The following is a 72089-nucleotide window of genomic DNA, read 5'->3' as shown; positions in this document are numbered from 1 at the left end:
ATAGCTCCTTGAAAGTGGAGTCACAGGTGGACAGAGTGGTGAAGAAGGCATTCGGCATGCTTGGTTTCATTGGTCAGAACATTAAATACATGAGTTGGGACGTCTTGTTGAAGTTGTACAAGACATTGGTAAGGCCACACTTGGAATACTGTGTATAGTTCTGGTCACCCTATTCTAGAAAAAATATTATTAAACTAGAAAGAATGCAGAAAAGATTTACTAGCATGCTACCGGGACTTGATGGTTTAGAACAAAGAACAAAGAACAATACAGCACAGGAACAGGCCCTTCGGCCTCCAAGCCCGCGCCGCTCCCCGGTCCAGGATTGAATCCTGAATCCAGGATCCCCGCCCAATTTTCCAGCCTATCTACATACCAATATCCTATCCACCGAGCTGTCCCTCACAGCTACGATGCTTTGTTCATTACAACCTATTAACTCACCCCCACCCCCCCATTCCAGACCATGTGATCTCCAGGGAGAGGCGAAAACCCAGAGTGAAAAACCCCAGGGCCAATATGGGGAAAAAAAAAATCTGGGAAATTCCTCTCCGACCCCCTGAGGCGATCGAAACGAGTCCAGGAGATCACAATGGCCCTGATCGGAAAATGCTTCCCAACCCTAGTCATTTCCACTTCCACGAACACCATATGAATTCCCTGCCCCCGAGACAGGTTCCCAACTATCCGCAGTCTCGCTCTGTACTGGCACCAGCAAGATGATCATAGAATGAAGCCTTGAAACGAGAAACAAGGAACAATTAGCCCGCGCCGCTCCCTGGTCCAAACTAGACCACTCTTTTGTATCCCTCCATTCCCACTCCGTTCATATAGCTGTCTAGATAAGTCTTAAACGTTCCCAGTGTGTCCGCCTCCACCACCTTGCCCGGCAACACATTCCAGGCCCCCACGACCCTCTGTGTGAAATATGTCCTTCTGATATCTGTGTTAAACCTCCCCCCCTTCACCTTGAACCTATGACCCCTCGTGAACGTCACCACCAACCCGGGGAAAAGCTTCCCACCGTTCACCCTATCCATGCCTTTCATAATTTTATACACCTCTATTAAGTCTCCCCTCATCCTCCGTCTTTCCAAGGAGAACAACCCCAGTTTCCCCAATCTCTCCTCATAACCAAGCCCCTCCATACCAGGCAACATCCTGGTAAACCTCCTCTGTACTCTCTCCAAAGCCTCCACGTCCTTCTGGTAGTGTGGCGACCAGAACTGGACGCAGTATTCCAAATGCGGCCGAACCATCGTTCTATACATCTGCAACATCAGACCCCAACTTTTATACTCTATGCCCCGTCCTATAAAGGCAAGCATGCCATATGCCTTCTTCACCACCTGAGTTATAAGGAGAGGCTGGATCGACTGGGACTTTTTTCTCTGAAGCATAGAAGGCTTAGGGGTGATCTTCTAAAGGTCTGTAAAATAATGAGGGGCATAGATCAGCTAGATAGTCAATATCTTTTCCCAAAGTTAGGGGAGTCTAAAACTAGAGAGCATAGGTTTAAGGTGAGGGGGAGAGATATAAAAGTGTCCAGAGGGGCAATTTTTTCATACAGAGGGTGGTGAGTGCCTGGAACAAGCTGCCAGAGGTAGTAGTAGTGGCAGGTACAATTTTGTCTTTTAAAAAGTGTTTGGACAGTTACATGGGTAAGATGGGTATGGAGGGATATGGGCCAAACGTGGGAAATTGGGACCAGCTTAGGGGTTAAAAAAAGGGGTATGGACAAGGTGGGCCGAAGGGCCTATTTCCACACTGTATACCTCTATTACTCTATGACTCTAAAACTAATCAAACTAAACACTAGAATGCTTATCCAACCCCAAAGGTATATTCCTCTGGCCGCTGTCTTTGAAGGATAACATTTTTCTTCCCTTCCCATCCATTCCCCAATCACCAGTGGTATCCCTGTGGAATGTTTTCTTTCATTATTTGTAATCAGGATGTGGATGATGAAGGTGCTTTGATTGTCATGTTTATTTGCCTGTGTGAGCAGCGCGCTCCTTGAACTGCTTTTCCTCTTGTCGCAGTGGTACTGCCACCAATGGAAGCCCATGGCGACAGCAGCTGGTCGACACCACATTTCCAAATCCTCTTCCTCTAATGGGTGTCCCAAGAGCACCCAGAGTAGCACTAGTGAGGCAAAGAGGTCATTTTACTCCCCCCCCCCCCCCCCCCCACCATCACCACCACCCGACACCAACTCAGTGATGCACATCAATTTAGACACGAGGCTCGAAGCTCAGTAAATGAAGGCTTTTATTTACTATTAATGAAGCTATCAGAACTTATGTACACTATCCCAGACTGAAGGGGTCCCGGCCAGAGCAGGGACTCTTATACCTCTCCCAGGAGGCGGAGCCCGACTGGGATGTGCCACAACAGTAACAAACACAGGTGTAACAACCCCACCCTAACCCAACAGCAACAATAGCACAATCCAACAGTAACATATGTACATCCTTGTAGTCCTGGCCAGCCCCTGGCTCAGCACTATCCAGTGGGAACCAACGATGGTTCACCACATTCACCCCTCCTTTGAAAACAAAGGCCGGTGGGGTACAAAAACCAGAATAAAATGTCAGCAGTCTATAAGTTCAGACGGTCAGGGGGACCGCACCGTCGTTGTGACCTCCTCAATACCGGCGGTGACACCGGAGTAGGCACTTGCAGTGGCGTTCTCCCCAAAACGGCGTCCAGCTGTTCTTCCACGGACTCACAGGCCGGTTGACCCTGAGGTGACGGTAGTCCAGGGGATCCTGACACGCCCTGCGGTGGCGACCATCTTCTGGGCTCAGGCAAGCTGTACATGGGAGTAAAATGGTTAAGCAATGGTCCCGATGCTGCCCGCGCCGTGTCCGGGGAAGAAATGAGAGATAATGGGTTTGTTACTGGGGGTATGGGAGCGACAGGGGTTGCTATGTCCCCTGTTGGCGCCAGATCTCGGATCGAGACCATGTCCTCTCGCCCGTCAGGGTATGCCACATAGGCATACTGAGGGTTGGCGTGGAGGAGGTGGACCTGTTCGACCAACGGGTCGGACTTGCGGGCCCTTACATGTCGCCGCAGGAGGACAGGTCCTGAGTACGTCAACCAAGACGATAAAGAGATCCCCGAGGAAGACTTCCGAGGGAATGAGAACATCCTCTCGTGGGGAGTAGCATTGGTTGCCGTACACAGGAGGGAGCGAATAGAGTGGAGCGCATCAGGGAGCACCTCTTGCCAACGGGAGACTGGAAGACCTTTGGATTTCAACGCCAGTAAGACAGCCTTCCAGACTGTAGCATTCTCTTGTTCCACCTGTCCATTACCCCTAGGGTTGTAACTCGTGGTCCTACTAGAGGCATTCCCGTATGAGAGCAGGAATTGCCTCAAGTCATCGCTCATGAACGACGAGCCCCTGTCGCTATGGATGTAGCTGGGGTACCCGAACAGGGTAAACAGATCACGGAATGCCTTGATCACCGTGGCAGCGGATGTATCCGAGCAGGGAACAACAAAAGGGAACCGGGAGTACTCATCGATGATGTTTAGAAAGTACATGTTCCGATCTGTTGAGGGAAGGGGGCCCTTAAAATCAACACTCAGTCTCTCGAAGGGATGAGTGGCCTTGACCAAATGTACCCGGTCAGGTCGGTAAAAGTGCGGTTTGCATTCCGCGCAAATCCGACAGCTCCTTGTTACCGACCTGACGTCCTCCACCGAGTAAGGCAGGTTGCGGGCTTTTACAAAGTGGTAGAGCCGAGTGACCCCAGGATGGCACAGATCATTATGGAGGGCGTTCAAACGATCCTCCTGAATACTAGCGCATGTTCCACGCGAGAGGGCATCCGAGGGCTCATTGAGTTTCCCTGGACGATACATGATATCGTAGTTATAGGTGGAGAGTTCAATTCTCCACCGCAAGATCTTGTCATTCTTGATCTTGCTCCTCTGCGTGTTGTTAAACATGAACGCCACGGACCGCTGGTCCGTGATCAGCGTGAACCGTTTTCCCGCCAAGTAATGACGCCAGTGTCTGATGGCCTCCACAATGGCCTGGGCCTCCTTTTCCACCGCTGAATGCCGAATTTCGGGGCCTTGGAGGGTGCGGGACAAAAATGCGAGAGGCCTGCCCGCCTGGTTAAGTGTGGCGGCCAGGGCGAAATCAGATGCATCGCTTTCCACCTGAAAGGGGATGGACTCGTCTACCGCGTGCATCGTAGCTTTCACGATGTCGTCTTTCAATTTCTTGAAGGCCAATTGGGCCTCTGGCGTTAGGGGAAAAGTCGTGGACTTAATAAGCGGACGGGCTTTGTCCGCGTAGTTGGGAACCCACTGCGCATAATAAGAGAAGAAGCCTAGGCATCTTCTCAGTGCTTTTGCACTAGCAGGCAAGGGAAGTTCAGCAAGGGGGCGCATACGGTCTGGATCAGGGCCAATGACCCCGTTTTCCACCACGTATCCTAGGATGGCTAAACGGCGCGTACGAAACACACACTTCTCCCTGTTGTAGGTCAAGTTCAGGCGAGATGCAGTGCGTAAGACATTGAGGAGGTTTGTTTCGTGATCCTGCTGGTCATGGCCGCAGATGGTGACATTATCCAGGTACGGGAAGGTAGCCCGCAGCCCGTTCTGGTCCACCACTCGGTCCATAGCACACTGGAAGACCGAGACCCCATTGGTGACACCAAAGGGAACCCTGAGAAAATGATACAAGCGACCGTCCGCCTCAAAAGCCGTGTATTGTCGGTCCTCTGGGCGAATGGGGAGTTGGTGGTAGGCGGACTTGAGGTCTATGGTGGAGAACATCCGGTACTGCGCAATCCGATTGACCATATCAGATATGCGCGGGAGGGGATACGCATCCAGCTGCGTATATCGATTAATGGTCTGACTGTAGTCAATGACCATCCGGGGTTTGTTCCCGCTCTTGACCACCACAACCTGTGCTCTCCACGGACTAACACTGGGTTGTATGATCCCTTCTTTGAGGAGCCGCTGAACCTCAGATCTAATGAAGATCCGATCCTCAGTGCTGTAACGCCTACTTTTAGTAGCGATTGGCTTGCAGCCTGGTACCAGATTCTGAAATAAGGAGGGTGTGGTGATCTTTAACGTCGAGAGGTTGCAGGCAGGGCGCGTTGGGCAATTTGGAGGCTGCTGCTGTTTTCCACTGCCAGTGAAGGGAGTGGCTCACCGTACTGTAGGATTACACTCCTCAAGTGGACCATTAAGTTTAGTCCGAGAAGTATTGGCGCGCAAAGATACGGCAACACAAGGAGCTTGAAGCGCTCGTAAACTGTGCCTTGTACTTTCAAGGTTACCACGCAACTCCCTAGCACGGCAACAGACCGGGACCTTGATGCCATAGAGATTGTCTGTTTGGCAGGTTGAATCTGGAGTCCACACCTCTTCACAGTGTCTGGGTGGATAAAGCTCTCAGTGCTCCCGCTGTCAAACAGACAATAAAGCACATGATTGTTTACCTGGATATTCATCATTGAATGATCGAGTCCATGAGGCTTGGCCTGGTCCAGGATGATCGACGCCACCGTTGGTTCATGAACGCCACTGCAGGCAGCTGAAATCGATGCGGAGGACCCCTGCTGGTCGTTCATGGTCAGTGTCGACCAACATGGCTGCCCCCATGAATCGCACGTGGGTGAGGGCGCCAAACTCCGCGACCCCTGGTGGTCATACTCCTCCGACTCCGTCGACCGTAATGGCATCGTCCTGGCCTCGCACGTGGACGAACCCCGCGACGACTTCGACGATGATGATGATCCAAGCTCCGAAGAATCGCAGGCCGCACTGCCGTTCCTGGGTTTCGATCGGCACACTTTTGCATAATGCCCTTTTTTACCACATGCGGTGCACAATACCGCTTTAGTGGGACACTTTTGCTGGGTATGTTTTGCTCCTCCACAGAAATAGCACCGCGGGCCACACGGGGCTGCAGCTGTCGTCTGGCCCGAATGGGAGCATGCCATTACACAGCATTTCGAACCCGAGGGGCGAGGAGGGATTTGCGACTGCTCCTGCCATGTTGTCTCCACGTGGTCCTCCACGTGAAGCCGACTCGAGCATCTCTGCTAACTCGATGGCCTGGGTAAGATTAAGGTTACCCTTTTCCAACAGTTTAAGTCGGATGTATGACGATCCGACCCCGGCCACAAACGCATCTCGGGCGAGGTCGTACATGCTCTGCTCAGCCGACACAGCTTTGCAGTCACAGCCCCTGGCTAGCTGTAAGAGCTCATTGGCATAGTCCGCCATCATTTCGCCCGAATGCCGTCGTCGAGTGGCTAGGAGGTAACGTGCGTGTATCTCGTTAGGTGGTTTTGTATAGCGCTTCTTTAGAAGCTCGAGGGCCTTAGGGTAATTAGTGGCCGCACGGATCGCGAGGTAGACTGTGTCGCTTACCCTCGCATGGAGGACCCGGAGTCTGTCATCATCTGTAGTGACCGCTGCGGAGGCTGCCAGGTAATCTTCGAAACACTTCAGCCAGTGGTCGAAGGTGTTAGAAGCGCCCACTGCACGTGGATCTAGTGTCAGACGTTCTGGCTTGAGAATTTGCTCCATACTCTCTCTTCTTTTTTTTTCTCCGTCGAGAGTTTAATAATAGTAAATAAAATTGATGCACATCAATTTAGACACGAGGCTCGAAGCTCAGTAAATGAAGGCTTTTATTTACTATTAATGAAGCTATCAGAACTTATGTACACTATCCCAGACTGAAGGGGTCCCGGCCAGAGCAGGGACTTTATACCTCTCCCAGGAGGCGGAGCCCGACTGGGATGTGCCACAACACTATCATACAAAGGTGTAACAACCCCACCCTAACCCAACAGCAACAATAGCACAATCCAACAGTAACATATGTACATCCTTGTAGTCCTGGCTAGCCCCTGGCTCAGCACTATCCAGTGGGAACCAACGATGGTTCACCACACTCAGTAAAGTTTATTGCAACCCATTTACTGGCAGCAAAATGAATCTGCACTGTTCAGTGCCCAGTGCTGCTTGTGAACCATCCTCAATGACTTGTGAAATGCAATAATACAAATAATCACCAAATGTTCTTTCAGCTAAAAAATCTGGGAGAATTGACTGTTTTGTTAGGTGATTCATGATCCATTGAAGAAATTGCAGGAAGGTTTTGAAAAGTGCAGTTCCCATGTGTTTATTATCAGTCATGAAAAATAGGTGTCATCTATTTTCCTCTGGTAATAACAATGCTTTGATTCTTCAGAAGAAGCTAACGAGCTTCATAATTAGTATAAATATCAAAAATGTATTAATCAATAAATATTTTGCGAGGACAATGATCCCACAATATTTATGAGAAATACAATTACCAGTAAATAAATTAATTTCCAAATGTCAAATCACCCTGTTTTAATACGATTAAAGCCATATGGAGCAATGATGTCAGTAATAGTTATTTTATCAATATTTTCAAAAATGATTTTACTTGCGTGAAAACATGAATTTCCTCTTGCCAAACTAGCCTATCTTAAACCACTGTGCTTTTATGTTTTAAAGCCAAGCTCAGATGTAGTGAAAAGGCCAAGAGTGCAACAGATGGCTAACTATCTGACATGTTTAAGAACTGAACATCTTTGTCGTAGCCGTCCTTGCACCTCACAGCATTCGGTCCCATAAAGTCCAATCTGCTCTCCTTGAGGAACAAAAAGAAATGGGTCTTCTACATCCCTTACAACTTGCTGCCAAACTGAGCTGCTGTCCACCACTGCTAATTCATCACCTTCAGGGAAGCACTCAGAAATAGAACATCGACACGGAGCATATACAGGTACAAGACTCAAAAGGGATCAAAACAGCAGATCACATTGAGCGTATACACGACCATTTAAATGGCATGAGGTTAATATCCTGTGTCACAACCACAGGAAAGCCATCCTTTTTAATGATTTCCCTTTTTAGCCAGAAATCCACTGTTTTCCTTGGTGCTGGAACTCACGTGGGGACCAGAGGAAAACCTTCCAGTTAGGAACTTTTTGTATGTCTGTTTTTAATAACAGCTCATATAATGTATTTGAAAGAAAGAAAAAGTTTATTTATTAGTCACAAGTAGGCTTACATTAACACTGCAATGAAGTTACTGTGAAAATCCCCTAGTCGCCATACTCCAGCGCCTGGTGGGGTACACGGAGGGAGAATTTAGCAAGGCCCACACACCCAACCAGCACGTCTTTTGGACTGTGGGAGGAAACCGGAGCACCCGGAGGAAACCCACGCAGACACAGGGAGAACATGCAGACTCCGCACAGGCAGTGACCCAAACCAGGAATCAAACCCGGGTGTCTGGCACTGTGAGGCAACAGTGCTAACCACTGTGCCACCATTTGCTTGTCATAGGTGAAAGACTAAATTCCTTCTCTGTGTGATCTCAGCTGACCATGTCCAACTGAAGCTAGCATTCACCAGAGTACCTATATAATAAACAGCTGGAATAGATGCCTATTGTTTCTTCCATTAAGTGGCTCCAAGATCCCCTTTTCAGTCATGCCAAACCACAATATATTTGTTAGGAACATCCAACACTATACCCCATTACTTAGCTTCCTGTTTAAGAAGGTGAGTGAAACACATTTTTAGGTGTACTTGTCTACAATAGAGTCGCATCTGCAAAAAGGAATATATTTTTAATTCTTCACAGGATGTAGGCATCGCTGGTTAGGCAAACATTTAATGACCATCCCTAATTGCCTTTGAGAAGTGATGATGAGTTGTTTTCTTGAACCGCTGTAGTCCATGTGGAGTAGGTGCACCCACAGTGACATTAGGAAGGGAGTTCCAGGATTTTGACCAGGTGACAGTGAAGGAACGGTGACTTAGGCTGGAATTCTCCGACCTTGCATTCAGCTGGGATTCTTCAGTCCCACTGCAGTGAATGACAATTTGGCTAAGCACCAAATTCTCTGTTCTCGCTGGCAGTGTTGGGTGGCGTGTGAGACCGGAAAATTCCAGCCATAGTTCCAAGTCAGGATGATATGTGGATTGGAGGGGAACTTGCAGGTGGTGTTTTATTTCTTTATTCTTTCATGGGATGTGGTCGTCGCTGGCTAGGCCAGCATTTATAGTCCATCTCTAATTGCCCTTGAACTGAGTGACTTGCTTGGCTATTTCAGAGAGCAGTTAAGAGTCAACATATTTCTGTGGATCTGGAATTACATGTAGGCCAGACCAGGTAAGGATTGCAGATTTCCTTCACCAAAGGGCATCAGCGAACCAGATGGGTTTTTCTGGTCACCATTACAGAGACTAGCTTTATTAATGGAATTTAAATTCCACCAGCTCCCATGATGGGTTTTTAACCCACGATCCAGAGCATTAGCTTCAGCCTCTGGATTGCTAGTCCAGTGACATTACCGCTACACAATAATTTCCCTTAAGCTTGATGTTCCCGTGTTTCTGATGCAAGAAACAGATTTCTAACAGATAAAGTCGGTTAGAAAAGAAGCCAGACATCCAAGGTAAATCAAAAGTTTTGTGACATCTTAATATAGCTCATGAAGCGATAGTGTTCTGTTGGTGTAACTGGGTACCTGAGAGATTGTGTGGAAGGACCTGGCAATCCAAGGTAGAGGAATACTGAAAGAAAAGACTGAAATCTTGGAGGTGGATCCTTGGTGAAGGCATCTGAGAGCAATCGTTGTTTGAGGGTAGATTCCAAGCACTTTCTTTGAGAATGGAGTTTGGAAACATTCAGAATTTCAATGAGACCACTTGGCTCACATTGGCCAGAATTCTCTGGCTGTTCATGCCCCCACTGCCACTGCCAGCGAGATTGAAGAATTTGGCGCTCAGCCAAATCTCTGTGTACTGTAACAGGACTAGGGAATCCCAGCTGAGGGTGAGGTCAGAGCATCTGGCCCATTGTTACAAGCAGCTGGGGGATTTGATGAGAAATTCACAGAAGTTGTATTGGGTGACATCTGTCACTTGGCTTCAGAGTGTCATGTCTCTGACCACAGCTGGCCTGTTGCTTTACATGGACTGTGTATTTACTGAGAACATTAGAGTGTAAGATATATTCTGTAACTTGTATTATCCGTATAAATTTGTGTACATATATAAAGACATAGCTGGGGTGGAAGAAGTAGTGTATTATAGTTAATCTTTTCTTGTTTAATAAAGGTTTTATTCTTTTGTTAAAAGTTAATCCTGTGACTCTGCTCTCCACGGCTCTAAACAAAAAATAAAAGTTACAATCCAACAAGTTGGCGTTCCACTCTGGGACCTGACCACCTAGTAGTAAAATCAGCTGGGATTGTAACACCACCAATATGTAACACCACAAAGATGTGCGGGTTAGGTTGATTGGCCAGGTTAAAAATTGCCCCTTAGAGTTCTGAGATGCGTAGGTTAGCGGGATTAGCGGGTAAATATGTGGGGGTAGGGCCTGGGTGGGATTGTGGTCAGTGCAGACTCGATGGGCCGAATGGCCTCCTTCTGCACTGTAGGGTTTCTATGATTTCTATGATCATTTAATAGACATTGAACATAACAGACAATAGTGGAAAACCCTGTCCTCACTCCTGTACTAAGATAGGTTTTGTGAACTTGACATCTTCCTGACTGGGACCTTGCAGCTAGGGTGTATGTCCTAGATAAAACATGGCTCCAGCTTGTTCAGGGCAGATGCATGACTCAGCTGGTTATATCAGGAACATGAGACCCAGATGCATTCCGGGTTCTGACCCCACACCTGAATTGCATCACTCGTGACGTTATTTTGAAATGCAAATGGGTTAATTGGGCAGGGGCCAAACGCAGTGCCTAATTAGATATGCTGACTACTTCCACTGGGTAGCGTTGTTCTGTCTCGGGCCTGCAACAAAGGCAGATGACAACCATTTTAGGGGCTGCAGCTGCCTTTGACGAGGAGAGCATACAGCTCATGAAAGCACTTGGAGGATAAAGATGGCACAAAGTGGTCACGGACACCACATCCTGATATAATGTTAGACCTGGCTCTAGTTGATCCCTTAAATTTCACAAAACAAGACACAGATGGAAACAAGCTTTCATTTACCCCACAATGACCCCAACAGCTGCACTTGTGTGCACCAGCTTATTTGACTGGGTCTGGAAAACAAAGATTGAAAATCTCATTCCGTTCCCGACTTAAACTTTAACAAGCTCTTTAAGGAGTTAATTGGCAGTGAGCTTGTTTCCTGTTCCCTTCCCCCTGCCAGCTCTTTGAAAAGTGCAACTGGTCCCAGAGGCAGAGGGATCCTGTGCTGTTCTCCAGGAACGCAGTTTTCAAATTGTGCTTACGCCCATTCCTGCCCCCACTGGCAATAGAAAATTCAGCCCAAGAGGTCAAAGTAGCTGGAAACATCGTACTTGGAAATTCCCTGTCCTATCGCATTCCATAATGTCATATGGTGATTTATTCTCAGGAAATATATAGCACTGACGAGGCTTTATCTATTGTTGATTCGTTGTGACTTTGAGGCTATGCTCTTAGTTGAAATAGTTTGCTTGGCAATTTCAAAGAGCCAACCACTGAGTCTGGGACTGCAATCAAACCTAGACCAATTTGGTAGGGGTTTTTACAACCATCCTGCAGCTTTTAGCTGTTGGATTTGTTGGGAGGCTTTTGGTTACAAAACCATGTCTCTTAAAGAAGTCTTCATAGCCTTCAGTAGGTTAACTGTAAATCTTTATTAACAACTAGAACTATTTGCATACATAAAATAAAAGGTACAGGCTAGGAGTTATCTGCATGAACCATTGCTGTCCATTTGGTTCAGGTACCATACCATTAGGGAAGGAGATCCAGGAATTTGGGACAGCAACATTATAGTTCTACTTCAGGATGGGAGTGACTTGGTGTGTAACCTTCACACCAAGTGCTGCTCCAATGCATCTGCTGCATTTATCCCCAAATGGTAAAGATCACAGGTTTGTGATGTGCTGTTGAAGGAGCCTAAGTGGTTTGCTGCAATGTCTCCTGTGGATGGCACATATTGCTGCCATTGAGCACTGGTGGTGGAGCGAGTGATTGTTTACGGTTGTGGGTGGGATGTCGATCAAGTAGTCTGCTTTGTCATGGATGGTGTGAAGCTTCTCGAGTGTTGCTGGAGCAGCACACAATCTGGCAAGTGTTGCATCACACTCCTGATTTGTTCTTTGGAGATGTTGGACAGGCTTTGGGGAATCAGGTGAGTTACTTGTGCAGAATTCCCATCGTCTGACGTCATGGTATTTAGATGGCTAATCCAGTTAAGTTTCTAGTCAGTGGTAACCCCCAGGATGTCGATCATGTCCGAATCTTTAGCCGAACCAGTTCCTCTTAAAGGCAGCTGGTTATTGGTTAAAATATTGCCTGCCAATATTTCATTCTAATATGCGATTCTCAATCCTCTGAAATTAGCCCTCTTCCATTTACATATCTGTACTCTAGATTGCTCCATGCTAAACTAAACCTTATGATTGTATGATCATTGTGATTAAAGAAAAGGAAGCAAAGACAAAATGCAAGTGAGTTAGCATGAATATATAGGTAAGAAATTGCTAATACACGGAAAGGGGAAATGAAAATCTGTAACTATCAGGGGAAACCCAGTAAGAAGTTTAGCAACACCAGGTTAAAGTCCAACAGGTTTATTTGGTAGCAAAAGCCACAAGCTTTTGGAGCCTTAAGCTCCTCCTTCAGGTGAGTGGGAATTCTAGAATCCTGTGTTTACCCCAGTCCAATGCCGGCATCTCCACATCATGTCTATCAGGATTACTAATCCAGAGACACAGGGTAATGCTCTGGGTACCTGGGTTCAAATCCAACCATTGTCTATTGTTTTAAAAACCCATGTGGGATTTTAGGGAAGCAAACCTGCCATCTTTACCTGGTCTGGCCTTCATGTGACTCCAGATCCAGGGCAATGTGGTTGAATCTTAAATGCCCTCTGAAATGGCCTAGCAAGCCACTCAGTTATATCAAACTTCTACAAAGGTAATAAAAAGAAATGAAACTGGATGGACTACCCGGCATTGACCTAGGCACTGGAAATGACAAGCACAAATCCAGCCCCTGTTGACACTGCAAAGTCCTCCTTACTAACATCTGGGGGCTTGTGCCAAAATTTGGAGAGCTGTCTCATAATCTAATCAAGCAACAGTCTTACACATGGAATCATATCTTACAGCAATGTTCCAGACACCACTATCACCATTCCCTGGATATGACTTGCCCCACTGGCAGGACAGACCTATCAGAGGTGGTGGCACAGTGGTATAGAGTCATACGAGAGTTGCCCTGGGAGTCCTCAACATTGAATCTGGACCTCATGAAGTCTCATGGCACCAGATAAAACATGGGCAAGGAAACCTCCAGTATCATGTACTATCAGTTGCTGAATCAGTAGTCCTCCTTGTTGAACACAACTTGGAGGGTAGCAAGGGCGCAGAATGTACTGTGGGTGGGGGCTTCAATGTCCATCACCAAGAGTGGCTCAGTAGCACCATTACTGACCACACTGGTTACATCCTAAAAGACCGAATCTACAGCTACGTGGTGACGAAACCAACATACTTGAGATATCATCACCAACCTGCCTGCCGCAGATACTGTCACGGACAGATGTATCAGTAGGAGTAACTATCATGCAGTCCTTGTGGAGACGAGATGCCATCTTCACATTGAGGGTACCACCATCATGCTGTGTGGCACTATCACTGTGCTGAATGGGATAAATTTCAAACAGATCTACCAACTCAAGACTAGGAAATCATGAGGCACTGTGGGCCATCAGCAGCAGCTGAAGTGTACACGACCACAATCTGTATATCCCCCACAAAGCCAGGGGGTCAACCCTGGCTCAATGAAGAGTGCAGGAGAGCATGTCAGGAGCAGCACCACCAGGCAAACCGAAAATTGAGCTCAACCTGGGGAAGCTAAAATACAGGACTACTTGCATGTCAAACAGCATAATCAGCAAATAATTGACAACGCTGGGCAATTCTACAACCCATGGATCAGATCTAAGCTCTGCAGTCCTGTTACATTTAGTCGTGAATGGTGGTGGAAAATTAAAACATTCACTGGAGGAGGAGGCTCCACAAATATTCCCATCCTCAGTGATGGAGGAGCCCAGTACATTAGTGCAAAATCAAAGGCTTAAGCATTTGCTAAGATCTTCAACCAGAAATGCTGAGTGGATACTCCATCTCAGCCTGCTCCAGAGGTCCCCAGCATCACAGATGCCAGTCTCCAGCCAATTCCATTCACTCCATGTGATATCAAAAAATAGCCACAAAGGTTATGGACCCTGACAACATTCCGGCAATAGTACTGAAGACTTGTGCTCCAGAACTAGCCATGCCCCTAGGTAAGTTGTTCCGATACAACTACAAAACTGGCATCTATCCAGAAATATGGGAAATTTTCTAGGTAGGTCCTGTAAAAAGAGCAAGACAAATCCAACCTGGCCAATTACCACCCATCACTCTCGATCATCAATAAAGTAATCAACAGTAATGTCAAACGACAGTTGCTCAGCAATAACTTGCTCATTGTCCTTCAGTTTGGGTTCTGCCAGGGCCACTTAGTTCCTGACTTCAGGAGAAAACTCTACACAGGTTGGAATCATGCCTGGCACAAAGGAAGATGGTTTTAGTTGTTAGACGTCAATCATTTCAATTCCAGGACATCACTGCAAGAGTTCCTTAGGGTAGTGTCCTAGGGCCACCATCTTTAATTGCTTCATCAACAACTACCTTCCATCATAAGGTCAGAAATGGGGATGTTTGCTGATGATCGCACCATGTTCCGCACCATTCATGACTCCACAGATTCTGAAGCAGTCCGTGTCCAAATGCAGCAAGACCTAAACAATATCCAGGCTTGGGCTGGCAAGTGGCAAGTAACATTCACCCCACACAAGTGCCAGGCAATAGCTATCTCCTCCAATAAGGGAGAATCTAACCATAGCCCTTTGACATTCAATGGCATTACCATCACTGAATCCCACTATCAATAACCTAATGCTTAACATTGACCAGAAACTGAACTGGGCTAGCTATCTAAACACTGTGGCTATCAGAGCAGGTCAAAGGCTAGGAATCCTGTGGTGAGTCACTCAACTCCTGACTCCTCAAAGCCTGACTCCTACAAGCCACAAGTTAGGAGTGTAATGGAATACTCTCCACTTGCCTGGAAGAGTGCAGCCCCAACAACACGCAAGAGGCTCAACACTACACAGTATAAAGCAGCCCACATGATTGGCACCCTGTCCACAAACATTCTCTCCCTCTACCACCAATGCACAGTAGCAGCAATGTGTACCATCTACATGATGCTCTGCAGGAACTCACCAAGTCTCCTGAGGCAGCGCCTTACAAACCCACAACCATCACCATCTAGAAGGACAAGGGCAGCAGATACCTGAGAACACCACCACCTGGAAGTTCCCCTCGATGCCACTCACCATCCTGACTTGGAAATATATTGCCGTTCATTCACTGTCACAGGGTCAAATTCCTGGATCTCCCTCCCTAATTCGCACTGCAGATACACCACAGTGACTGCAGTGGTTCAAGAAGGCAGCCCACCACTACCTTCTCAACAGCAATTAGATGTGGGCAATAAATGCTGACCTAGCCAGCGACCCACACATCGCATGAATAAAAAGAAAATGAGCGGTTTGCTGCCAAATAGATACTTCATATTTATTTCAAGTTATTTTCTGGTAAATTAATCACCTGTTGATTATCAAGTTCCTATTTTCCATTTATTTTGAATAAATATGATTCAATTACATTTAATTTCCCATAAGTTCATTGGATCAAATTATTTTTTGTGTTTTCAATATATTAAGATCATGCTCATACCAATTTCTGATAAATGCATGGCATCCAATCTAATTCATCAAAGAAGCTTTCTATCGTTCAATAATCCCATTAAATCACAAACTAACATTAATTTGATTTGAGAAACTTAATATTGCTGAAAACATGTGTCTGTAAGCATTCAGTCCAACCTTCCAGGTCCTGTTTCTGGGCAATCCAACAGACAATTGTATCTATATTGCCTGAAGCACTTTCCTGTCTCCTAATAATTTTGTTGAAAAGATTTTCTTTGGTCTCTGTGTCCAGTAAAATGGTATGCTGTAAAACACATTTATATCTTGCTGGAGTTCTGGCTTAAGCAGATCTCAGCAGGTTTGTGTACAGCATGATCGCAATGGCCAGAAGAAAATATTGCCACTTTGCTATAAGATAATAAAACCGTGTGAACCGTAGAAAATGGATTTTGGTGGCCTACAACTCTGAAACTCTGTTTTAAATAAGGGGCAGAATCATTGTAATTATTAATTGCTTCATTCATTTTACAAATTACTACTTGCAGCACAGTTTGCCACAGTAAGAACATGCACGTATGAGGAATCAGGGTGTGAAGGCCAGCCTGGCTCATATGAGGCTTTCCTATCGCCTACAGGTCGAACGTCACGGTGGACACTGAGATCTCCATGCCGGGGTTTCTTAAACAGCTTGGTTTCCAGACATGTGATGATTTGCACCAAGTGTGAACTGCACTGACTTCCATGTCCAATTGCCAAAATGTGCACCCGTTGCATCAGCCTCCATGCTGAGGCGCTATTTAGAAAGCATATGCCAATCGACCAGAAGTTTTTTTTTAATCGCTGTTTTTAATTCCGAATTCCAGCATTGGCTATATCCCACATATAAAATGAGGTATAGTCGCACCATGAGAGCAGTATTTTCAACTGAGATGATAAATAAGATTGGGCTAAATTTTATGCCACCCATAGAACATAAAATACAGAACAGTACAGCACAGGAACAGGCTATTTGGCCCATGATGTTGTGCCGAACATGACACCACATTAACCTAATCCCTTCTGCCTGCCCTTGGTCCATAATCCCTCTATTCCTTGTATATTCATGTGCTTATCTAAAAGCCCCTTAAATGAACATTATCGTATCTGCCAGCGCGTTCCAGACACCTGCCGCTCTCTGTGTAAAATATTTGCCCCTTATATCTCCTTTGAACTTTCCCCCTCTTACTTTAAGCTCATGCCCCCTAGTATTAGACATTTCAACTTTGGGAAAAAGATTCTGACTGTCAACCTTATCTATACCTCTCATAATTTTATAGACTTTTATCAGGTCTCCCCTCAGCCTCCGCTGCTCCAGAGAAAACGCTTGTTTTTTATAGAATTATAGAAACCCTACAGTGCAGAAGGAGGCCATTCAGCCCATCGAGTCTGCACCGACCACAATCCCACCCAGGCCCTACCCCCACATATTTTACCCACTAATCCCTCTAACCTATGCATCCCAGGACTCTAAAGGGCAATTTTTTTTTAACCTGGCCAATCAACCTAACCCACACATCTTTGGACTGTTTGTCCAGCCTTTCATTATAGCTCATACCCTCTAATCCAGGCAGCATCCTGGTAAACCTCTTCTGCACCCTCTCCAAAGCCTTCCTGTTTATTTATTTTATTATTAGTATGACAAGTAGGCTTACATTAACATTACAATGAAGTTACTGTGAAAATCCCCTAGTCACCACACTCTGGCACCTGTTCAGGTACACTGATGGAGAATTTAGTATGGCCAATGCACCTAACCAGCATGTCTTTCAGACTGTGGAAGGAAACCAGAGCACTCAGAGGAAGCTGGAGCATCCAGAGGAAACCCAAGCAGACACTGGGAGAATGTGCAGACTCCGCAAAGACAGTGGCACAAGCCAGGAATCAAACCTGGGTCCCTTGCGCTGTGAGGCAGCAGTGCTAACCACTGTGCTGCCCAATTAAGCCCAACGTGGCAATCAGAATTGAATGCAATACTCTAAGTGCAGCCTAACCAAAGTTTTATAAAGTTGCAACATGACATCCTGACTAATGCCACGACCTTTAAAGGCAATGGTACCATATGCCTTCTTTACCACACTATTTACTTGTGTGGCCCATATTTTAAGAAGTGTTGAAAGGAGGAAAGCAAGGCAGAGAGGGACAGTGGTTTATAACCACCTCTTCAGGTGAACAAAAGATCTGTTTAAAGTATTACCCAAAATACTCTACCTCAAACAATGTCTTCAGTGAGGCCACAGGATTGGAGGCTGCAAAATTATCTAAGGCTCAAAAACAGGAATCACAGTGAGTGGGATTTTCTTTCCCCCCTCCACCCCCCAGCATGTTTTGTGATGGTGGAAGTGGCCCGCCATTGGCCAGGGACAGGATGTTCAGGTCCTGTTGCTGTCAATGGGGCTTTCCATTGTTTTCACCCTCCACCAAAAGGCTGGGACTCGCCTTCGATGGGACCGGACGAGCCCGCTGGCAGGAATGGCCAGAAAATCCTGCCCAATGTGTCCAATGCTTCCAAGCAAGACACAAGCTTTGCATTTGGGATGGAATAGCTGTGGGAATCATTGTAAAATTGAGTTTGACCAAGGAAGGCACAAGAATGATACAACACACTGGGTGACTGCCTTGTGGAACGCATTCACGCAGTGTGCAAGCATGATCCGACCTTTTGTCGCTTGCCATTTCAATTCATCATCTTACTCTCATGCCCACACTTCTGTCCTAGGCCTTCTGCAATGTTTCAGTGAAGCCTAGCACAGGGTGGAGGAATAGCACTTCATCTTCCAATTAGGCATTTTACAGTCTTCTGGACTCAACATTGAATTTAACAACTTTGACCATGAACTCTGTCCCCCATTTTGATTTTTTTTCTGCCTCTCAACTGCCAGCCTGCTCATGCGTTCAGACTGTGCTGACCTTTATTCTACTATGAACACCTTCTCTAGATCAATGCTTTGCTTCTTTCATTATCCCATTTCCATAACACCTCTGTCATTTAATCTCCCCATCCTCTAACCTATCCCTGACCTTCAGTTTTGTTCCACCTAACTCTCTCCCATTTTTTCAAAAACATTAAGTCCATCATAATTCGACCTCTTTAGTTCCAAAGAAAATACATTGGACCCGAAATCTTAACTCTGTTTCTCTCTTTAGAGATGCTGCTGTCCTGCTGAGCTTTTCCTGCAATTTCTGTTTTTAAAAGTTTAAAGTTAAAGTTTATTTATCAGTCACAAGTAAGGCTTACATTAACACTGCAATGAAGTTGCTGTGAAATTCCCCCAGTCGCCACAGTCCGGCACCTGTTCGGGTCATTCCACCTAACCAGCACGTCTTTCAGGCTGTGGGAGGAAACCGGAGCATCCGGAGGAAACCCGTGCAGACACGGGGAGAACGTGCAAACTCCACACAGACAGTGACCCAAGCTGTGAATCGAACCTGGGTCCCTGGCGGTGAGGCAGCAGTGCTCATCACTGTGCTACCGAGCCACCTCCACAGTACATTACTTTTATCTTGTGTTTCATACTTTGGAAGGTCATAACAATTTGCTGCATCGAAAATCATCCTCTTCATCTCACTTCTGGCTCTTTCACTTTAATCTGTGTCCTCCAGTTATCACTGCTTCTGTTGTGGAAACAGTTTCTCCTTATTTGCTGTTTGAAGTCACTTCAGAAATTTGAATCACTGTATTAAATCACCCCTTAACTCTAATAGAAACAACCCCAGCTTTCACATAAATGAGGTTGCTCATGGGCCAAATGACCTCCTTCTGCACTGAGTTATGCTGTGATCCATGGTAATGGTCTGATAAGTCTCCTGTGCAAACTCATCTCAGCCTTGACATCTTTCCTAAAGTGTATTGTCCAGAATTGAACAGCTGAGGCCGAACCAGTCATGGACAGTACAATAGATAAGATAAATACAATTAGATAAGTACATGGAACTTGGTAAGATAGAGGGTTATATGTAAGCCTAGTAATCGCTAAGGTAGGGACATGTTCGGCACAACTTTGTGGGCTGAAGGGCCTGTATTGTGCTGTAGTTTTTCTATGTTAAAGGTTTACTAATACTTCTTGCTTTTGTCCTCTCCTCCGTTTATAAAGCAAACGATTCAATGTGCTATTTTTCAAACCATCCTTATCTACTTATTCCTGCCACCTTCTACACAATAAGAGTTTAAGTTTTTTAAAAGTTTTTTTAAAAATCTGTGTCACAACTGGGCTCACATTAACACTGCAGTGAAGTTACTGTGAAAATCCTCACTCTCTGCAGGTCTCTCTGCTTCTGCAGCACAAACCACCCTCACCTCCCTACCCCCACCCTCCCCTTAAAATGATAACATCTGGTTTATATTGCCTTTCCTCGCTCACACCTAACAGCGTTAAATTTCACCGCATGCATCTGGCCATTTCACCGGTCTTTGTCCTCCTGAGTTCTACTGCTTTAGCCTGTTCTGTCGTCTGCCAAGTCGTGCTTTCAAAGTTTCCGATCCTGATAATATGTTAATACAGAATGATAGCACTGCAGCTGTTGCAGTACTTTACTTTCAACTCTTCAAATATTGTACGGCATTGCTCTCTGCCTCGAATATTTCTTTTCAAGGACACGTTTGAATCATCAGGCTGAGAAACATAGTGTTAATTACATTGGCTGCAGTATCTAGGCTTCTATGACGGATGAGTCCGTTGAGACAGTATTCCAGGATACAAAGACCTATTAAAGGATTTTTTTTTGTGTGCGCTGCCAAAATGTAATATGAATGGTGCTCAAGGCAAGAACCTTGATCCACACTGATGATTCGACACTGAAATAAAAACAGAAAATGCCAGAAATACTCAGCAGGTCACGCAGCATCTGTGGCAACAGAAACAAGGTTAACGTTTCAGGTCAATGGCCTCTCAGCAGGACTGAATTTAAGCAAACACAAAAGCCAGGGGAGTGGAGGAGAAAGTTTTTTTAAAAAAGAGATGAAGTGGAAGGCAGGAGAGATGAAAGGAATGGTGGTGTCTTCTGGACTCAACCTTGAGTTTTTCAGACAGCTGCTTTTGGTGGTGTTTCTCTGATTGCCCAATACTGGCACTGGATACCTATCTATCGTTTCTTGACCTGCCCCATCATCCCCTTTGTCACTTAACCTCTCCATCCATGCCCTTCCCCTTTGTTCTTTCCTTATTTCTCTCCTTTCTCCTCCTCTGTACTGGCTTAAAACCTGTTTTATCACAATTCTTCCAGTTCTGATTAAAGGTTTTTGACTTGAAACATTGGCCTGGATATTTACTGAGGTGAAGAATGTGGGGGTGGTGGTGGTCATAGGGTGGAGTTTTGGACAGGAAAGCTGGAAGCCTGTGTTCAGCTGCATACTGTGGAGTTGTCTTCAATATTACCCAAAAACAGGGTATTAGGGGAGGGCATTGAATAGGCAATCAAGGGGAGAGGCTGCTCTTTTGAAATTGATCAACTTTCAACTGCGACTTTGAAGTTCAGAAAACTGAATCTGAATATTTGCTGTGTGACGGTCAGCATTCTCTTTTGTTTCACTTCTTAGTACTACCTGCAGAAAATATTTAGAATTCAGACTACAACATGATATTGCTACAGGGTTATACTACATCAAGACCCTACTGCCATATTATGAATGACCCTAAAAACCAAAAAACTATGTAAGGTAATAAGATAGTTATGCAACAGGAAGACTATCATTGAGCCAGAATTTCTGAGGATTGGCAACAGAGTGGAATTGTCTCTCTGCTTCTTTTCACTTGCATTAGTTGGGAACTGCACATTTCTCACCTGATCTTCAGACTAGGGCCTGCTAAGAAACGTGCAGTGTACCAGCTCCTGGGATGTCAAGTGAAGCCATGACCCCATTTTTTATAGAATTGTTGCCGTTTAAAGATACCAACCACTTTGAGAAGGCAGGGAGAAGGTTACTATGTAAGGGAAGTGGGTAGGATGGGAGGATGGTAGAATAGGTCAGTGGAGGGGTAGGATGGATCGATGGGTAGAATTGGGTGTGGAGGGTAGGATGGGTTGGAGGTTGTCCTTGGAGGACAAAAAGAGGAGAAATGTGGAAGTTAAATTGTTAAAATTAAGGTTCCATAAATCTTTGTCGAGCGATGGAAGTTGCTTATCAGTGTATAGGCTTTCAATGGGGTCAGTGCTTGCATATTTAGTATGAACGGCTAATCTTCACCTACATAAGTCCCGTAAACATTCTGTTTTCAGCCTTCACCAGAGGATGAGAAAATTCAGAATTTTCCATCACAGAATACCAAAGGCAAGGTATAGTGTCATGCTATGCAAATGAAGGATTAGCAAGAGACAGCTTTTCATCGACTAAGAAAGGGCAAAAAGCTAGGGTATGATTAGTGAATATGTATGCAAATGAAGGATTAGAAAAATTGCTTGTTTCTCATTTGCTGCAATTTTTGGTATAATTGCCAAGTTGTTTGTATGTAACTTTAGAAACACTCTGCAGAGGGCTGCAAGTCTGTTTCTCCTTGTGCACAAGTAGTTAAAACTTTTAAGATCGGGTACTCATTATGTCCAGCGCTGTTTATACCCAAGTTGACTATAGTACCTAATAGTGCCTAATGTTGCTGGTACCCTAGATCTCCCACAGAGAGGTAGAATGGGTCAGGGGTGGAATGGATCGGGGACATCGGTGGTCAGTCAGAGAGGTGGAGGTTAATCAAGGTTGGAGGGTAATTGGGATAGTTGAGGGGTGGAGGTGTAGTTGGGGTGTGGGGAGGGTAATTGGGGTTGGGGTAGTTAGGGGCTGTTGCAGTAGTTGGGGCATTGTGGGGGATAGTCGGAGTTGTCAGCAAGTAGTTTGAAGGGGATGGGGGACAATTGGTCAGTAGTTGAGGGAGTGGGGATGGTGAGGAGTGAGTGGAGGATAGTCAGGGTGTGGGAACAATAGTCAGGATGTTGGGGGGGCGGTCAGTTGTCAAAACTTCCTTGGATAGTCGGGGTGAGATTTTCTTCCCCCCACCCCCCCAACCCCGCCGCCGCCCCATGTTTCTCATGGCAGGAGACAGCATGCCATTCGCTGGTGGAGGAATCATCTCTTTCCTATTGCATCTACTCCTTGCCACCTGGAAAACCACAGTGGGGGTGCGCCGTCAGGGGGACCAGAGGATCCCACTGGCGTGAAAGGCTGGGAGGTTTCGGCCGCGTAGATCTGTAAATGAAGAGAATGAAAGTTCAGTTATTCTGTGAGCATCTTGTTTTCCCCTTAGGCTTTGGCTTAGAACTTGCATGTTGAAGCTTTCAGGATGCTCAAGAACCTATTCATAATGTGGGTGCATGTTTTTGTTTGATAATCTTCATAACTGCACTCAGTGAGCTGTGTAGGCCCATTTAAATGTCAAAATGCTGGAATTCCTTAAAATTTACCAGTCAATATGTTTTTCACAAGATTAAAGGATTGCTTCTGGAACATTTCGTTTCAGGAATCCATTAAAAGTTAATTAAATAAAAGGCTGAAACTGCAAGCATGTGGTTTAACTAGCGATTTACCTCATAACTAAATCAAATTAAAGTAAGAGAAAACATAAATAACTATAGTAAACCGATGTAAAGCATTGTTCAATTATACTCCTATTCTATGGAATTTTCTATGACATCTGTTTCCTAACCACATTAATGTTGCATTGATCGTTATCCCTTTCAGTGATGCAATGTTAAAAACACAATTGCTTCCTCTACATCAGCAGTGATCTTATATCGCTTGGCTGCAAGCAAAAAGTTTGCATTCAAGTTCCCAGATGAGGTGGCTGCAGGAAAATAACTGAAACTGCTGTATCCAAAACACAGTCCTCTGAGTCCAATAACTAGGATTGCAAGGTTATAGCTGCATACCCTGAAACCATCCTTCAACAGAGGTGGTAAGTACACTGCAGTTGACTGTCAGCTATTTGAAAGTTATTTTAATTATTATTTTTTTGTTTAACACAAAAAGCTGTAAACCTCTATGACTCTATAAAAAGCTAGCCTTACGATATTTAGGATTACTTCTTGTTAAACACTGAGGCTGTGAAGACATTGATTTTTAGCTAGTTGCAATGACAAGTAGAAAACATATTCATTGGAACAGTAACCCTACAAGAGGAGGTCTTGTGCCACAGTGGCACCTTTGGACTAGAAGTTCAAGTCCATAAGACATAGGAGCAGAATCAGGCCACTCGGTCCATCGAGTCTGCTTCGCCACTCAATCATGGCTGATTTTTTTTCTCATCCCTTGAATAGAAACAATGTGCAGGTGCACAGGGAAAAGGCAGGGGAATGGCACTAAGTCATGATGCTTATTTGCAGAGCCAGTGCAAACACAATGGGCTAACTCCCCATTATTCCCCAAAGGGTGTGTAAAAATATGCTGAAAGAAAACCCCTTATAATGCAAAGTGTTTACCAACAGTTCTCCTTTGGCTGGCACCTGACTAGGGAATTGCATGTATCTAGGTCTTGATTTACACACATGAAGCTGAACTTTGTAAACTAAATGAGCTAAAAAAAATACTAAGTTTGATCTGATAGAACATTATCAAAAATGTATGAAAACAATACAAACCGAGTATGGTATATGAACCATAGAAATACTCGGGGAGTGTTCCTGATATACTGATGAGTAAACTGTCTTGCTTTCCGGCACGAAGTATCAACATTAAATATTTAAAGCAAATAAGGAGATCTCGATGCAAACAATGCACTTACCAACATTGGTGTCAGAAAATATTGTGCCAGGATCATCAAGCGGAAAATCTGGATGGAGAATTCAATGTTTCATTCCATAGTTTTCCACATGCATGTACCCTCCAAATGGAACTAAATTCTGGTTGTTTTGAGGCAAAGGTAAATGACTCTGTTTAAAAAAAACTAAAGTCAACAGTGGAAGACCTATCCATAGGCCTTTTCTTAACAGATCACACTTTATTTCCTATGATTTTGTCCTGGGATTAAACAACCATTTTCTTCTTCATTCTGAGATGCAAGAGTGCCTTGTCTGATTGTGATTCATAACTTTAGTAAAGCTGAACTTCTAGCAAAATTTATGCAGCAGTAATAATACTCCAAGGGGTATCTTTAATGCAAAAATGTCTATTTTTTATATGGCTTATTATAAAGCACCAGATGAGACATCATAGCCTATTTTTCTTGCTACTCTGACCTATTTAAACTTTATAACCAAACCTGAAATCAGTAAAGTAGCTGAATTATCGCAATTTGTTTTTAGTATCAGTTGTGGCTGAGTGTTCTTCTAGGACTTGAACACAAAAATGCAGACTAACGCTTCAGTACTGCACCGTTTGAGGTGCCTTCTTTTAGATGAGATGTTAAACCGAGGCCCCGTTTTGCTGCCAATTACATGTGTGTAAAAGATCCCATTTCACTAATTTAAAGAGTGGGGGTACCCCTGGAGTTCTGGCCAATAATTATCCCTCAATCAAGATCACAAAAATAGATTATCTGGTCATTATTGCTTTGTGGGAGCTTGCTATGTGTAAATTGTCTGCCTCATTCCTCATTACAAGTGACTATACTTCAAAAAAACCCGATTGGGTGCAAAATGCTTTGAGATGTCCAGTGGCCATCAAAAGCACTACATGAATGCAAGTCTCACTTTGTAAAGAAAATTGCAGTTTTCTCACACTGGTTAGAAAGTAAAACTGTGTAGTAAAATTGGACTACATTTTGTTGATGATGGGGAGATGTGGTGGAATAAAAAAGAATGGCTTGGAGTAATCAGTCTCAATTCAATCTTTTTTCTTGAATCTCACCCACTATCTAATATTACACAGTAATGTCATGAGGTTTGTAACACGGGAGTGAGATGTGACATACTATTTGGAATCATATCACAGTGCTTCACTTGCAACAAAGCTGGAAGATTCATAAAGATCTTTGCAATCATACATCAGATCAAATAGGCTGATGTGGAAAATTGCATCATTAGTAGTGATGACCTTTCATCCTAGACACAAGCTATTTGTTACTAAGTCCTGTATTCCATTGCAACACAGAAGGTTGAACAATACAAGAAAAAAAGGACAAATACAATTTGCATGCCATAATTTGATCTGAAGCAAACAGCAGAAACCCAATTGCAAAGAACAAATTTATGTCCTTAAGTGACACCACTGGATTTTTATGCAAATTGGATGATGTTTTACATTTATTGGAAATTAGGTCACATAAAAATTTTGAACTGTAATCAATATTATCTGAAAATGTACACAGATGAGAAGTATTAGCACTTCATGACTGGGCTAATCAAGGAGCACACGTCTCATAGAGCAACATCCCAATTAGGATCATAGAATCCCTACAGTGCAGAAGGCGGCCATTTGGCTCATCGAACCTTCACCGACAACAATCCCACCCAGGCCCTATCCCGTAACCACACGTATTTATCCTGCTAATCCCCCTAATTTAGCATGGCAACTCAACCTAACCTGTACATCTTTGGAGTGTGGGAGGAAACCGGAGCACCCGGAGGAAACCCACACAGACACGGGGAGAATGTGCAAACTCCACAGACAGTGACCCGAGGCTGGAATTGAATGCGGGTCCCTGGCACTATGGGGCAGCACCGTGCCGCCCCAGGCCAATTAAGACTGGATAAGTAGCTTACCAACCACCGTTCGATTCCAAGTATAATTAACCGAGTGGTGGTTGAAACTCAATAAAGCTTCAAAATTATCAAACACTTGAGGTTGTCAAAAAGTGAGATATTCTCATCCTTGAAGAGTGTAACATTTTCTTTTAAGCATAAAGCTATAATTATTGGATATTTTGGGAGAGTTGTTTGTTATATCTGCCAGTTAAGGGTTAATAATCAAGCTCTTTTGCATCTTGTAGCAATAGACGCGCCAAGATAATTAGGATGACTTTGAAGGGCAATGGCAAGAAAACATGATTTATCTTCTGCTTTGAATGTCTGAGTATTATATACAAGTGCTTGTGCATGGAAATAAGTGATAGGAATGACATTAACTATGAGTGATTAAGGTATAACTTCAGTATAAACATAGGTGACAGATCCATTAACTAGAGCATAGAAAGGTAGCTGTTAATTAATCAACCCTTCAAAAGATTTGAGAAACATAAGCCAGGAAGAACTGTTTTAGAAAAATATCTTTGAGTTAAAGAACTACGACTGTTTATGCAAGTAAACAGTTTTCAAAGATGTCAGGTAAAGGTGCATCATGAGGTCTTATCTATGACATGTATCTTTGACGTTGCACAGTGATGAGGTCTGCTTATGCCAGGCACCTGAGCCTACCTCACTCAAACCATCACGCAAACCAGCCTCCCATCCATTGACTCTGTCTACACTTTCTGCTGCCTCGGAAAAGCAGCCAGCATAATCAAGGACTCCAGGCACCCCAGACATACCCTCTTCCACCTTCTCCCATCGGAAAAAAGATAGAAAGGTCTGAGGTCAGATACCAGCCGAATCAAGAACAGCTTCTTCCCTGCTGCCATCAGACTTTTGAATGGACCTACCATATATCAAGCTGATTTTTTTCTACACTCTAGCTATGACTGTAACACTATATTCTGCACCCTCTCCTTTCCTTCTCCCCGAGCTACTCAATGAGTAGTATGTTTTGTGTGTATGGTGCACAAGGAACAATACTTTTCACTGTATCCTGATACATGTGACAATAATAATCAAATCACTCCAGGTATTAAAATGGCAGTAGGCAGAGACAAAGAATTAACGTGAAGTTAAATGCTTTGCAAATTTCTTTACTCTGCGTCCCCACATGCCATACCTTTCTCAGCCAAGTAAGTTGTTTCAAATGGGGTTTCAGTGATGTATCACTATTTGATACCAGGTGACCATTCCATTCGTATTTCATATAGGATTTTTATTTCAAACCACTCCTCCTATTACAGCTCCTTCACCACTTTGTCGATCAAAGATCACTTTCTAAAACATAACAGCACCAGGGACCCAGCATCGGGTCTGTGTGGAGTTTGCACGTTCTCGTTGTATCTGCGTGGGTTTCCTCTGGGAGCTCCGGTTTCCTCCCACAGTCCAAAGATATGCAGGTTAGGTTGACTGGCCATGCTAAATTGCCCCTTAGTGTCAGGGGGCTAGCAGGGTAAATAATTGGGATTACAGGGATAAGGCCCTGGGTGAGATTGTTGTGGCTGAGGGTTCGATGGGCCGAATGGCCTCCTTCTGCAGGTAGGGATTCTACGATACTATAAATGGTAATGGTTGTAGTATTTAACTTTAAGTAATAGAATTAATATCTTCCCCTACAGTGTTCTGAGCTAACCTGCTGAGTAGACAGGCTATAGAGGCAACTGGGACATAGGTTTAATCACCAGTCGCCGTAGTTAATTGGCCTTAGTTGCGTCAGTGTTGTTGGCACTATAGCTGCTCACAGTGTTGTTGCATTAGGGAAAGGAAAATTAGCCATGGTCTTCTGATCCTGATCACTGTCCATCTGCCACAAGTCTGTGCACATTGTGGGTGACAAGTTTAGACTCGTACAACTGAACAAACTGATATTAAAATAAAAGCAAGATACTTGCGGATGCTGGACACCTGAAACAAAAACAGAAAATGCTGTGAAAGCTCAGGTCTGGCAACATCTGTGGAGAGTGAAGTACAGTTAATGTTTCAAAATGTTAACCCTGTTTCTCTCGCCAGACACTGCCAATGCTGGTGAGTTTTTCCAGCATTTTCTGTTCTTGAAATTGAGAACATTCACAGTCATACGTGCATTCTGTGTACTTAGTTGAAGTAGGAAAGGACTGAGCAGATCTTGGGGAATTACATTCCAGAAAACGGTGGCACGGTGGTTAGCACTGCTGCCTCACAGCGCCAGGGACCGGGGTTCAATTCCAGCCTTGGGTGACTGTTTGTGTGGAGTTTGCACGTTCTCCCCGTGTCTGCATGCGTTTCCTCCGGGTGCTCTGGTTTCCTCCCACGTTCCAAAGGCATGTGGGTTAGGTTGATTGACCATGTTCAACTGACCATTTAGTGTCAGGGGAATTGCAGGGTAAATACATGGGTTGTGGGGATACGGCCTGGGTGGGAGTGTTGTCAGTGCAGGCTCGATGGGCATCCTTCTTCACTGTAGGGATTCTATGATTCTATGAAAAGAACCAATGATTTTACAGGGGGAAGAGGTGAGAGCTGGCTGAAGAAAATTGGTTAGAAAGAGAAAAAAACATCTGCAGCAAAGGAAGCGCCAAAGGAATGTCTTCCTCAGAGTTCTAACTTTATCTATATTTAATGTGATTGATTTCCAGCTGTCCAATGATTATTCGCCTCTGTGCCTTCCTCCTGAATTGGGAAATAGTCTTTAGAGTCATAGAGGGTTACGGCATGGAAACAGGCCCTTCGGCCCAACTTGTCCAGGCCGCCCAGTTTTTACCACTAAGATAGTCCCAATTGCTCGCATTTGGCCAATATCCCTCTATACCTATCTTACCCATGTAACTATCTCAATGCTTTTTAAAAGGGAAAATTGTACCCACTTCTACTACTGCCTCTGGCAGCTTGTTCCAGACACTCACCACCCTCTGAGTGAAAAAATTGTTCCTCTGGACCCTTTTGCAGCTTTTCCCTCTCACCTTAAATCTATGCCCTCTAGTTTTAGACTCCCCTACCTTTGGGAAAAGATGTTGACTATCTACTTTATGAATGCCCCTCATTATTTTATAGACCTCTATAAGATCACCCCGAAGCCTGCCACCCTCCAAGGAAAAAAGTCCCAGTCTATCCTCAAACTGTCAAGTCCCGGTAGCATCCTAGTAAATCTTTTCTGCACTCTTTCCAGTTTAATAATATCCTTTCTATAATATGGTGACCAGAACTGTACACAGTATTCCAAGTGTGGCCTTACCAATGTCTTGTTCAACTGCAACAAGGCGTCCCAAACTCCTGTATTCAATGTTCTGACCAATGAGACCAAGCATGCCGAATGCCTTCTTCACCGCCCTGTCCACCTGTGACTCCACTTTCAAGGAGCTATGAACCTGTACTCCTAGATCTCCTTGTTCTATAACTCTTCCCAACACCCTACCATTAACTGAGTAGGTCCTGCCCCGATTTGATCTACCAAAATGCATCATCTTACATTTATCTAAATTAAACTCCAACTGCCATTCATGGGCCCACTGGCCCAATTGATCAAGATGCCGTTACAATCCTAGATAACTTTCTTCAGTGTCCACTATGCCACCAATCTTGGTGTCATCTGCAAACTTACTAACCATGCCTACTAAATTCTCATCCAAATCATTAATATAAATGACAAATAACAGTGGACACAACACCGATCCCTGAGGCACACTGCTGGTCACAAACCTCCAGTTTGAAAAATAAATTTCTACAACCACCCTCTGTCTTTTGTCGTCAAGCCAATTTTGTATCCATTTAGCTACCTCACCCTGGATCCCGTGAGATTTAATCTTATGCAACAACCTACCATGCGGTACCTTGTCAAAGGCCTTGTTAAAGTCCATGTACACAACATCAACAGCACTGCCCTCATCTACCTTCTTCGTTACCCCTTCAAAAAACTCAATCAAATTCATGACACATGATTCTCCACTCTCAAAGCCATGCTGATGGTCCCTAATCAGTCCTTGCCTCTCTAAATGCCTGTAAATCCTGTCTCTTAGAATATCTTCTAACAAATCACCCACTACAGACATTAGGCTCACCGGTCTGTAGTTCCTAGACCTTTCCCTGCAGCCCTTCTTAAACAAAGGCACCAACATTTGCTATCCTCCGATCTTCAGGTACCTCACCTGTGGCTGACGATGATTCAAATATCTCAATGGGGGGCCTTTTAAGACTTCCAGCACCTCCTTCTCTGTGATCATGTACACTCCTCAAAACATCACTATTTATTTCCCCAAATTGCCTAACATCCATGTCTTTCTCAACAGTAAATACCGATAAGAAATATTCATTTAGGATCTCACCCATCTCGAGTACAATCCTATCAAAGTGATCATTCCCTTCTTATTTCTCAGTTCTACCCAAATAGACTCATTGGGTGAACCCTTGGACATTTCCCCTCTCAGTACTGCTGTGATGTTCTCCCTAATCAAAAATGCAAAACGCAACTCCCCCTTCTCTCTTACTTCCTGTTTTATCTTTCCTATAGCATCTGTACACTGGAACATTGAGCTGCCAATCCTGCCCTTCCCTTAGCCATATTTCAGTAATAGCTATAATATCCCAGTCCCATGTACCCATCCATGCCCTGAGTTCATCTGCCTTTCCCAGCAGGGGGACTAGCTAGAGTAAATGCATGGGGTTTGGGGGATAGGGCTTGGTTGGACTGTAGTCGGTGCAGACTCGATGGGCCAAATGGCCTCCTTCTGCACTGTATGATTTTATGATTCTTGCATTGAAATAAATGCAGTTTAATCTTGATTTCTCTTGCTCTTTGCCCTGCTTTCTCAGACCATTGTTCTTTCATGTTTTGTATGCTCTTCCTGTGTTTTATTTCTCTTAGCCTTACTGGACCCATTCACTGAGTTCTCCACTGCCTCTGTACTCTGCACTGTGGCCCTTTTTTGATTTATGTCTTTGGTTTCTCTGCCTTCCACTTTTCCCCTTACTGCCTTTTGTTTCTGTCCCCACTTTAATTCCCTCTGACTTCCTGCATCGGTTACATTCCCCTGCCACGTTAATTTAAACTCTCCCCAACAGCACTAGCAAACACTTTAGCCATGTTGATGTTTATTTGTTACTTCCCTCTGTGAGTAAGGTTTGTAAATTAACTGTACATAATTAAGACTAAGGAAAAGAAATGTTCTTAATTGCATTTGCCTTCTACACATTAAACTGGAGTGGAAATGAGTCAGAATTGATGCAAAGACACCCACTGGGTATTGCACCGATACTGTTAATTGCTAAATCTTTTACTCGACTGCAATGTTAAAACTGAGCACTGTGAAAAAATAAACACAAACTAATTTGCAACTCACTCACACAAACTAGTGTGTATGATGTAAAGGAGAAAGTTCGATTTTGTATTCCCCCTTCTGCACTGTTTAAACACTTGGAATATGATTTTGAATTTGTTATTGCCAGTTAATTAAGCTTTGCATATGCCATTGAACTGAGTATCAATGCGGAGCGATAAGCTGGTGCTCATCTGTGGCTAATGCTGGGAAAACACTACCTTAAAAGGCATCAATCATTGCAGGAGACATGTTCCTTATCCCTTGAGATATAGGGGAAAAGTATATATAGTATTTATAGTCTGTCTTTTGGATGTCTAATGAACGTAGTGGACACATTGTCCTTGTATGAAGGCAGCAGTTTTCACCTTGTAGCATCTCACGTCGATCACTGCATAAGCTTTACTCATATCAGGTAATGCTCTTTTGCATGACATTTTCTTCATATCATTTAAGAGAATCGAGATAAGTAATCTTGATTAATTATTCAATACAATAAATTGGGTGTAAGTTAGCTTGTTGGCTCATGTGTGATGTAAATTAACACTGTGTGAGTTCCACTTTGTGAGTATTAGGTGTGGAAGTTGATGGAAGCTTGTCTCCCCACCTTGCCCCATGCCTGCAAAGCAATACCCCTCATGCTACTTGTGACCAATTGTCTGTCTCCGATGAACAGAGATTCCTTTGGTCTTCGGTGGACTTTGGCTAATTACCTATTATTATACATTAAATCAATTGGGAAAAACTTGCATAAACTAAGGAATCGGTTCTGAAGCAACAGGATTTTATACATACTTTTCATTTGAATTTACTTTAAAAAATAATTACACAATTAGCAAGATTTTGATTTCTTCAAATTTTACTTTAATTACTTTAAATTATTACTGTTGAGGCGAGTTTAGCTTACGACAAAAGTGGGCTACTGATTTTTGTTTTCATTTTGCTGTCCCGTTTAATTTGATCAGAACTCCAAAACTTGTTCAGAAAGCTTTAAGTATCCAGAGTAGCAGTCATCTAGGTAAGTCCCCTGGGCCAGATGGGATTTATCCTAGGATTCTCTGGGAGGCTAGAGAGGAGATTGCAGAGCCTTTGGCTTTGATCTTTGTGTCGTCATTGTCTACAGGAACAGTGCCAGAAGACTGGAGGATAGCAAATGTTGTCCCCTTGTTCAAGAAGGGGAGTAGGGACAACCCTGGTAATTATAGACTGGTGAGCCTTACTTTTGTTGTGGGCAAAGTATTGGAAAGGATTATAAGAGATAGGATTTATAATCACCTAGAAAGGAATAATTTGATTAGGGATAGTCAGCACGGTTTTGTGAAGGGTAGGTCGTGCCTCACAAACCTTATTGAGTTCTTTGAGAAGGTGACCAAAGAGGTGGATGAGGGTAAAGTGGTTGATGTGGTGTATATGGATTTCAGCAAAGCGTTTGATAAGGTTCCCCATGGTAAACTTTTGCAGAAAATACAGACACATGGGATTGAGGGTGATTTAGTGGTTTGGATCAGAAATTGGCTAGCTGTAAGAAAACAGAGGGTGGTGGTTGATGGGAAATATTCATCCTGGAGTTGTTACTAGTAGTGTACCGCAAGGATCTGTTTTGGGGCCACTGCTGTTTGTCATTTTTATTAATGACCTGGATGAGGGCGTGGAAGGATGGATCAGCAAATTTGCGGATGACACTAAAGTCGGTGGAGTTGTAGACAGTGCGGAAGGAAGTGGCAGGTTACAGAGGGACATAGATAAGCTGCAGAGCTGGGCTGAGAGGTGGCAAATGGAGTTTAATGCGGAAAAGTGCGAAGTGATTCACTTTGGAAGGAGTAAAGGAATACAGAATACTGGGCTAATGGTAAGATACTTGGTAGTGTGGATGAACAGAGGGATCTGGGTGTCCATGTGCACAGATCCCTGAAAGTTGGCACCCAGGTTGATAGGGTTGTTAAGAAGGCGTACGGTGTGTTAGCTTTTATTGGTAGAGGGATTGAGTTTCAGAGCCAGGAGGTCATGCTGCAACTGTACAAAACTCTGGTGCGGCCGCATTTGGAGTATTGCGTACAGTTCTGGTCGCCGCATTATAGGAAAGATGTGGAAGTGTTGGAAAGGGTGCAGAGGAGATTTACCAGGATGCTGCCTGGTATGGTGGGAAAATCGTATGAGGAAAGGCTGAGGGGCTTGAGGTTGTTTTCGTTAGAGAGAAGAACGTTAAGAGGTGACTTAATAGAGGCATACAAGATGATCAGAAGATTAGATAGGGTGGATAGTGAGAGCCTTTTTCCTCGGATGGTGATGGCTAGCATGAGGGGACATAGCTTTAAATTGAGCGGTGAGAGATATAGGACAGATGCTAGATGTAGGTTCTTTACTCAGAGAGTAGTAAGGGCGTGGAATGCCCTGCCTGCAGCAGTAGTGGACTCGTCAACATTAAGAGCATTCAAATGGTTATTGGATAAACATATGGATGATATTGGAATAGTGTAGATTAGAAGGGCTTTAGATTGGTTCCACTGGTCGGCGCAACATCGAGGGCTGAAGGGCCTGTACTGCGCTGTAGTGTTCTATGTTCTATGTTCTACTGATTAAGGTGAAGGCATATAGAACAAATTTGACACTTTATTTATCTATTGACAATACTGCATTATGTGGAGATACCGACGTTGAACTGGGGTGGGCACAGTAAGAAGTCTCACAACACCAGGTTAAAGTCCAACAGGTTAATTTAATAGCACGAGCTTTTGGAGCATTCACCTGATGAAGGGGTAGTGCTCCGAAAGCTCGTGCTACCAAATAAACCTGTTGGACTTTAATCTGGTGTTGTGAGACTTATTACAATATTGCATTAGACAGTGCATCGCCACTTTTCAAATAGTACAAATGTTCTACCTGGTTGAACTTAGCAGGACATCAAGATCTGAAAGTTTGATCCTTGGATTGTATTTGATTTAGTTGATCACAGTTACAGAGAAAATGGACGACTACAGTTCGTTTCATTCAGTGTTCCCAGAGTAACGAGGGGAAAACTCAACTGGCTTCTTCATTTTGATTGATTTTGAGTGACCCCTGCTGGAAAATATGTCTACATGTGATTTGCTTAAGGCTATGATCTAATTTCCACCGTTGTTTGAATTTCCATTTTGTTGACCTCAAAATGAAAGTAAGGCGGACGATATAACGAGCAGCCCACCCCATACCATCAGTCTTACACCTCTTTAACTTTTTTTGCGTGGAGGAGGGAGCATGATGATTGGGTGAGAGGTGGGCAGGGCAGGTTGGGTGGTGAAGACACATGGGGCAAAATTTTCCCAAAAGTTTCTAAATTTCCTTAACAGATATCTTCACATCCTCTTTGACCACAGGCGAGGTTCCAGAAGACTGGAGAATAACCAATGTTATTCCCTTGTTTAAGAAGGGAAGCAGGGGTAATCCAGGAAATTATATGCTGGTGAGCCTGACATCAGTGGTAGGAAGCTTTTGGAGAAGATACTGAGGGACAGGAGATATGCACATTTGGCAAAAAATGGACTACTTAGTGACAGGCAGCATGGTTTTGTCTGGGCATGGTCATGTCTCACCAACTTGATTGAGTTCTTTGAAGAGGTGACAAAGATAATTGATGAGGGAAGGGCTGTGGGTGTAGTTCATATGGACTTTAGTAAAGTGTTTGACAAGGTCCCACGTGGCAGATTGGTACAAAAACTAAAATCACATGGGATTCGGGGTGGGCTGGCTTGGTTCTAGAAGACAGAGAGTAGCAATGGAAGGGGATTTTTCAGAATGGAGATCTGTAGCTAGTGGTGTTCCGCAGGGATCAGTGCTGGGACCTCTGTTGTTTGTAGTAGATATAAATGATCTGGAGGAAAATATAGGGGGTCAGATCAGTAAGTTTGCAGATGACAAGAAGATTGGTGGAGTTGCTGATAGTGCCAGGGATTGTCAGAGGATAAAACAGGATATCGATAGATTGGATCCTTGGGCACAAAAATGGCAATGCAGTTTAATCTGGACAAATGTGAGGTGGTGCATTTTGAAGGATCAAAATTAAGTGTGAATTATACTGTAAATGGCAGAACCCTTCGGAACATTAACATACAGAGGGATCTGGGCGTGCAGGTTCACAGTGCCGTAAAAGTGGCAACACAGGTGGCCAAGGTGATTAAGAAAGTATATAACAATCTTGCCTTCATCAGCCGGGACACTGAGTACAAGAGTTGGGAAATCAAGCTGCAGCTATATAAAACATTGGTTTCGCCACATTTGGAGTATTGTGTGCAGTTCTGGTCACCACACTTCAGAAGGACATGGAAGTTTTGTAGGGAATGCAAAGAAGGTTCACCAGAATGTTACCTGGTCTCGAGGGTGTTGGCTATGAGGAGAGGTTGAACAAACTAGGATTGTTTTCACTGGAAAGACAGGGGCTGAAGGGAGACCTGATAGAGGTCTACAAAATTATGAGAGGTATAGACAGGGTGGATAGTTAGAGGCTTTTTCCCAGGGTAGAAGTGTCAATTAGAAGGAGACACAGGTTCAAGGTTAGAGGGGGAAAGTTTAGGGGAGATGTGCGGGGGAAGTTTTTCACACAGAGAATGGTGAGTGCCTGGAATGTACTTCCAGAGGAGGTGGTGGAAGCAGGCACATTGGCAACATTTAAGAGGCATCTGGATGGGTACATGAATAGGGAAGGAATAGAGGGATACAAACTGAGTAAAGGCAGAAAGTTTGTTTTAGTTTAGTTAGGGCATCATGATCGGCACAGGCTTGGAGGGCCGAAGGGCCTGTTCTTGTGCTGTACTTTTCTTTGTTCTTTATTCTTTAATGTCAAAACTGAGAGAATGATGGGAGTGTTCCGTGCCGCTCTCTCAGGTGCGCTCAGCATCGCGTTCTTTTGACACACACTGCACTGAAAGAGCTGTCACATGGAACACACCGTCATAGAGGCTCCAGACCTGTGACTCACCCCAAGTGGCCACAGCTGTGCACTGTTAAGCAGGGGGGAGCTGCATTTAAGCACTAATGATGCACCCACAGTCAGTCACTGTACACTACCTCTGCAGCTAATGGAGGGAGAGCTTGGACGGCTGCTGGATGCTGTGGAGGAGAGGTCCTTGTACCCTGAGAAGACAGACGAAGCAGGAGTCTGGACAGCAATGCAGCTTGAGATGCCGTGTCTCAGCAGTCAGCATCTGCGCACTGACACAGAGGACCAGCAGACAGTACCACAAGGAAATGAACAAGCTCGTTCGTGTAGCAAGGCTGAGTGTCTATCCCATCCCGTTTCCGCCTCGTCCGCCCCCCCCGCCCCCCCCACACCCCGCCAGACCCTGTGGACATCTAGCCACCCGGCCCCCCACCATTGTCTTCAAACCCCTCTAGCACCACCCCTTCCCCCCCCCCCCCCCCCCCCGCCGCCCCAACCCCGTCACAACCCCAGCTTGCTGAGACACAGTGCCAAAATACTTCCCCTCCCCCAACACCCCGCAGTCTTCCAGCCATCAGGCTTTCAATCCCTCCCCTTTTGTCTCCACAGGGTTAGATGACACATACTCGAAGGGAATGGGAGAAGACCGGCAGTGGAGCCTCCGATCGGCCTCTCTTGACTCCCTTTGAAGAGCAAGCCATGGAGCTCTCAGGGGAGGCAGCCGAGAGAGCCGGGGCCGATCGGCAGGTTGGCGTACACCACAGAAGTGAGGAGCCGCAAAACCTTCACTCATATCACCTTTCCCAAGTAAGTTGCAAGATGCCCAGATACTTGTCCCTCCCATACACTGAACCATGTGCCTTCTTCTGCAGGAGCGGAACCTGATGAGGTTGTACCCCCAGGCGTCGGCGCCCCCGCTGTGACCCTTGTCAACATCTTGGAGCAAACCTTCAAGGAAACCACCGACCAATCAGCACAGGCGTCACCTGCACCATCTGCCAGCACAGATACAGTCATCTCGATGGGACATTGTTTTTATTCATTCGTGGGACATGGGCATCGCTGGCTGGCCAGCATCTATTGCCCATCTCTAGTAAATGTTAGCAGTCAGACTTCTGGGTCACTTTCTGTTGAGCTACACACGGCCATTGATGCACAGCAGGTGGAGGAGGGAATATCCGAGGGATTGGGCTGGTGGAGGTTTGCTGGATGCAGGGGGACAGCTGGCACCCAGCCAATTGTTGAGTTGCTGGGAACAGTTCCTCCAAAGCTGCTGAAGATGTTGAAGCAAAGCCGGGGATTGTCAGCAACATTCCTGCAACTGCAAGGCTGTTTGGTGGAGTCCAACAGCCTTCAGGTGAAGGAGAGGATGCCTGCATTACGTGGCATCCAAGGATGGCGACCACAGCGCAAGGCCTAAGGCAGGAAATGGTCACCATGGGTGGCAGGGTACAGGCATGGCCGAATCTCAGAGGGCCATGGCTGCAGGCCCTGGGAGCAAAATGGAGACACAGAGGGCCACGTTTGTGGGCCTTGGGTGCATGGCCCACAGCAGGCAATTGCAGAGAGGCTCCAGAGCTTGGTCTCAACTCAGAGGCCTATCGCTTTGGTGCAGCCAATGTTGGGCCTCCAGGACTGGCAGAGGCAGGTGAGCTGGAGCTGCCCCTCCATCCCATGGAGTGTCCCAGGGGCCAACGAGCACTCTGAGGGAGGAGGAGGCACTGGAGCCCATGCTGAGGCCTTCCACCCTGGTGAGTCTGGCAATCCCAGCCCTTTAGAATCCCCCCTTCCTGACACCGGTGAATGTCACAGGCAGCGGGATGAACAGGGTGGCACAGCTACATCCCTGATACCTGAAGGCTGGCCGAGGCCCCCCAAGAAATATGTTTCTGGCAGACGAGTTGGGGCATGAGAGCAACATTGAGAACAACAATTTCCACTGAGGTGGTGGAGGCTACCTCGCTGAATATGTTTAAAGCACGGATGGATGGATTCCTGATCGGTAAGGGAATTAAGGGTTATGGGGATCAGGCGGGTAAGTGGTACTGATCCACGTCAGATCAGCCATGATCTTATTGAATGGCGGGGCAGGCTCGAGGGGCTAGATGGCCTACTCCTGCTCCTATTTCTTATGTTCTTATGTTCTTATAAAAGGGCACATGTGTTGTTGGCGCAGCCAATCAGTGCATTTCGGTTTAAGTGTTGCTCGCAAACCCTTTTGTGGAAACTGCTTCTCCTTGACTTGCGTAAAAATCATTTCAAAAACCTGACAATCCCAGCAACAGAAAATAAATTGGGGACATTAACTAGAGGTTATAGTCTGTGGCCATCAGTTCTCCTTGTGCAAACCCCAGTAGCTTTGTGGCTTTAAGATTGCACACAGTCTTCAGCAGTAACTGATCAGCATTGCTTCCCAAAAAAATGCCTGTACCACCCCATCACCTGAAAATAGATCCACCGAATGCTGTTGGATGGAAATGCTGGCAAAAAGTCAAATTGGCATAGCTGAACATTTGATACAATCTCTGGAACTTATTCTCTTGCTATACGAGAAGATTGCTTGATGAAAACATTGCAGTATCAAGAATCCCCACTGGCTGTGCCAGGTTCCTACTAGAATTACATTTTATCTTTAGCATAACATACATGGTAGCGTTTTCACAATTAGCTAACAGATTCTCCTGTGATCTGAATGGTTCCGTCCAAAGGTGTTGACATGATATTTCATCACCACCATGAAATGATGCACAAAACTCTTTCAGAATAATATCGTTTATTGCAATATGGGGATTCTCCCAAAAAAGAATCTGAGAGTCGAATTGAGTTTCAGGAATCTTTGTGCCTCTGGACCTGGGACCATGTAGCTGGCTGTCGGTGAAAGTGGAGTTTAGGGTTTAGCAAGGTGAAAAATATTTCATGATTTGTATATTTTGTCTCTGATGTAAATAAGTTGGTCCCTGTTCAGAGTATACTCAGTAGAAGCACAACCGTAGGAAGACTTGTGCCTTAGGTTTGCCGTACATTTGCCAGGTTCCTACTAGAATTACATTTTATCTTTAGCATAACATACATGGTAGCGTTTTCACAATTAGCTAACAGATTCTCCCGTGATCTGAATGGTTCCGTCCAAAGGTGTTGACATGATATTTCATCACCACCCCATCACCTGAAAATAGATCCACCGAATGCTGTTAGATGAAAATGCTGGCAAAAAGTCAAATTGGCATAGCTGAACATTTGATACAATCTCTGGAACTTATTCTCTTGCTATACGAGAAAGTCGAATTTGCATGAAAAATGGAGCAACTCCCGCTGATGTTTTTAGTGGGATTTCCAGAATGAATCTCCGACACTCTGAAAACCAGGGGGCGGGGTCAATTCCTGCCTGAGAGGCCGGCAGCATAGCACTGAGCAGCCCACTGCGCATGCGCCGATCTGTCAGCGCCGAGATCGGCATGTACACAGTAGCCCCTGCACCGCCGGCCTCCCAATTGCTGGCCAGCCTTGATCACCCCTTTCCCTCCCTCTCCCAGCGCTCCTTTGGCAGAGTGGCAGCGGGACCCCCCACCCGCACTGATTGGCCCTCCAATAGGCCCTGTCCCAATATGTCGCATCCCCTCTGGCCCCTTTGGAACTGATGCCCATTGGGCAGTGCCAAGGTGCCCCTTGGGCTGGCCCTGGTCCAGGCTGGCATTGCCCAGGGAGCACCCCAATTACCCTGACCTCCTGGGGGGGGCCTCAATGGCTTTGCTTCCCTCCAGTGGGGTCAGCCACCTGTTTCCCGTTAGTGGGGAGCAGTTGTAAACCCTGCCGGAGGGAACTACTCCTGGCAGGGGAGCGATGCTAGCGGGACCAAGATTTCAGTCCCAGGCCTGCTAATGGGAATTTATATATTGTAATCAACTCCTCGCTGGAAATTGATGCAGGGCTGATGACTCCAAGGATCTTGGTTAAAGTCCAACAGGTTTATCTGGAATCACGAGCTTTCGGAGCGCTGCTCCTTCATCAGGTGAGTGGAGAAGTAGGTTTCACAAATGTAGCATTTCTAGACAAAGACACAATTGGAAGATAATGGTTGGAATGCGAGTCTTTTCAGGTAATCAAGTCTTTACAGGTACAGACAGTGCAAGTGGAGAGAGGGATAATCACAGGTTAAAGAGGTGTGAATTGTCTCAAGCCAGGACAATTAGTAGCATTTTGCAAGCCCAGGCCCAATTGTTGGGGTTACATGTAGTGTGACATGAACCTAAGATCCTGGTTGAGGCCGTCCTCATGCGTGCGGAACTTGCCTATCAGTGTCTGCTCGGTGATTCTGCGTTGTCGTGTGCCTTGAAGGCCGCCTTGGAGAACACTTATCCGAAGATCGGAGGCTGAATGTCCAAGTGTTCCCCGACAGGAAGGGAACACTCCTGTCTGGTGATTGTCGAGCGGTGTCCATTCATCCGTTGTCGTAGCATCTGCATGGTCTCACCGATGTACCATGCCTCGGGACATCCTTTCCTGCAGTGTATCAGGTAGACAACGTTGGCCAAGTCGCAAGAGTATGTACCATCTACCTGGTGGATGATGTTCTCACGTGTGATAGTGGTATCCATGTCGATGATCCGGCATGTCTTGCAGAGGTTGCCGTGGCAGGGTTGTGTGTTTGTGAAACTCACCACCCCACTCACCTGACGAAGGAGCAGCGCTCCAAAACCTCGTGATTCCAAATAAATCTGTTGGACTTCAACCTGGTGTTGGGAGACTTCTTACTGTGCCCACCCCAGTCCAACGCCGGCATCTCCACATCATCCAAAAATCTTAACCTTGGAGACATGCGGAGGCCATGGCGCCTAGCGGGGAGCCTGCTACACGGCTGCTAGAGCAGCACAGCGGACTGGGAGAATCGCCCCCAGAGTTTGCAATTTTTGATGTTTTAGTTTGAGACAGCAGAAACAAATCAGAGAAGACCAATAAATATAATTGATGGACAATGATGTCAAATTGAGGAAAAGCTTACCTTTAGAGAAAAGATTGAAGATATGCTGTAGATCTTTACGGTGATAGTGATGAAATTAGAAATGCAGAGAGACAGAAATTGTTCTTGGACAACAGACAAAATGTATAGTGTTGTAGCGGCTGTCCATTATATAACCAGCCTGAATACAGACTTGTTGACTGCAATAGAACCAAATATGGAACATTGTGTATACCAATTCAATACCATTTTGGGTTGTCAGTCAAGGTGAAGTTCTAACTCATGGCCTTTAAACACATTAAGTAGCATACAGTAATCATACATTAAGTAGCATAGATTTTGAAAACCATACTAAGGCAAATGGAATAAATTGCACATAAAGGCCGAAGTTCTCCAACTTTGCCCGGGGCTGGAATTCTCCTGTCCCGCTGCAGTGAATGCAGATTTGTGTCAAATTCTCCGCTCTCACTGACAGCTCGAGCAGGGTGAATAAGGCGAGGGAACTAGGAGAATTCCTAGAGACTGGAGAATTCCGGCCAATATGTATTATTGTTATCAACTTTATTTAAACAGGAGCTGAACAGACATGCAATTATGAAAAGACGTGAATGAAACGGAACAGTTAAAAAGGACTGATTAGCGGACAGCGAAATTAACTTAGATGCAGTAATCCTAAGCAACACCTTGACAATATGGAGCAAGGGACAATGCAGGAGCTAGTTAAAGGCAGACAAATTACAAGAATAACTGAACAGTCACAGTGGGAGATGCTATAGTCAGGGGAATAACCAGATTCTTTTGTAATCACACTTACAGATGAGAAGACCATTCGGTCATTTCAACTTGATCCATTCAGAACAACCTTCCACTTCTATATTATTGTTTCTTACACTCATTATTGGTTTCTGTCTTCTCATTCGCTTGATAACAATTTTAAACTAACTCCCCAAGCCCCGAGAAAATAACCTTTCCATCAAAATTCTTTCAGATTACAAAAAATATGAAATCTTCTCTTATCCCTTTCTGCTCAAGAGGAAATTGTCCCAGTCATTCCTCATAAATAGAGTTTCTCATCCCTTTTATTTGTTTAGCTTTTACTTCTTATTCTTTGCACATTTCCACCTCTTGTTTTAAAAGTATAAATGTTATTTAGTCAGTGCTCATAGTATGTGAATTTATATGTTGCTTTATTATCCAATTTCAAGTATAATGCAGGGGATCAGGAGGATTAATTCATAACAATCTCACTTGGAGGTAGTTTGACCAAAAACTCTGGAATATAGAGCCCAGAATTCTTCTCAGTGGGATTTTGGAAAGAGAAGAATACTTCCCGTGGAAGAAACACTGTTCCCATTCTGAACATCCTTGCCATTTTTAGCACAAGTGGGACATGTGCCTTGAAGGAGGGAAGTGGGAGGATAACTGCACTGTTTTCGGCCGCACTCGCCCCAAGGTCGGAAAATCCCGCCTGAGGTCAATTGACCTTTGCATGGTCCGTGCCCCATCCGGGGCTATGATTCCTGTGGCGGACAAGACAGGAAAATTCTGCCCTAGTCCTAGCTGAAGATCGATACCAATTTAAATAGATACAAAGTTTGTAAATCTTGAATTTGCCTTCATATTTGTATTATAATGCATCTTGAACCAGGACTCTTGCTCTTGGATAAAATAGGCAAGAAACTTGAAAAGTGACCCCCTCTGGGTTTGAATGTGCTTCTTTCCCAATCAGTCTGTGATCAATTGCTGTAGGGAAGCTGGCCGCTGTAAATTTCACTGAGCCTATTCCTACATGACCCAAAACTGTCACTGTTCCATGCAGGTATATAATGAGGAGAGACAAATTATTGCAAACTTGCAGGAATTCCAACCAATCTCATGACCATAGCTGTTTCGGTGCCATCTACATGGAAAGCGATGGGTATATGTGTGATGATCTACATTTCTAGTGCAATTTAAATCCCCCAGAAAACCAATGGATTCTGTGCCAAATTAAAGCCAAATAATGTTCCCAATGAACCTCTGGTCCAAGAATTTTGATATTTGCATTTGTGACTTAGTCCTTGGGATGATTCAGCAGCTAATCCTGCGTCTGCTTTCGGTGCAAATAATGATGAAGACCTGGCAGTCATGCTGTTTGTGGTGTTTGATATGGACATAGCGAGTTTAATATGTGGTAAGGGTCATGAGTGACTTTCTTGTGACAGTTTAATTCGACAAGGTGCCGCACAAAAGGCTGCTGCATAAGATAAAGATGCTCGGACTTACGAGTAATGTATGGATAAAAGATTGGTTAAGTAACAGAAAGCAAAGGGTGGGGATAAATAGCCATAGTAATCATATTACTATTATCATTAATATCATTAATATTAATGATTTGGATGAGAATATAGGAGGCATAGTTAGTAGGTTTGCAGATGACACCAAGACTGGTGGCACAGTAGACAGTGAAGAAAGTTATCTTCGATTGCAACGGGATCTTGATCAATTGGGTCAGTGGGCTGACAAATGGCAGATGGAGTTTAATTTAGACAAATGCGAGGTGATGCATTTTGGTAGACTGAACCAGGGTAGGACTTACTCAGTAAATGGTAGGGCATTGGGGAGAGTTACAGAACAAAGAGATCTCGGGGTACATGTTCATAGCTCCTTGAAAGTGGAGTCACAGGTGGACAGAGTGGTGAAGAAGGCATTCGGCATGCTTGGTTTCATTGGTCAGAACATTGAATACAGGAGTTGGGATGTCTTGTTGAAGTTGGACAAGACATTGGCAAGGCCACACTTGGAATACTGTGTACAGTTCTGGTCACCCTATTATAGAAAGGATATTATTAAACTAGAAAGAGTGCAGAAAAGATTTACTAGGATGTTACCGGGACTTGATGGTTTGAGTTAATAGGAGAGGCTGGATAGACTGGGACTTTTTCCTCTGGAGCATAGGAGGCTGAGGGGTGATCTTATAGAGGTCTATAAAATAATGAGGGGCACAGATCAGCTAGATAGTCAATATCTTTTCCTAAAACTACGGCAGTTTAAAACTAGAGGGCATATGTTTAAGGTGAGAGGGAAGAGATACAAAAGTGTCCAGAGGGGCACTTCTTTCACACAGAGGGTGGTGAGTATCTGGAACAAGCTGCCAGAAGTAGTAGTACAGGCAGGTACAATGTTGTCTTTTAAAAAGCATTTAGATAGTTACATGGGTATAGGGGGATATGGGCCAAATGCAGGCAATTGGGATTAGCTTAGGGGTTTAAAAAAAAGGGCGCCATGGACAAGTTTGGCCGAAGGGCCTGTTTCCATGCTGTAAATCTCTATGACTCTAGTATTTGAGGGTTGGATGGAGAGAAATTCATTGAGTGTGTTCAGGAGAAACTTCTCATTCAGTATGTGGATGGCCCGACTAGAGAGGGGGCAAAACATGACCTCCTCTTGGGAAATAAGGAAGGGCAGGTGACAGAAGTGTTAATGAGGGATCACTTTGGTACCAGTGACCATAATTCCATTAGTTTTAAGATAGCTATGGAGAATGATAGGTCAGGCCCAAAAGTTGCAATTCTAAATTTGGGCAAGGCCAATTTTGATGCTATCAGGCAGGAACTTTCAAAAGTTAATTGGGGGAGTCTGTGAGAAAGTAAAGGGACGTCTGGTAAGTGGGCGGCTTTCAGAAGCGTATTAACCAGGGTTCAGGGTAAGCACATTCCTGTTAGAGTGATATGCAAGGCTGGCAGAAGTAGGGAACCTGGATGACTTGGGATATTGAGGCCCTGGTCAAGAAGAAGAAGGAGGCGCATGACATCCATAGGCAACTGGGATCAAGTGAATCCCTTGAAGAGTATAGAAGTGGAGTCAAGAGAGAAATCAGGAGGGCAAAAAGGGGACATGAGATTGTTTGGGCAGATAAGGCAAGGGAGAATCCAAAGAACTTCTACAAATACATAAAGGGCAAAAGAGTAATATGGGAGAGAGTAGGGCCTCTTAAGGATCAACAAGGTTATCTATGTGCGGATCCAAAAGAGATGGGTGAGATCCTAAATGAATATTTCTCATCAATATTTACTGTTGAGAAAAACATGGATGTTAGGGAACTTGGGGAAATAAATAGTGATGTCTTGAGGAGTGTACATATTACAGAGAAAGAGGTGCTGGAAGTCTTAAAGCGCATCAAGGTAGATAAATCCCCAGGACCTGAAGAAGTGTATCCCAGGACATTGTGGGAGGCTAGGGAGGAAATTGCAGGTCCCCTAGCAGAGATAACTGAATCATCGATAGTCACGGGTGTGGTGCCTGAAGATTGGAGAGTGCCTTTGTTTAAAAAGGGCTGCAGGGAAAAGCCTGGGAACTACAGAGCAGTAAGCCTCACATCTGTGGTGGGTAAGTTGTTGGAAGGTATTTTGAGAGACAGGATCTACAGGCATTTAGAGACACAAGGACTGATTAGGAACAGTCAGCATGGCTTTGTGAGTGGAAAATCATGTCTCAAATTTTATTGAGTTTTTTGAAGGGATAATCAAGAAGGTAGATGAGGGCAGTGCAGTTGATGTTGTCTCCATGGACTTGAGCAAGGCCTTTGACAAGGTAACGCATGGTAGGTTGCTGCATAAGGTTAAATCTCACGGGTTCCAGGGTGAGGTATCTAAATGGATACAAAATTAGTTTCTTGACAGAAGCCAGAGGGTGGTTGTAGAGGGTTTTTCAAACTGGAGGCCTGTGATCAGCGGTGTGCCTCAGGGATCAGTGCTGAGTCCACTGTTATTTGTCATTTATATTAATAATTTGGATGAGGATATAGGAAGCATGGTTAGTAAGTTTGCAGATGACACCAAGATTGGTGTCATAGTGGATAGTGAAGAAAGTTATCTCCGATTGCAACGGGATCTTGATCAATTGGGCCAGTGGGCTGATGAATGGCAGATGGATTTTAATTTAGATAAATGCGAGGTGATGCATTTTGGTAGATTGAACCAGGCAGGACTTACTCAGTTAATGGTAGGGCGTTGGGGAGAGTTACAGAACAAAGAGATCTAGGGGTACATGTTCATAGCTCCTTGAAAGTGGAGTCACAGGTGGACAGAGTGGTGAAGAAGGCATTCTGCATGCTTGGTTTCATTGGTCAGAACATTGAATACAGGAGTTGAGACGTTTTGTTGAAGTTGTACAAGACATTGGTAAGGCCACACTTGGAATACTGTGTACAGTTCTGGTAACCCTATTATAGAAAGGATATTATTAAACTAGAAAGCGTGCAGAAAAGATTTACTAGGATGCTACTGGGACTTGATAGTTTGAATTATAAGGAGAGGCTGGATAGACTGGGACTTTTTTCTCTGGAGCGTAGAAGGCGGAGGGGTGATCTTATAGACGTTTATAAAATAATGAGGGGCACAGATCAGCTGGACAGTCAATATCTTTTCCCAAAGGTAGGAGAGTCTAATACTAGAGGGCATATGTTTAAGGTGAGAGGGGAGAGATACAAAATGGTCCAGAGGGCAGATTTTTCACACAGAGGGTGGTGAGTGTCTGGAACAAGCTGCTAGAGGTGGGTACAGTTTCGTCCTTTAAAAAGCATTTAGACTGTTACATGGGTAAGATGGGTATATAGGGATATGGATCAAATGCAGGCAATTGTGATTGGCCTAGGGGTTTAAAAAAAAAGGGCGGCTTGGACAAGTTTGGCTGAAGGGCCTTTTTCCATACTCTAAACCTCTGTGACTCCATGACTCTGGGTATTTTCTGATTGGTAATCAGTTACTACTGGTGTTCCTCAGGGATGAGTGTTGGGACCGCAATTGTTTACAATCTACATAGATGATTTGGAGTTGGGAACCAAGTGTAGTATGTCAAAGTTCACAGATGACCCTAAGATGAGTGATAGAGCAAAAGTGTGCAGAGGACACCAAAAGTCTGCAGAGGGATAGAGATCATTTAAGTGAGTGAGCAAGAGTTTGGCAGATGGAGTACAATGTTGGTAAATGTGAGGTCATCCGTTTTTGTAGGAATAACAGCAAATGGACTATTATTTAAATGGTAAAGAATTACAGCATGCTGCTGTGCAGAGGGACCTGGGTGCTCTTGTGCATGAATCACAAAAAGTGGTTTGCAGGTGCAGCAGATAATTAAGAAGGCAAATGAAATTTTGTTGTTCATTGCTAGAGGGATGGAGTATAAAAACTCTGCTGCAATATAAGGTACTGGTGAGGCCACATCTGCAGTACTGTGTACAGTTTTGGTCTCCTTACTTGAGAAAGGATGTACTGGCATTGGAGAGGGTGCAGAGGAGATTCATTGGTTTGATTCCAGAGTTATTTTATTTGATTTATTATTGTCACATGTATTAACATATCGTGAAAAGTATTGTTTCTTGCGCGGTTTACAGACAAAGCATACCATCCATAGAGAAGGGAACAAGAGAGTGCAGAATGCAATGTTAGTCATAGCTAGGGTGTAAAGAAAGATCAACTTAATGCAAGGTAATAAGTCCATTCAAAAGTCTGATGGCAGCAGGGAAGAAGCTATTCCTGAGTTGGTTGGTACGTGACCTCAGATCATTTTCCCGACAGAAGAAGGTGGAAGAGAGAATGTCCAGGGTGCATGTGGTCCTTATTATGCTGGCTGCTTTGCCGAGACTTCGGGGAGTGTCAATTGATGGAAGGCTGGTTTGCGTGATGGATTGGGCTAAATTCACGACCTTTTGTAGTTCCTTGCAGTCTTGGGCAGAGCAGGAGCCATACCAAGCTGTGCTACAACCAGAAAGAATGCTTTCTCTGGTGCATCTGTGAAAGTTGGTGAGAATCGTAGCTGACATGCCAAATTTGCTTAGTCTTCTGAGAAAGTAGAGGCATTGATGAGCTTTCTTAACTATAGTGTCGGCATGGGGGAACCAGGACAGCTTGTTGGTAATCTGGACACCTAAAAACTTGAAGCTCTTGACCCTTTCTACTTCGTCCCTGTTGATGTGGACAGGGGCATATTCTCCTTTACACTTTAGAGGGTTGGCTTATGAGGACAAACTGAGTAGACTGGGACTATGCTCATTGGAATTTAGATGAATGAGAGGGGATCTGATTGAAGCATATAAAATTATGAAGGGATAGATAGAAGCGGGAGGTTGTTTCCACTGGCGGGTGAAACTAGAACAAGAGGCATAGACTCAAAATATGGGGGAACAGATTTAGGACTGAGTTGAGGAGGAACTTCTTCACCCAAAGGATTGTGAATCTGTGGAATCCCCTGCCCAGCGAAGCAGTTGAGGCTACCTCATTGAATGTTTTTAAGCAAGGATAGATAGATTTTTGAACAATAAAGGAATTAAGGGTTATGGTGAGTGGGCGGGTAAGTGGAGCCGTGTCCAGGAAAAGATCAGCCATGATCTTATTGAATGGTGGAGCAGGCTCAAGGGCCAAATGGCCTACTCCTGCTCCTTGTTCTTATGTTCTAATAAGATAATGGTTCTTTAACTTTGAAGAGAAAAATGTATATCTTTCTATTTGATTCCAAGAATGCATTAATATTACTTAATTGGAAAAGATTTCACTTCCTGTTTGGCTAAATGCTGAGCAGAATTTCACTTTTCATTCAGGATCATCTTTTTATTCCACCTAGGAAGTGAAAGTTAAAGATCATGGGGGAACGCTTCGATTGTCATTATTGCAAGGAGTCCCTCCTTGGGAAGAAGTATATCTTACGAGATAACAACCAGTATTGTGTCAAATGCTATGAGAATCTATATTCTAATATCTGTGAAGAATGCAAGGCACCCATCGGCAGTGAGTCCAAGGTAAAAGTGTTCTTGGGTTAATGAAACATAAGCATTTTAAATGTGCCCTAAATTATTAAACATACCAAATTAATGTCATAAAAATTAATGTTGGCTTTGTACCAGGCTAACTTCCAGACTGGCAAAAAGCCACGGAAATATGCAAGTAGCCACTAAACATGTAAATATGAACATAATTCAAGAATGTGTTAGAATTACATTTGAAGATAGCTATTGAGGTTAATCTCTTATTTATGATTAAAAGTAGATCTAAGTAACTTCAGCCGCATGCAGTTGTTGTAATTGGTCATGCTGAATATCAGAAACATAATTGTAGTATATTGTAATTGTACTATACACACACAAATGGATTTTCCTTCATCATCTTCTGCTAGGATTTGTCCTATAAGGATCTGCATTGGCATGAAAAATGTTTCAATTGTGCTAAATGTAGCCGCTCTCTGGTTGAAAAACCTTTTGCCGTCAAGGATGAAAACCTGCTGTGTACCGAGTGCTATTCTAACGAGTACTCCTCAAAATGCTTCACCTGCAAAAAGACCATCATGCCTGGTAAGAGTTGGATTTTCAACCAGTTTATCATTTGCATTGTAATCCATTTTCATTTCCTTTGAAATTACCCTCTTAATTGTCCCCCAAATAAATTTGAGGTTGCCTCTTCCTAATTATCATAGCAACACGAAAATCAGAAGATCATTAATCATCATTCGCCTTCGTGTAGCTGACTTGTTCTCACAGTGAACAATATTTCTGTTAACTCTCCTCACCTCTTCCAGTTAAAAGGTGTTGCTATGGAAACCTGACATGCCTGTGCTTTAGCAAGGTATGTTGAACACTTCTCAGGTCTCCTCCCTGGTGACTTCTTCCATTACGGTGATGACTATTTCAGTGCTATTTCATGTCCTCGCCAACCTTCCCCCGACTTTAATTTCTGTGCGTGGTAGCTTCACTGCACAAAGCGGTCCCTTTACAACTGACACTTAGCTGCACTCATCTCAAAGTGAACATTGTGTCTTTTTGTCACACAAGGTACAATGCTAGTTGTTGCACAGCTGTATCCATGCAGTTTAGAGGTATTGGCCCTCACCCTCATTTGGAGATCTTCATTCATTATACATCAAATTTCCACAACTCCCTTCCCTTAATGTAATCTACTTCTACCTCTCCTCTTTACTCCCCACTGCAAATGAGCAAAACACTAACATCATTTAAAAGCCTACTGTTTCCCCACAAATATTTCTTCCCACCCATTAACAACTAAACTTGCATTCATTAGATAATGAGCATCTGAGTCTCATTTGTCAAAACTTATTTTCTGGCAAATCAGAACATAGAACATAGAACAGTACAGCACAGAACAGGCCCTTCGGCCCACGATGTTGTGCCGAGCTTTATCTGAAACCAAGATCGAGCTATCCCACTCCCTATCATCCTGGTGTGCTCCATGTGCCTATCCAATAAGAACATAAGAAATAGGAGCAGGAGTAGGCCATCTAGCCCCTCGAGCCTGCCCCGCCATTCAATAAGATCATGGCTGATCTGACGTGGATCAGTACCACTTACCCGCCTGATCCCCATAACCCTTAATTCCCTTACCGATCAGGAATCCATCCATCCGCGCTTTAAACATATTCAGCGAGGTAGCCTCCACCACCTCAGTGGGCAGAGAATTCCAGAGATTCACCACCCTCTGGGAGAAGAAGTTCCTCCTCAACTCTGTCTTAAACCGACCCCTCTTTATTTTGAGGCTGTGTCCTCTAGTTTTAACTTCCTTACTAAGTGGAAAGAATCTCTCCGCCTCCACCCTATCCAGCCCCCGCATTATCTTATAAGTCTCCATAAGATCCCCCCTCATCCTTCTAAACTCCAACGAGTACAAACCCAATCTCCTCAGCCTCTCCTCATAATCCAAACCCCTCATCTCCGGTATCAACCTGGTGAACCTTCTCTGCACTCCCTCCAATGCCAATATATCCTTCCTCATATAAGGGGACCAATACTGCACACAGTATTCCAGCTGCGGCCTCACCAATGCCCTGTACAGGTGCATCAAGACATCCCTGCTTTTATATTCTATCCCCCTCGTGATATAGGCCAACATCCCATTTGCCTTCTTGATCACCTGTTGTACCTGCAGACTGGGCTTTTGCGTCTCATGCACAAGGACCCCCAGGTCCCTTTGCACGGTAGCATTTTTTAATTTGTTTCCATTGAGATAGTAATCCCGTTTGTTATTATTTCCTCCAAAGTGTATAACCTCGCATTTATCAACGTTGTACTCCATTTGCCATATCCTCGCCCACTCACTCAGCCTGTCCAAATCTCTCTGCAGATCTTCTCCGTCCTCCACACGATTCACTTTTCCACTTATCTTTGTGTCGTCTGCAAACTTCGTTACCCTACACTCCGTCCCCTCCTCCAGATCATCTATATAAATGGTAAACAGTTGCGGCCCGAGTACCGATCCCTGCAGCACGCCACTAGTTACCTTCCTCCAACCGGAAAAACACCCATTTATTCCGACTCTTTGCTTCCTGTCGGATAGCCAGTCCCCAATCTACTTTAAAACACTACCCCCAACTCCGTGTGCCCTAATCTTCTTCAGCAGCCTTTTATGGGGCACCTTATCAAACGCCTTTTGAAAATCCAAAAACACCGCATCCACCGGTTCTCCTCCATCAACCGCCCTAGTCACATCTTCATAAAAATCCAACATGTTCGTCAAGCACGACTTTCCCCTCATGAATCCATGCTGCGTCTGATTGATCGAACCATTTCTATCCAGATGCCCTGCTATCTCCTCTTTAATAATGGATTCCAGCATTTTCCCTACTACAGACGTTAAGCTGACCGGCCTATAGTTACCCGCCTTTTGTCTCCTTCCTTTTTTAAACAGCGGCGTAACATTAGCCGTTTTCCAATCAACCGGCACTACCCCAGAATGCAACGAGTTTTGATAAATAATCACTAACGCATCCACTATTACCTCTGACATTTCTTTCAATACCCTGGGATGCATTCCATCCGGACCCGGGGACTTGTCCACCTTCAGTCCCATTAGTCTACCCAGCACTGCCTCTCTGGTAACATTAATTGTATTAAGTATTTCTCCTGCTGCCAACCCTCTATCGTTAGTATTTGGCAAACTATTTGTGTCCTCCACCGTGAAGACCGACACAAAAAACTTATTTAAAGACTCAGCCATATCCTCATTTCCCACTATTAACTCCCCCCTCTCGTCCTCCAAGGGTCCAACATTCACTCTAGCCACTCTATTCCTTTTTATATATTTATAAAAACTTTTACTATCATTTTCTATATTAATTGCTAGCCTAGCTTCATAGTCTATCCTTCCTTTCTTTATCGCTTTCTTAGTCTCTCTTTGTTGTTTCTTAAATTTTTCCCAATCACTTGTTTCTCCACTATTTTTGGCCACTCTGTACGCAGCTGTTTTTATTTTAATACTCTCCTTTATTTCCTTCGTTATCCACGGCTGGTTCTCCCTTTTCTTACAATAACTGCTTAAATGTTCCTAAAGTGTCTGACTCCACTATCACTGCAGGCAGTTCATTCCACACCCCAACCATTCTCTGCGTAAAGAACCTACCTCTGATATCCTTCCTATATCTCCCACCATGAACCCTATAGTTATGCCCCCTTGTAATAGCTCCATCCACCCGAGGAAATAGTCTTTGAACGTTCACTCTATCTATCTCCTTCATCATTTTATAAACCTCTATTAAGTCTCCCCTCAGCCTCCTCCGCTCCAGAGAGAACAGCCCTAGCTCCCTCAACCTTTCCTCATAAGACCTACCCTCCAAACCAGGCAGCATCCTGGTAAATCTCCTCTGCACTCTTTCCAGCGCTTCCACATCCTTCTTATAGTGAGGTGACCAGAACTGCACACAATATTCCAAATGTGGTCTCACCAAGGTCCTGTACAGTTGCAGCATAACCCCACGGCTCTTAAACTCCAACCCCCTGTTAATAAAAGCTAACACACTATAGGCCTTCTTCACAGCTCTAACCACTTGAGTGGCAACCTTCAGAGATCTGTGGATATGGACCCCAAGATCTCTCTGTTCCTCCACAGTCTTCAGAACCCTACTTTTGACCCTGTAATCCACATTTAAATTAGTCCTACCAAAATGAAGCACCTCACATTTATCAGGGTTAAACTCCATTTGCCATTTTCAGCCCAGCTTTGCATCCTATCTATGTTTCTTTGCAGCCTACAACAGCCCTCCACCTCATCCACTACTCCACCAATCTTGGTGTCATCAGCAAATTTACTGATCCACCCTTCAGCCCCCTCCTCTAAGTCATTAATAGAGCAGAGGACCAAGCACTGATCCCTGTGGCACTCCGCTAGCAACCTGCCTCCAGTCCGAAAATTTTCCATCCACCACCACCCTCTGTCTTCGATCAGATAGCCAGTTACCTATCCAATCGGCCAACTTTCCCTCTATCCCACACCTCCTTACTTTCATCATAAGCCGACCATGGGGGACCTTATCAAATGCCTTACTAAAATCCATGTATATGACATCAACTGCCCTACCTTCATCAACACACTTAGTTACCTCCTCAAAAAATTCAATCAAATTTGTGAGGCACGACTTGCCCTTCACGAATCCGTGCTGACTATCCCGGATTAATCCGCATCTTTCTAAATGGTCGTAAATCCCATCCCTAAGGACCTTTTCCATCAATTTACCAACCACCGAAGTGAGACTAACCGGTCTATAATTACCAGGGTCATTTCTATTCCCTTTCTTAAACAGAGGAACAACATTCGCCACTCTCCAGTCCTCTGGCACCATCCCCGTGGACAGTGAGGACCCAGACAGGACTGAGTTGGCAGTAATGGATCTTCTCCTTAATGGTCCATATCTCGGCTCTGCCAAATACCACAAAATTAAAATAGAAAAAAAAGCACAAATTCCACAATATAAGACTTATTAAAAATAGTAATGCAGATGTGGAAGTAACTTCTGGATGATAATCAGATTGTTATAATAAGCTAGTGCATCATTGTCATTGTCTTTGAATTTATCTCAACCATCTAAAAAGCTGTTATTCAAACACACTTCATACTGAAACATTTTAGAATAAAAGCCATTAAAAATTAAATCCCCACAAGTGGTTAATTTGTTATAAAAACAAGCACTTAGCCACTTATATCAAAGAGAGATAATCCTTTAATGACCTCTTAAAACTGTTAAAATATAAACGAGCCCTGTGGTTTATGAGTTTTGAAACTCAGCCAAATATTCATAATGCATTTAGCTGTAAAAACAAAGCCTGTGAAACCTAAGCAATGGAGTCTATTGAAATTGAAAACCAGATAGCCTTTATGTGCTAACTTACACAAGATGGACTATCAAGCAAACATTCCAGGAGCAGGTGACCATAAGACAATGGGACCATATGACATAAGAGCAGAAGTATGCCATTCAACCCATCGAATCTGACATTCAATGAGATCATGACTGATCTGATAAAATTCCACATTCCTGCCTTGTCCCCATAACCCTTGATTCCCTTATTGATTAAAAATCTGTCTTTTTCAGCCTTGAACATACTTAACGACACAATCTCTAGAGTAAATTCCACAGATTCATTATCCTCTGAGAAAAGAAATTCCTCCTCATCTATGTCTTGAATGGGTAGCCACTTACTCTGAGATTTTGCTCTCCTACAAGGGAAACAACCGTTCAGCATCTATCCTGTTAAGCCTCCTGATAATCTTATATGTCTCAATCAGGTCACCTCTCATTCTTTAAACTGCAACGAGTACAGACCCAATCTACTTAACTGCACCTCATAAAAAAATCCCTCCATACCCAGGATCAACTGAGTGAACCTTCCCTGGACTGCCCCCTTTTCCCTGTGTGACCCCCAAACAACGCCTCTCTCCCTTCACCTGGTCCAAGACCTCCCCCACCATTCTGACCCCCTATCCCACTCCACCCCTCTCCCCCGCCACAGAACCCCTACTTACCTTCTCCCTTTAAACACTTCCTTTCCAAAAGGGGTCATGCCTTTCTTCTCTGTGCCCCAGTTACTCTGCATTGATGCTGCAGTGGCATGCTTCATTGCTTCTCTCTCATCTAGCCTGAGGGACAAAGGTTGGACAAGATAGGAGCTTTGAAATATCACTATGGGTAAGTCCATCTAGACTTGCAATCTGCTGAAAATTGTCTGAGGAAGCTACAGACCTATGTATTTCTAAATGCTCTGTTATTAATTTCTTGGTTAAAGTCAACAGGTTTATTTGGAATCATGAGCTTTCGGAGCGCTGCTCCTTTATCAGGTGGGTAGCGGGGCAGCGAAGGAGCAGCATTCCAAATAAACCTGTTGGACTTTAATCTGGTATTGTGAGACTGCTTACTGTGCCCACTCCAGTCCAACGCCGGCATCTCCACATTAAATCCTTTATAATGGACTCTGAATTAATCATAGAGTCCTAGAGGTTTACAGCATGGAAACAGGCCCTTTGGCCCAACTTATCCATGCCCCCTTTTTTTTAAACCCCTAAGCTAATCCCATTTGGCCCATATCCCTCTATACACATCTTACCCATGCTTTTTAAAGGACAAAAATTGTACCCGCCTCTACTACTACCTCTAGCAGCTTGTTCCAGACACTCACCACCCTGTGTGTGAAGAAATTGCCCCTCTGGACAGTTTTGTATCTCTCCCCTCTCACCTTATTCCTGTGCCCTCTAGATCTAGCCTCTCCTACCTTTGGGAAAAGATATTGACTATCTAGCTGATCTGTGCCCCTCATTATTTTATCGACCTCTATGAGATCACCCCTCAGCCTCCTATGCTCCGGAGAAAAATATCCCAGTCTATCCAGCCTCTCCTTATAACTCAAACCATCAAGTCCCAGTAGAAACCTAGTACATCTTTTCTGCACTCTTTCTAGTTTAATAATATCCTTTCTATAATGTGACCAGAACTGTACACAGTATTCCAAGTGTGGCCTTACCAATGTCTTGTACAATTTCAACAAGACGTCCCAACTCCTGTATTCAATGTTCTGACCAATGAAACCAAGCATGCCAAATGCCTTCTTCACCACTCTGTCCACCTGTGACTCCACTTTCAAGGAACTGTGAACATGTACCTCGAGATCTCTTTGTTCTGTAGCTCTCCCCAATGCCCTACCATTAACTGAGTAAATCCTGCCCTGGTTCAATCTACCAAAATGCATCTGTCTAAATTAAACCCCATCTGCCACTGGCCCAATTGATCAAGATCCCGTTGCAATCGGAGATAACTTTCTTCACTATCCACTATGACACCAATTTTGGTGTAATCTGCAAACTTACTAACCATGCCTCCTATATTCTCATTCAAATTATTAATATAAATGACAAATAACAGTGGACTCAGCACTGATCCCTGAGGCACACCGCTGGTCACAGGCCTCCAGTTTGAAAAACAGCCCTCTACAACCACCCTCTGGCTTCTGTCAAGAATGATGTGGAGATGCCGGCGTTGGACTGGGGTAAGCACAGCAAGAAGTCTCACAACACCAGGTTAAAGTCCAACAGGTTTATTTGGTAGCAAATAAACCTGTTGGACTTTAACCTGGTGTTGTGAGACTTCTTTCTGTCAAGAAGCCAATTTTGTATCCATTTAGATACCTCACCTTGGATCCCGTGAGATTTAACCTTATGCAACAACCTACCATGTGGTACCTTGTCAAAGGCCTTGCTCAAGTCCATGTAGACAACATCAACTGCACTGCCCTCATCTACCTTCTTGGTTACCACTTCAAAAAACTCAATCAAATTTGTGAGACATGATTTTCCACTCACAAAGCCATGCTGGCTGTCCCTAATCAGTCCTTGCATCTCTATATGCCTGTAGATCCTGTCCCTCAAAATACCTTCCAACAACTTACCCACCACAGATGTGAGGCTCACTGGCCTGTAGTTCCCAGGCTTTTCCCTGCAGCCCTTTTTAAACAAAGGCACAACATTTGCCACTCTCCAATCTTCAGGTACCTCTAGGGGACCTGCAATTTCCTCCCTAGCCTCCCACAATGTCCTGGGATACACTTCATCAGCTCCCGGGGATTTATCTACCTTGATGCGCTTTAAGACTTCCAGCATCTCCTTCTCTGTAATATGTACACTCAAGACGTCACTATTTATTTCCCCAAGTTCCCTAACATCCATGCTTTTCTCAATAGTAAATGCTGATGAAAAATATTAATTTAGGATCTCACCCATCTCTTGTGGATTCACACATAGAATTCAATAAAAAAATCTGGAATTAAGAATCTATTGATGATCATGAAACCATTGTTGATTGTCATAAAACACATCTGGTTTACTTTAGGGAAGGAAATCTGCTGTCCTTATCTGGTCTGGCCTACATGTGACTCCAGAGCGACAGCAATGTGGTTGATTCTCAACTGCCCTTAGGCAACTAGGAATGGGCAACACATGCTGGTCAGTCAGCGATGCCCATGTCCCACGAATGAATAAAAAAAACTCTAACATTTTCCCAATGATAGAGGTTAAGCTAACTGGTCTATAGTTACCAATAAATAATAAGCCAAAGCTGGATGTTTCTCTTGGTAGTCCCTCATGGTAGGTTGGTGCAAAAGGTTGGATCTCATGGGATAAAGGAGGAGGTGGCTAGATGGGTGGAGAACTGGCTTGGTCACAACGCCGGCATCTCCACATCTTGGTCACAGAAGACAGAGGGTGGTAGTGAAAGGATCTTTTTCCGGCTGGAGGCCTGTGACTAGTGGTGTTCCGCAGGGCTCTGTATTGGGACCTCTGCTGTTCGTGATTTATATAAACGATCTGGAAGAAGGTGTAACTGGGGTGATCAGTAAGTTTGCGGATGACACGAAAATGGCTGGACTTGCAGATAGTGAGGAACATTGTCAGAGGCTACAGAAGTATATAGATAGGCTGGAAATTTGGGCAAAGAAATGGCAGATGGAGTTCAATCCAGATAAATGCGAAGTGATGCATTTGGGTCGAACTAACATAGGGGAGAGCTATACGATAAATGGCAGAACCATAAAGGGTGTAGATACGCAGAGGGACCTGGGTGTGCGAGTCCACAGATCCTTGAAGGTGACGTCACAGGTGGAGAAGGTGGTGAAGAAGGCATGTGGCATGCTTTCCTTTATAGGACGGGGCATAGAGTATAAAAGTTGGGGTCTGATGTTGCGGCTGTATAGAACGTTGGGTCGCCCACATTTGGAATACTGCGCCCAGTTCTGGTGCCACACTACCAGAAAGACGTGGAGGCTCTAGAGAGAGTACAGAGGAGGTTTACCAGGATGTTGCCTGGTATGGAAGGGCTTAGTTATGAGGAGAGATTGGGTAAACTGGGGTTGTTCTCACTGGAAAGATGGAGGATGAGGGGTGATCTAATAGAGGTGTATAAAATTATGAAAGGCATAGATAGGGTGAACGGTGGGAAACGTTTTCCCAGATCGGTGGTGACGTTCACGAGGGGTCATAGGTTCAAGGTGGGGGGGGGGAGGTTTAACACAGATATCAGAAGGACGTTTTTTACACAGAGGGTGATGGGGGCCTAGAATCCGCTGCCGGGCAACGTGGTGGAGGCGGACACACTGGGAATGTTTAAGAATTATCTAGATAGCCACATGAACGGAGTGGGAATGGAGGGATACAAAAGAATGGTCTAGTTTGGACCAGGGAGCGGCGTGGGCTTGGAGGGCCGAAGGTCCTGTTCCTGTGCTGTATTGTTCTTTGTTCTTTCCTCAGTGAAATTGGCTAAAGTTACTTTTTAAAGTAAATGGGTTCTATTCTTTAAATCACATCAGCTTATAACATGAGAGATCTCAATAGTGCTACCTTTACATTTGAATGCATTAGGGCACTTGTCCAAGGGATAAAGTACTCTAGTACATCTCAACACTTACACAATGCTTGTCAATGTAATGGTCAACAACTTACCTTTTCAAAATAGAGCCTCAGAATTAATCACTACAATTAAAACGCATCCACATTATGATACTGCATATAAAAGTAACATCTAAAGTTATCAAAACATTTAGCACTTGCCTGTCAGAAATGTTTCTGACTCCACAGTAGACTTCCCCCAGTGGTCATGAGCTCTTCACCAAGACATGGTTTTTAGGCTTCCACAGCACACAAAGGTAGTAGGGATGGTTGTAGTGGGTAGCGGTGGTGGGACCGGAGAGCAAGTTTGTTGTTGCAGTGGAAAACGTCAAGGTTTCCCAATTCCAGATGACATTCCTGACTCCATTAAAAATCTGGTCCTGGCTGTTGGTTCTTTTTGATCCAATTCATCAATTGACCTTCAATATTGATAGATATCCATTTGCATGATCAACATGGTTGCATGAGAATTAGTAAATTGTGTGATTAAAATACACAACTCATGTTAAGAAGTGAATTAATGAGTTTCTCCTTATTATTTTGGGGCTATGATGAAGATATCCCTGTACCATGCTTTCACATGTTGAGCCGTGTATGATCCTGTGCTCTGTAAGAAATAAAATGTGTCTGAATTAAATAATCAAAGTGCAATTTGTATCGCAATTAAAAATAAAGTTTTCTAATGACAGGATCTCGTAAGATGGAGTATCGGGGAAACAGTTGGCATGAAACCTGTTTCACTTGCAAACGCTGCCGACAGCCAATGGGAACCAAGCCTTTTATCCCCAAGGAAAGTGATAGCTACTGTGTCCCATGCTATGAGAAGCAGTTTGCTCAGCACTGTTCATCCTGCAAGAAGGTACAGCATAGTTTTAAGATGGCCATGTAATATCTTTTACTCCAAGATCATCCAGTGTTTAGTATGCAAATAACATTGAGCTGAGCAGTGAAGTAGTATTCATCTCTGGGAAAATTGAGCAACAAGTCTCAAACATCACAAGGAAAATTTGGTTTCATGGGCAGAATTTAATGCCCTCCCCATGGCAGGTTTGGTGGTGGGAGGGGCACTTAATCAAGCAGGAAGGTGGCAGGTGGCTGCCTTCCTCCTTGGCCCTGACTCCATCCATGGTGGGAAGCCTCAGCAATAGCTAATTAATACCCATTTGAGCGTCACCTCTATTAAGCACCTCCCACCATTCCTCCTTCATGTGCTATTATATCTTTCAAATACGTTTTGAAATGGGGACCAATGGAAACTGTAACTGCAGACCAATGGAATCGAATTCCAAATTCTTCCTACCGGACATGAGTTAAACCCAATTTTCCTCAGTTAAGGAGGTACCTCATGGAGACTTGTTACGGCAGGAAAAGATCCACAGGATGATGTACTGAACAAGTCCACCTGAAACTGATTACTACTGAATAGGCATTGGCTGCCTCCTTGGTCCATGATGCTAATTTCAGACCTTCAACACAACCAAAATTCAAGAAAGTATAACTAAAACCATTTGGGGAGGTGGTGATGCGGTGATATTGTCACAGGACTAGTAATCCAGAGACACAGGATAATGTTCTGGGAATGAAAGTGCCTAAGGATAGACATTCACTGAAAGAGTCTGAGAAACTGGCACACTCACCTTACTAATAACATAGCTGTATATGCATAACTATTTTCTTAAAATCATTATAAAACATTCCTTTCATGGAGCCTGTAGCTTCCAGGCTCCCCCACATCGGATTTGGGAGGTAACCCAAAGATTTGCTGGGGAATTCCTCTTGGAAGTTCCCAGGTAAGGGTTTACACAGCAAGTGTCCAGAATTGCTAAGTTCCCCTGGACAATTGCTCTGTGCTGGGAACCATCTAACAAAGCGATTTAAATCACTAACTTTGGAGGGTTTTGTCACGTGCTGCGCTAATAGTTACTTTGAAAAAAGTGAGAAGAAATAAAACCCACTTCGAAGTTCAGTGTAACTATTTTCAGTGCCCAGACAAAGCCCTGCACAGGACACCTTCACAATCCCTAGCCCCCCGGGGACGCCTTCACCACCCCCTGACTAATCACTCATTATGTATCCCCCACCACCCAATGCTGTCCCCCCCCCACCCCCCAAGCTCCAGCTACATAGAATTCCCACTCCAACCCACAAGCCCAACTCATACTCCCCCCCCCACCCCAAAACCCCCAACCCGATTCATCCCCCACCCCACCTCCCTGATCAAAATACCCCTCCACCCCCCTTGACATTCAAAGCCCAACCCTCCCTGATGTTCAAAACCCCTCAGACATCTTCCCCACCCCCTGACAATTGCCCTCCCCCAACGCTGCCCCAACAACCCAGTCAGACCCCCCCCCTGACTCAATCACCCCAACCTGACATCTGAACCACCCCCCTCCAACATCTGACTCCCTCTCATCTCCCTCGCCATCAATGTCCAACCTCCCCACAACTACCCAAATCCCATCCACTTACCTTGGACACTTACCTGCCCCTGGCCTGTCATTTTCATTGGGCCCTTTAAACCAACCTGCTTTATGGCAGCCAGCGCAGTAGAAAAGGGGCCTGGCCTCCCTGAGGCAGACACTGCTGTACTGCACTGCGGGCCCTGCGGGAACTCTTTCATGCCCTGTGAGCTCTGACTATTGGAGGCTTCAACAAGAGTTGGTAAGTGCTCTTTAAACTCTTCTAATTCTAGGGGACAATCGCTTTCTGATGCTCATTGGAAGTTATGGCCCCTTGAGTCTGTGGTGGTGACATCTGAGACCAAAAAAACTCTTCTGACTAAGATCAGGAAGGGATAGTTGGAATTTCTTGGGCAGGTAATAAGAAATCATGATTTAGAAAGCCTGATGCTAATGGAAAAGATCAATGGCAAAAAATAATCAAGGTGGACAAAGAATGAATTTTTTAAAGAGCCTCATAAACCGGATGAATGTACTAACCAAGGTGATCCACACCTCCAGAGCAAGATTATTACTGAGGATCACAGTCACCAACACCCGCTTGGGGCATGGTGCCTGAAGATGGAGACAAAGAGCTTATGATTACTAATTTATTAGAAAAGAGATCCATCAACTCAGGAAGTCGAAGTACTACAGGTCTAAGAAAACGTAATAGTTAATTTTATATACAGCAAGCTCTAAGAGACAAGAATGATCAGTTCATTTATTGATTTCCATAGACTATATTTGTTTTAAACACTGTTTTTCAGGCAATAACCACCGGAGGGGTGACTTACCATGATATGCCATGGCACAGGGAGTGCTTTCTGTGCACTGGATGCAAAATGCAACTGGCTGGTCAACGTTTCACCTCCAGGGATGATTTCCCATATTGCCTGGATTGTTTCAGCAATCTCTATGCTAAAAAATGTACAGCCTGCGGCAAAGTGATCGCTGGTGAGTCGAAGTCTGACTACAGGCACATTTTTTGCATTAAAATAGATTCTGATTAATAAGATTTCCACATCCAGAATATAAGCAAAGGTCAGTACTTCTGACAATCTGGGACCCCCACAGGATTGCACTGAAGGGTCAGTAATAGGAGGCTGCAGGAAGCCACTCTGCTTCGGCCACCAACAGCAGAACCTGGGCTGTGTTTTGTCAGCAGCAGACAATTAAATGACTGACCCCAGGGCTGCTGTCCCATTAAGGACAATGACTCACTCGGTAGAGGTGCCAGCCCAATCAAAGGCTGTTCAGCAACGCCAGTCATACCAATGCTGGTGGTGGCCATTTGTAGGGGCTGCACCCAGAGGACGAGGGTGCTTAGATGGCCGGACACCTCAAAGACAAGTAAGTAGCATCTGGGCCAGGCAGGCAATCCCCAGCAATCAGGGTTGTGGTGGTTTGGGGAAGGAGGGGATGCTGAGTGAAGGTAGTGACATTATCTGGAGGCATCCATTGCCACCAAAGGACCTCTCCGTGGCCCATAGAGTGCTCAAAAAGGAGGCCCTCTCAAGGCCTGGTTTCACTGGATGGTCTCCCAACATGGCTGCAGGCCCTCCCAATGTGGGAAAATCCCAGGGGATGTGGGAAGAGGCTCTTAATTTATCATTTAAATGGCTCAATTGGGCTTCCAGTTGGTAGTCCGACTGCCAGCTTTCCATCTATTGGAAAAATGGACTGTCAGCAGGAAGATATTGGGCACATTACCTAATGCCTTCCTACCATTTTAGCAGTCTTCCTACTTCCTAGCCAGTCACCAATGGGCCTGGTAAAATCCCGGCCTACTTTTTCAAGTCTTTCTGTACCCAAGTGTGTGTGTACATACATTTAGAGATATATATACACATGATAACATATACTTAAGCTAAGTGTAAGCCAAGTTACTACCAATGGTGCAGCACAGCTCAGAATCAACGGGCCCGATTTTACCATTGCGTTGCGCCCGTTTTCGTGTGCGAAAACTTGGTAAAGTCGGGCGCGAGGTGAGTAGCATGATCAGCGCCCACCTCCGCGCCGATTCCCCCTTTACCAAGGCGCAAAAATGGCCGCGATCAGGACCGCACCCAAAACGGGCGCAACGGCCATTTAAATGCATTTGTATGCATTTAAATTTACTTAATGAGCTGCATGCCCAACCTTACCGGCACGTCCCCCTTTCCCACCGCGTTCACCCATTCAGAATCGGCGCGAAACAGACATGCTCTACAAAAGTCTGATTCGGGCGCTCCAGTTAGTGAGGAGGTAAGTGCCGAGCGTCTGACAGCTCTCTGCTTGAGATCGGCGAGTGGGGGTCCGCTGCCACTCTGCCTGAGATCAGTGGGGGGGAAGGGGGGTTTGCTGCCACTCTGCCTGAGATCGGTCGGGAGGGGAAGGGGAGGAGGGGGCCGCAATCGATCTGGGTGGTGGGGGGTGGGGGTATAAGGGGGTCAGTAATGTGGGGTGGGGCAATGTCTGTGGGGGCCGGGGGGAGGCATTATCCGGCCCGGGAGGGATGTGGCAGGGGAGCTCTATTCTATTATTTTTTTCTGAGCATGCGCAGTTGGAGGCGCCGATCGGAGCTGCAGGATTTTGGATGCATTAAGCCCCACTCACAGGCTTCTGCAGCACGATTCAGAATCGCTGATATTTTATCAGGCAGAGTGTGTATGGGGGCGCCTGAGAACGGGTCTAAAAGTCAGATCTGAAACACTCCCAGTTTCAATTCCGCCCAGCACTTAGAATCAAAATGGTAAAATAGGGTCCAACATGTTTGTTTCTATGTAATTCAAAAGCATTCTCCTGGTTCCCACATGAAAATATTCCACATGACCTAAGTCTTGGGTAATAGGATCAATTATTCACATCTGCAAAATGTTTGAACTTTTTGAGTTTTCAGTAAAATTACTTTGTATCACCAAGGCACTAAATGCATTTCCAATCGAAAGAGCATTTTAGAAAGGCCTCATTTGAGACAGACTGTTGATAGAAATATTGAGGCAAGAACTCGCATTTGTATACATCCTCAGTACTTCAATAAATAACAAAGGAAATATGGTCACTGCAGTAATGCAGGTGGATAAAACAGCCAATTTATTCACAGCAAGAATTTTTTTAAATTAATTTTACGTGACGTGAGCGGCCAGCATTTACTGCCCACTCCTAACTGCCCTCCATTTCAGAGGGCATTTGAGAGTCAACCACATTGCTGTAGGTCTCACATGTAGGCCAGACTAGGTAATGACAGCAGATTTCCTTAGGGAACCAGATGGGTTTTTTTATTACGATCAACAATGGCTTTGTGATCTCTTTTAATTTCAGATTTTTATTGAATTCAGGTTTCATCATCTGCCAGGGTGGGATTTGAACGTGGGGCCCCCAGATCTTGCTCCAGATCTAGGGAATGCTAGTTCAATGACAATGCCACGGCCTCCCTTAAATCTGATAATCATCAACGAGCCAAGTGACTAAATAGTCAGTTTTAGTGATGTTGCATGAGGAACAATGGGTGAGTTCTCCCTCAAATGGTGCTGTGGGATTATTTTACAGGCACCCGAAAAGACAGATGGGGCATTGGCTTAATGCTACATCTGAGAGATATCAAGCTCCGACAGTGCAGCATTCCCTCCATCCTGTGTGCAAACCTCTGATTGTGGGTCATGAACTTACGGCATTCCCACTAAATGGCATGAGTGCTCACACTGAGCCATGGCTATCACCAAAAAGTAGTTTCACCGCCTTTGGGATTAAAGATGTCCATGTTGTTTTGACAAAGTGCCTAGTTTTAAAGCTAAGTTTAATAATCCATTCATTGATCACTATACTCCCCAATGAATGGTTTCAATTTTTATGCCTGGACTTGACTGATATTCAGGTTCTCAGTACATGACAAGTGCAGCATTTTACCTCAAAATGGAGGAAGGGTCGAAAATGAAGGAGCTTGACTCGTACAGCAGCTTATTGATTGCCTTCACTGCAACCCAGCAACCACAAACAAATCCAGAGCTAAAATGATGGTATCTTCCCAGGTGTGCCAGGCCTACAGGAGGAAAGAGCGTGCAGAAAAATCAACAAATTGATAAAGTAAAAGCAAGTTTGCAGCTTCATAAAAAGATCAGAATGAGAATATCCACTCATATCTTTTTCCTTACTCAGGGCTCGGAGGCTCAAAGTATATCTCCTTCGAAGATCGCCAGTGGCACAATGACTGCTTCAACTGCAAAAAATGTGCCATCTCATTGGTTGGCCGGGGATTCCTCACAAAACGAGATGATGTCCTTTGCCCCGAATGTGGTCAGGATGTTTAAACTGGGAAATCAAATCAAACCTGGATTTGGAAATAATTGGTAGCGCAATTACGTAAGCCATAAACATATATGTAGCATTCAGTGAAGAGTATAAGCATTCGTCACCACCCTTTGTCAGGCACTCAGATACAATGATCCAGATTTTGTAGTCAGAAGCAAAGCAATGACACTCACCACTGACCTCAAAGAAAGCTACCATCAAAGATTTAGGGGGGCGATTTTACCATCGCATTGCACCCGTTATTGGGCGCGACACGGTGGTAAAGTCAGCCGTAAAGCGCTGAGCGTGATCGGTGCCGGTTTTCACAGCCGGCGCCATTTTACAAGCGCCGGATATCCGACACAGTCAGCTTCTCGCCAGAAATGGGCGAGAAGCAGGTTAATATATTTAAATTTATTGAAATGAAGATTTGCATTTGCTTACCGAGCCCGGCGCTCACTCGGCCGGGCTCGGCACCCGCGCCCCCACCCTCCCTTTATGATCTCTGTGGGAAAGGTTCATGCCGGCGAGGAATAGACATGCTCCCCATGAACAGGGAGAAGTCGACTTGGCCTCGCTGGTGGGACCAGAGGCCATTGAGTCCCCCCAAGGGGCCGAGGGCAAGAGGAAGAGTGCCTTTTGGGCAGTGCCAGACTGGCAGTGCCACCCTGCCCACCGGGCAGTGGCAGGGCTAATGGGGAGGGGCCAGTGGGGGCAGGACCAATGGGGGAAAGGGCCAATGGGAGAGAGGTAATGGGGGGAGCCTGATGCCACTCTGCAGGGATCAGTGGGGGGGGGGGGGGGGGGCTACTGCCACTCTGCAATTGGTGGGGGGGGAGGGAGGGAGAGGGGGCCCACTGCCACTCTGTGATCTACAATCGGTTGGGGGGGTGCAGCGGGTGGTCAGCACGGACTATATCTCGGGCTGCGGGTCCCCGCGATTGCAAGGGGAGGTAGCTGCTTCAGGCAGCCTACACTAGCAGTTGCCCGAAAGCTCTCTGTCAGACCCCTGCTACTGCTAATGCGCATGTGCAGCATCAGAGGCCTGCACATGCGTACTACCTCCCTCTGCAGGCTTTCGGGTGCGTTAAGCCCTGCCCAGCGGCTTCTGCAGCGCGAATCTGACATGGCTCAAAATTTTGCAAGCAGAGGGCGTAATGGGGGTGGGGGTCTAAAAACAGGTCTGAAAGTGAGATCTGAAACACACCCAGTTTCAAGTCTGCCCAGCACTTAGAATGAAAATGGTAAAATCACCTCCTTAGTGACCTCTGTGGTGCAGTTTTCCCCTTTCCCAACAGCATATGGTACCAAGTCAAAGGGTTTCATAGCATGCAGCAGCAATGATGTCAACAAGCAGGTAAGCAGCCAATCACATTCAAGTATTATAAAGATAAAATACTGCAGATGATGGAATCTGAAACAAAAACAGAAAATCTCAGCAGGTCTGACAACATCTATGGAGAGAGAATAGAGGCAATGGTTCGAGTCTGGATGACCCTTCGTCAGAGCTAACCTTAAAGTATCCACACACTTCAAACTGAGGAGTTAAAAGTACTTAACATCCTTCACTGTTGATTTAATTTTCAGACAGCAAAATGATTAATAGATTAAGATCAGAGCTAAAATAAAGGTAAGCAAACTTTAAAATAAGTATTTTGAAAATATGTGGATTTTTAAATAATTCAGAAATTTGGCCATTCCACAAATATTGAACTAGCTTCTCAGGTGTTTATCTGTAATTATAAAATTAGAGCTTAATTAAAAACTCGGTCATACCCTTTTCAACAACATGTAATGGTGCTCCCAGCACTTCACTTCAGTGCTATGGGACAGACATTATGGCTGTGGGAAGGCTCACCACTGATATTCTAGCCAGAAAGGCGGGAACGTTGTGTGGGTCCCAGAAACTGCTGTCAGTTTCAGTGGTGTAATAATGATGAAAGGTGGCGGTTTCATCACCATTAATTATTACCACTGCAAAATCCGGCCATTGTGGTTTCTGATCTAAGTTCTTTTTGTTTATAGCTCTCAGCAGCACCATAACAAATCATCCCTGTAGACCAAGCTTAATTTCCTATTGCTTTTAATGGTAGCTCTCTAGTAAAGTATTTTTACTTTGTTAAAGCAACCAGATAAAATGTAACAAACGTAACAGAATGCGCTAGAAAACATACCTTCTATTGACTAAACAAAATGGGAAAACTGGTGTCATCACAAGAACAAATTAAGTACACCGGAAAACTAATAGGCATGAAAAAGTGCATATTAACCAGTAACGTGTATCAACAGGACTGATTGTAACTTTATTGGCAATGGAAGGCAGCAGTTACACAATTACTATTTCCGCTGCAAATGGTTAGATTTGGAAAATAATAATTCTTTTGGCACAAGACGTTGTAAGCAATCTCTTTAAATCAAGATTATGTGTGGGGATTCATTTCAGTGTACTCTGTACTTAAACTGCAATGTAATGTGATTCTGACACGCGATGGGATTTTCACGTGAGATACATTCCAGTTGTATATCAATTGGAGATGGATGTTCGATTCTTTATTTCTGAAACTGCCCATTCTCACATGTCGGTTGATGGGCGGGTAAGGTTGCGCAAGAGGCATCAAATCAGGTTCGCACCGGGGTTGGGAGGGGGGGGGGGTGCGATATCCAGGGGTTGGGGGCCAATTGGCTGTGGAGGCCAGTGATTGTGGGGGGGGGGGGGGGGGGGGGTGGGGAAGGCGGTTGATATTCAGGGGTTGGAGGTGACTGACAGATCTCTGTTTTGTAGTAAGATTGCCCTCTACTGTAAGTTGCTGACTTTCCAGTGAGCTTAGGCACCACCCCACCCCTAAAGATTGTGCATTATTTTTTGCACAGAGTGGCGTAAGATTGGACTTGTGGCCTCGCCAAAAAAAATCTGAAACTCTCCCATTTCCACGCTCATTTGGGAGTTAAAATCTTTTGGCTAAGATCGCCCCCCCCCCACCCCCCCCTCCCCTCCCCTCCCCCCCCCCCCCCCTCCCCTCCCCCCCCCCTCCCCTCCCCCCTGCCTACCCCAACATAAACTTCAACAATAAGCACATCATGCTTTCAGACGCCAGATCATTTTCAATGATAAGTTTATAACAAATGCACTACGCATGACTCTAAAATATGCAATAAACAGGTAGTGCAGCTGCACATCTCATCTGCATAAGTTAACTTGTACTTCTGTATAGTTTTACCTCTACTGCCCTTAACTCTTTCTTGCCCATTAACCGGCTTTTGTAGTTATCAGAACACAAAACAAGCAATCCCACACCGGCATCAATGAAACTCTCACAATATCTGATCTTGGAATCCAAAACCAAGAAGCTGCATTGTACAATTGGGCTATAAGTCAGTTTTGAAAGTCGTATGTCTGAGCATACAGATCTGGAATGCTGCCTTACATACTGTCTATCCCCTTTATTCTTATGGAACTCACACCTCTTGTTTCCAAATGTTCTTTTGGCATTAGATGTGGATTTAACAGTAAGAGTACACAGCCCTTGTCAGTGATAGTAAGTTGGGCTGGAATATGAAACATTAATTTGTGGAGGTGTCTTCAGAAATTTAGAAATTCAATGGAATGTAAGAGGTAAGCTAGAATTTTTGAAATATATAGATTTCTTTATTTAGTCTAGGCGTATTCGCAGGTAAATTATGTGAATAAATCATTTTTATTTGTGGGTTTGATAATTCATGTATTTTTTTCTCTCTATTTACTCAGAACCAGAAATAATTTATCTCCGTCTGTTCTATTTAAACATTGCAGTGGGTGGAGAGACTTTCAAAGGTCAGCACAGAGTGTACCCAACCTCTGACATGTTCATGTAACCATGGTGTCAATATTCTTGTCAAGATAAGCTCCTGGTGGCCCCCATAATGATGATGGCAGGAAATCTGTCAATTAGTTGTAGCCATGTTGAATGTCACAGGGGGTCGTTGAGTGTTTTCTGCCATTATCCGCACAGTTGTTACCTGTCACCTGCCCAAAGTCTTCCTGGAAGTTAGCAGTGGCTATTTCACTCTCTAAGGAGCTGTGATTGGCAATGAGCACTGTGTAATTGTCAGCTAACTGCCTCACTCCATATCTTGTGATGGAGGTAAGGTTATTGATCAAGCAGCTAGATAGGATTGTGGTGAGAACACTGCTGTGTGGAACTCTGGGCTGCAAAGATTGGCCTCTGACAGCCAAGGTCATTGGTTGTGATTAGTTTGACTCAGACTACTGAGCTTTCTTTTAAATGTCCCCAACCTCCCCTCCCTCCTCCCCCCAAAGTAACCACAGATCTGCTCGATGCCCTTAGTGCAATATGCGGTCTGTCAACCCTTAACTTCAAGACAAGCTACCCTGCATTTCACTCTGCTATGTCAGCATCATGGCTGTATCAAGCTCTGAAAACAAATGGTTCTGACAGAAACCAAATTGGCTATCAGTAAGTAAATTATTGCTGAATAGGAGCCGTTTGGTGGAATTATTGATGACTCCTTCCATCACTTTGCAAATTATTTGATGGGGGGGTGGGGGGTGCAATTTGAGAGGGTTGGTATCTTATTCTAAGCTGTGCTTATTGCTGTTCCTGACACTTGCTTTTACAATTCCTTTAATGAGGGATCTCTCAGCTGAATAACAATCAGGGCTGGGCCAGGTGATCACAAACTGTGATAAATTCTGCTGTTGATGATGACCCCACAGCACCTCATGGGTGCCCTGTCTTTGGATTGCTGGATCTGTCCTGGGTTTGTCCTACTTAGTACTGCTACCTGCGGCTTTTCCAAATCCAACAACTGTATCACTAAAATAGAAGTAGGCCTAGCACTGGGAGAGAGCCATGAGGAGGTTGTAATTGTCCACATCAAGGTTGTAATTGCCAGCCTAAATGTCCAACTGCCTCATTCCTGTCAGACATTTTTCAGATATTACTACTGACTATTAAAAAAAAAGCTGTGATTTACAGCATATGTTGTGACTGACTGCCTGAGAAACAGCTGACATACATTTTGCAATTCAATATGTCTGTCCTATTGTGCTAGAAATTGATATAAATGTATGATTTCATTTCTTCTCTTATTCATTTTGGCAAGCGATAGCGGCTTAGATCCTAAACATCAAGCCTTGAATGTCTTTTTGATTCAAGCAAAGGACACACGCTAAAAAGTACAGACTGTTCCTCCTGTGAAAGCGCTTTGTGATGCAGCACTTACTGCTTTTGAACATTTCAGTCATGTGATAAACAGCGAGACATCATTTGTGTGATATCAGACACACATTTTGCTGTTACTGCTTGATGCTGTTGGGAAAATGTGTCGCTTGAATATGCTTGTTATTTTATTTTAATTTTTTGCCTAATTTAGTTCTGCAGAACGGAATATATCTCATTTAAAAGAATACCTGCTTTATTTCAGATCTGACTACCCCAAAGCTTTCTTTATAGTTGATAGATCCGCTTAATAAGTTAAAATATTTTGCATTTTAGTGATGGATATTATGCATTAAAGAAATGTACTAAACTGTAGAATGTTTTACAGTCTTAATTCACAGTATCCTTGGAAGCAACTAAACTAATGCAGTCTGAAGAACTGTGATGGGCATAAAGTAGTAAAGAATCATGCCTTGCTGTGACAAACAGTAGTGTTGATATGCTCAAATGTATTCTTTGAAGTGCAGCATAAATATCATCAGCTGCATGTAAAGGAGGAACATTTTGCAAGATGCTAAGATAATTAAGAGTGGAAATTGTCTGTCAGATTAAATATTGTGCAATTGAGATTGTTGGCAAATTAAAGAAAAGTTATAAGCTAATAAAAGGAAAAATAAATGTTAAATACTGAAAAGATGTGTGTGTATTTCTCTTCCTTATTCTTTACAATCGACAATTGTTACAATTGAATACATATTGTTATACCAGGTGAGGAGGTTTGAGTGGCTCACCTTTATGCCCTCTCCCCATTTGACTTGGACAGGATTTTCTTTGTTTGAAAAAGATATACTTGCAAAATCATTGTGTACTGAGCT

General features: G+C 44.5%; 1 protein-coding gene across 1 annotated transcript; it reads left to right on the top strand.

Annotated features, from left to right (window-relative positions):
• The first annotated feature begins 23622 nt into the window (after positions 1–23622).
• LOC144494100 (four and a half LIM domains protein 2-like) lies at positions 23623–66075 on the top strand. Its single transcript, XM_078213680.1, has 6 exons — positions 23623–23743; positions 49267–49441; positions 49816–49990; positions 60035–60204; positions 62557–62743; positions 65924–66075. Exons 2-6 carry the CDS (start codon positions 49286–49288, stop codon positions 66073–66075), a joined length of 840 nt encoding a protein of 279 aa, XP_078069806.1. The 5' UTR covers positions 23623–23743; positions 49267–49285.
• Positions 66076–72089: the final 6014 nt, after the last annotated feature.

Source organism: Mustelus asterias, chromosome 5 (genome assembly GCF_964213995.1).
Source record: "Mustelus asterias chromosome 5, sMusAst1.hap1.1, whole genome shotgun sequence".
NCBI lineage: Eukaryota > Metazoa > Chordata > Chondrichthyes > Carcharhiniformes > Triakidae > Mustelus > Mustelus asterias.
The sequence above is the reverse complement of the archived record's forward strand: the minus strand, read 5'-3'. Positions and strand labels throughout refer to the sequence as shown.

What these genes read in the sequence shown, in the direction of transcription:
- LOC144494100 (XM_078213680.1), top strand. Translation starts at nt 49,286, where the DNA reads ATGGGGGAACGCTTCGATTGTCATTATTGCAAGGAGTCCCTCCTTGGG. An exon ending in CCATCGGCAGTGAGTCCAAG is followed by an intron (nt 49,442 to 49,815) that starts GTAAAAGTGTTC and finishes ATCTTCTGCTAG; the next exon opens with GATTTGTCCTATAAGGATCT. An exon ending in CAAAAAGACCATCATGCCTG is followed by an intron (nt 49,991 to 60,034) that starts GTAAGAGTTGGA and finishes TTCTAATGACAG; the next exon opens with GATCTCGTAAGATGGAGTAT.